Here is a 71,406-nt window from a genome sequence, read left to right as displayed (position 1 = left end):
GTTTATCCTACTTTTTAGGGAGGCACTTCAGTGCCTTTAAGAAGAGAAAGGCATGTGTCTTTGAACCAGTAAAAAATCGACACGTGGCACTGCTTTGTTTTAAAAAATAAAATAAAAAAAGGAACAAAAACATAAAAGACAAAGGGAAAAAGGAGAAACGTGTATCTCATGTGAAGTACTTCAAGGGTTCTGTGTCATTTATATTCAGTTTCAGCTTATGGCAATATGCTTCCATTGCTGGTCAAGATCGGAAACACTTTGATAGAGTGAGCTAATGCTGCCAAATTTTATTCCTTCAATATTGGACTCCTTAGCCACGAGTCTTGCAATAGTCCCTAATGGCAATGTTAAGAAGCTGAAAAGAACATCAACGAAATCTTTTCCAGCCTTTGCATACACAACTTTGTTACTTTCTTTGTCCACCAAAGCTCTCAGCCGAACTTGTCATTTGGTTCAATACAGGTTCCTTCAGCTGCACATAACGTTAGAACAGCAAGAAAAGCTTATAATCTTCAACCAAACGGTGCCGGACAGCTTCTTAAAAAAAACGGTGCCGCAGAGAGCCGACGGTTGGTGCAGCGGAGGACGGTGTCGGAGAAAGCCGACGGTGGTGCAGCGGAGGACGGCGTCGGAGAGAGGCAGCACTTGTTTGTTGGATGTTCCTTCCTGCGTTTTCTTCCTTTGCTGTGATAAAAATATAATTTTTTATTATTTTATTTTTTAAAACAAAGCAGTACCACGTGGCAGTTTTTTACTGGTACAAAGGCACCTGCCTTTCCCGCCACAAAGGCAGTGAAGTGCCCCCTACTTTTTATATGATTTATTAATGTTAAATAATTCACAGATACCATTACCAACTTCATACTTTTGGAACTTGTCTTGTCCCTTAAAAAAAACTTGTGGAATTTGTCGCGCTCATTATATATACATATTTGCCTTTGATTTTTAAAAAACCGATTGTGGTTTGACAATTGGTGTCAACAGATCCTAACTGTGTGTGAGAGTTTGTTAATTTAAATCAGCAAAAAACATGAAAGTCCAAATTAGGAAGTCTGCACCTTTTCATTTAGACAAACATATTTATGTCACAATTATAATCATTAAACAACAACAAAAAAAAAAATAGACAAAACAGTTTTGACAACCTAAAAAAAAAGACAATGATTTTGACAAAAAAATGGTTGTTGTTTTTTTTAAATTACATAATTACTTTCGTTTAATAATGATTTATAATAGTAGTAGGTGGATATTTTTGTCCAAATAAAAAGGTGTGCACTTGCTAACTTGGACCTTAATGTTTTTTTTTTGGTCTAAGTCCACCTAAACATGCCGGGCTCTTTTGAGTTATACTGCTCATGGTGGAACTAGCTACGAATATCTTTGCTAATTGCTTCTATGATTTAACAACCATTCTAGGAAGGTGTGTAGAACGATAATATAGTAGCTCGCTTTAGAGAGTAGGGGAATACAACACATTTTCTAACGACAGAAGCTCGTTGTATCTTCATCATAGCATTAAAGGAGGCAAGGTGCTTATGTGGGTGAGTCTTGTTGTCTTAGTCTTCCATAAATGGAAGCATGAAACACCTCACTATAGGTTCTTCATTGAGTTCCCTGAAAAAAGGGAGCTACATTGTGTATTCCTTTTGTCCCTTCCTCCTAGGAGGACCTCGCGAAGAGGCCTCACTTTTCCCTATTGAATTGAAACAATATAATGTCATAGTTATCACAACTATTTCATTGGGGGACATATGAGGTCGTTTCTTCTTATCTTTTTGTGCCTTTGGTACTCTTGCTTTAAGTCTTTTTTCTCATGCTTGCCTCTCCTTGATGAGGGATAGAGTGGGACTCCGACTTTAACATCTTTGAGAGAGTGTGTGGCTCTGACTATGCTGATGTTGTCAAGACATTATAAGGCTCCAACTATTTTCACGTACGGATGATGTTAGGTCGTTTTCCTTCGAGTCTTTTTCACGATTGCATGCTGGTAAACATGTACTGCGAGAGGGGGAATCTCTCATATTCCTGTTTTTCCTTCTATGAGAATTTTAGAGTTTGGACCCTTACATGTTGTCATTGTTGGCAGATCTTATGGTTTCATTGTTATTATTTGTTGTATCAAGATTATGATGAATGGGTTATGTTTGGAAGTTCTCCAGTGGAATTTGGCTTATTGCATGTTCTTGACATTATGTGGAATCTTGAGGCCTGGGGATATATTCTACTGAGGCCCCACAATGGGCAGCAACGTTCTTGTATAAACAATTGGGGTATACCTTCTAATTGGGGGTTGTAGTATTTACATTGGGGGTTTGATATGTCGTAAATGGTCGTATAATATTTCTCCGAACAGGGGGGTGCCTGCAAAAGAGACTTTGCTGCCAAAGCAAAGCGATGTGCTAGAAGGTAGCAAGAGTGTGTCCAGTGAGCAAGGTGATCATACCTAATTGTGAAACTCGTATTTATATTGACGGTGAACTCCTAGTTGTTGTTATCCTTGCTCATTTGATTTGATTCAGTTTGTTATGGATATAATTCTATTTGCTTTTAGTCACTGGTTTTGAGATAGTATGGGGCACCTATCCGATTTGAATGAGCTCCTTATTAGAAGGAACATATGAGAAATTACACGATATTTTGTTGGCGTATAAGGAAACGGAGCGTGTTGGTGCTTGGTTTGTTTCTGATGTGGAAACGAGGTGGTCCCTGAGACGATGCATGAGGCATAGTCATGTGTTGCATGTCAGTCCAAGATGTGATATTTCTTAAGATGATACATAAGGCACGATCTTGAATTGCATCTTGCTCTGTGACGGGATGATCACCTCATGTTAACTTGGATATGTTTCCATTATCGGATCTGTTTGCCATTTTTCTAATGGACTTTCTTATTAGACAGCTTAAAAGATATTTGGGTCGGACATTTTAAGCCAGTACCATGGCAACATTCATCAATAAGTCGATTGACGAAAACATAAAATAAACTAAATCTATCTACTGTGATGGCCACATGGCAATAAGAAATCTCTTTGATCTCGAGCTCATTAAGTGTTTGTTGAGAGAGCTAATCATCAATCTTAGTTATGTTAGTTGTTAGTTAGCAGCAGTTAGAGCTAGTTTATAACATTCAAATTTGTTTGTTAACCTTGTGCTTTAGTGAGTGATATCAAATATGAGACTTATCACTAGTATATATACATGTGTTTTGTTTGTATCCAATCACCAATTTAATAATACCGAGCTTATTCAATTTCCTATTTTGTGTGTGTGATTCTCCAAGTGTTAGTGTGAATGTATTGTGATCATCCTAATCCTATATATGAACACTGTGATTATATCATACTATCTTATTCTTACATCTGAACGTTCTGACCTCTCTCTAATAGTAGTTGGTTTCAACGAGTTTTGGTTCAATCTTGAGTGAAACACGATTGAAAGTGAGTGGGTAAAGATCTCTCTATTTATAAAAATAAATGGAATATGTAATTTGAAAAAAGATAGACACAAAAAATAGGTGATAAGTCCTATCAGAATTCTACCATCATTAATTATTTAATATTTTTTGTGTGTTTTATCTCTCCAAATGAAATAAATGAAAAAAAAATTATAAATGAAGATAATCCTAACTCAAAAGTGAGTATGCAAGATGAGTTCCGGTAAAACTTCCCAACACAACCGCCAAAGTTGAATGACAAGAATGTTCTATTCTTAATCGAAACTTGTCATCTCAACTCAAGCCTACTTTGTGTTTGTGGCCACAAATTCACTTACTATAGGAGTAAGTTCTTTAAAAATATCTTCTTTTATATTTTGTTTGATATGAAACCATTATTTTATTTTATTTTTTATTTTGAGGAAACCATTAATTTCAAGTATTGAATTATTGAATAAAATGTAAATTCTTCATGCTCCTCCTAGTGTAGTGATTTTTTTTTTTTTTGAAAGGCTCCTAGTGTAGTGAATGAAATCAAATCATTAGTCCTTTTATATGTTATCCATAAGGCCATTGAACTCGTCAATTTTGAGTTGGATTCAATGAATCAATCAATAACTCTTACAAGAGAGAATAGTCTCTCTCTTTACTGTTGAATTCCATTTTTGGTGATAGCGTCTTCCTTCCAATTTTTTGGTCTGTTGTTGTTAGGTTTGTCTCATTCTTTTTGCTTAAAGGGTCTTCTAATTTGTCTTTTTCCCTTTTCTTGAATTGTAGAAGATGTATTTAGTTCAGCGTTCCAAAATCCTTAATGCTATTGGTTGATGGCCGACAGGAAATTCAAATTTTTTGTTTGTATGTGGTATTGTCGGTGATTAGCAGGTTTCTTTCAAACTTTTAAAGATTTGGTGGATTTATTGCAGAAATTGTCTAGGGTAGGGTGTAATTTTACTTAATATCTCTATTCTACCCTCTGTTTTGAGGACTATATAAGGATGTGTTTGTGATTTGAGTGGTTTTCTTATGAAGCGGTATTTCGTTTTTGGTTATGGTGGTATTTTCTAAGGGTGCTCTCATGTAGTGTGTATATATTATCATTCTATAGGTAAAGCCATCTCTTTTTTTTCGTCTCTTTAATGAAATTTCGCCTTCAAAATAATTGTTCGTCCTCAGTCCCCTGCTATGAATCACATAACACATAGTAGAAGACTTAAATATAAAATTCATAAGATTTTACTGAATTGATGCAAGAATGTTTACAAGAAATTGATCCCAAAAGAATTGGTGCAAGAATATATCCAAGAAATTTATAACTGCCATGGTTTTTGTTTTTGTTCGTGTGGCGTGGTGACCTTGAGTAGTCTGTGACCAACGGTAACTGCCATGGTTTTCATTTTTAGAATCGAAGGTGAACATGATTTGTTTGTATTTTTTTTCGTCACGTTGAGTTTGTCAGCTTTGTACTGGAGTGTCGCTTACGCCCGTGCAACGCGCTGGCAGCACACTAGTTGGTTAACATAAAAAAATATTCAGAAGAGCCGAGTTAAATACAAAGTTGCTATTTTGATTTAGTTTGTAGGAGTCTGGTAATATTTTTATTATTTTTTTTCAACTTGGCAGAGTTTGATCGAAAGAGTGCTCGAGTAGTTACTGCATTATTTATTTATTTTTGGATAAATATTCACTGCATTTCTGATTACATATGAATTATGATATATTTTCCTGTTGCAAGAAAAATGAGATGAATTGATAAAATGAGCAAAATATCATAAAATTCAAAATTAAATATGAATCACTTTCGATATATACACACACATACATATCAGAAAACGCTCCAAGAATCACATATTTTTTGTTTCTCCATTATTTTCCTTTAGCATTTTAGGGAACAAAAATGACAAATTTTTTTTGCAGGCACTAAACATATTGATGAAAATTTTTACAGGGAGTTTTTTTTTTTGTGAATGGAAAATATATATATATATATATATATATATATATATATATATATATGGATTTTGCTAGAAGACACCTTTTATGAAGGTGTCTTTTAGCAAGTTATTCTATAAGCATTTGCTATAAGACACCAACTAATTTTTATGAAGGTATCTTTTAGCAAAGTTATAACTAAAAAGTGGAAATCACACCTTGATGTGTGGATTGCTAAAAGACACCTTCATGGGTGGCTTCTAGCAAAATAGTATAAACATATACAAAAAATAGTAAGAACTACTCAAGTCAATCGATAACAAAACCAAAGGATTGTTGGGTAATCAAGTGTGAGTGATTATGTCCCACATCAACTAGGAATGGAGAAAACAAAAGATATATAAGAGAGGGGACCCATATACCTGATGCCTTAAGATTTTGAGTAAGAGTGTGGTGTTTAAGTCTCATATGGTCCTGGACGTTTGACCCATTGCCGCTCCCGGGGCTCCCCGGACTCCCCAACAAACTGGTATCAGAGCCCTGGTTAGACTCGGTGGGGAGTGGGAGCGGGATCCTAGTGTGGATCAGGCTAGTGATGTGGGTGATTCACACTTGAGGGGGAGATTGTTGGGTAATCAAGTGTGAGTGATTATGTCCCACATCGACTATGAATGGAGGTAACAAATGATATATAAGAGAGGGGACCCATATACCTGATGCCTTAAGGTTTTGGGTAAGAGTGTGGTGTTTAAGTCTCTTATGGTCCTAGACGTTTAGGTCCTAGACGTTTAGCTCATTGCCGCTCCCAGTGCTCCCCGGACTCGCTCATTGCCGCTCCCAGTGCTCCCCGGACTCGCCAACAAGGATCCACAAATCAGGAACACCCAACCACAATCGAACAGAAGGAAGAAACACCCAACCACAATCGAACAGAAGGAAGACTAGAATAGAACCCCATAGGAACACCCAACCACAATCGAACAGAAGGAAGAAACACCCAACCACAATCGAACAGAAGGAAGACTAGAATAGAACCCCATAAATCTACCACATGACACTAATTTAACCATATCCATTAAATGGAGCACATACGTCTTCTGTCCCAAAAAGATATAAGCATTTCGGGATCTCCATAAGGATCACACAACACTTTGTGAGACTAATAAGAAATCTAATCTCTCCTTTTTGTCTAACAGAATCCTAAAGATGCTAGCTAAATATGAAAGTAAAACAAATTCTCTCCCCCAACCACCTAATACATGATACCACATCTAGTCTAAAAAAGAACATCTAATAAAAAGGTGAAGCGCTGACTCTAATGTTCAAGAAATTTTTTACAAGAATTAAAGAGTTTGATTTTAGATATAAGCATTTCGGGATCTCCATAAGGATCACACAACACTTTGTGAGACTAATAAGAAATCTAATCTCTCCTTTTTGTCTAACAGAATCCTAAAGATGCTAGCTAAATATGAAAGTAAAACAAATTCTCTCCCCCAACCACCTAATACATGATACCACATCTAGTCTAAAAAAGAACATCTAATAAAAAGGTGAAGCGCTGACTCTAATGTTCAAGAAATTTTTTACAAGAATTAAAGAGTTTGATTTTCTTTTGTAGGAATTAAAATTAAATTTTTTATTATTTATATGGATGATTTACTTTATTAACCAAAAATATATATGATTCACATTTCATCAAACAACTTTAAATTAAACACATAAGTATATTTTTTGGAATATACGTAAATATTGTTTATAGAATCACACATATGTCAATGTCGGCTTTGTTAAACTCCCATAATCTGAAATAAAACAAGTTACAACAAACTTCTGAAAATAAAATGAAAAATTGGCTAAAACAACAGAAAAATTATTTTGTTAATTTTGAGTAGGAGAAACAGATCACCGTAATGCAGGGTATATTTGATATGTCACACACCATCATATTCATATGCTACTAGTTCCTTGAATTTTTCTTACTTTTGCTAATCTTTATTAGCAAGGGATCAAAAAGTGAGGGTATGCAAATGCCACATTTTGAGGTATCATCAGAACAAGTACCATTTTGTAATGGTTTCTTCTCTCTTTCTTCAAATCTTAATGTTTTTGGGAAGTATAAACGTCTCTTTTCACCTGCTCTAATGCCAATTAGATGCCCCAGGGATACACTGTTGTCTTTAAAGAATGATGCTGTTGACTGGTTGTTCCATCACAAGAAAGGTGTTAGAAATTAAGAGAAATTTATTAACATGTCCTCTCATGGTTTAATATGAGATATACATTGGTACTTTGTGAAGTTGATAATTTCCACATTTTGATGTCTACATTAGCTCAATGCTAAAAATTCAAACTGCTATTTTAGCAACTTTGGTAAAAACAGGAAAGAGAATTCAGCTATATGTGGTTTGCATCAATCTTTCAAAAATTGAATAGGAGATCGAGCCGAAGAGACATCTAGGTCATGGTTTCATTGAGCAGCTGTGGTCGAACCGGTAACAAATAAATAATAAAAAAAAATCTAAAAAAAAATCAGTTCAAACAATCGTAGTTCAACCTATAGTTTAACTCTGGCTCAATCCGGTTCAACTAGGTTGCCAAGTAATAGAAGAAAAAAACAATCAAACGGTTCAACTATGTTGCCATGTAACCGAAGAAAAAAACAACCGACAAATTAGCCGGTGTGGTCTGATTTTTAAAACATTGATTTGCATAGAGTGATCCATATTAGAACTTTTTTTTCCATTAAAAATTTGATTTTGTTAAAGGCCTATAATTAATTAAGGATTTAAGATGTTCATTTGGGCAAACAATTGGTGGCATTTAGACATTAACTACAAACTTGTTAAATAGCATTTCTATTCTCCAAAATGGCCTTAAATTAACTAATGAAATGATCAAGCCTTATAATATCAAAGTATAAGAAGAAAATTACCAGCAATGGGAAATTAGCTTACCTCAGTATCAAGGTTGGAGGAGGAGAGTGAGGAAAAACTAGTAGAAGGAATATGCAGTGCCAATGAGTATGGCTCTACTGGAGCAGCTGGTAGTGATTCCACAACTCTTAGTCTCATATTCAGAAAACCAAGACCCAATGGCCACCCATTAGGCATCTCATCATTCTGTGAAGAATAGATAGCAGTAAAAAACATGTTATGATTCAATATAACTAACTACAAAAGCAAAATGTAATATTATTATTAAATAAAATAGGATTGTGTATATAACATATGATTCAATGTTTTGCAAACTTTGTACTATGTATGGGCTAGCTCATTTCTCCATATATTCCTAGATCTATTTTTCACTCTCAATAGTACAATATTCAACTTATTTCTTTGTTTAATGTTATGTTCCTTATCGACTATGAATTTGGCCCACATCATGTGCCACTGCTAGATTTCTATCAATTATTAAATATATGTTTATAAACTAAAGGAAGTCAAAATATATAGTAGATTCATTGTTCCAATGGGATCGCAAACATTTGAGTGAAAATGTGAGAATTGGATATTCCACTTTCGTAGCTTTAACACTCTAACTTACCAAAATTAACAAATAATAATCTATGATAGGGGACCATAAGTACTTGTTACCCCCCCCCCCCCCCCCCCCCCCCCCCCCCCCCCATCTCTTCTTGATACCACCACATAGTACATGACATGTTGATATTATTAGAACTGGTATTTCACTTCATACCACATTCTTACAATTAACTTCAGACAACAAACTTTGATGGATTTTAATGAAATGTTAATTCACACACCCACCTATATTTCATAAGTCATAACTATTTACAATGGGCCCCTAACAAGAGGGTCCTTTTTTCAAGTAAGTTCATCTGGAAAGTACAATTTTTTTCAGGGTCACATTGATAGATATACTAACTTTTTTATTCTTCATGCCAGTATATCTGGAAATTGCAATTTAACTTACATAATTAACTGCATTGCAAAATGTGCTGAACATTACTGTCAGCTAATATAATTTCTAAATATATTCAATCCCAAAAATTAAATAACAAAAAGCTCACTTAACATAACATCTAGATTAATTATCACTAGCAAGGTTAATTACATGCAAATTAGAAAGAATCAAATCAAATATATATCTCACAAACAGATTATTTTATAATTTAGTGGATCAAAAGGAAAAACAAACTTCAAAATATCACTTGAAATAGAGGCACAAACATTAAGTTTTAATTCCTGTTTATAATAACACTTCAATGTGCAAACATATATTGACATTTATTCATCAAAAGCAGTAACATGATGAGAAAGAAGTCTTGATTTTTTTTTGCAGTTTCAACCCAACATTAATATACATACATTATGATCATAAACCATGGAGAATTAATGCAAGATGGAAAATGGAGAAAGAAGGCATATTATGAATGTGTTAAGTTCTTATTTGCGGAGAATATAGTTGTAATAAAGTTTCAGAATTATTACCTGTGAAACCACCATGGTGTTTGTGGGCACTACCTAGAAAGAAGTTGATAGCAAAATGATGATCATGGAGAAAAAAAGCAATTGAAAAATCTTATTCTGAGAGAGAGTGAGAAACCAATTGAGAATTTACGTGTCTCCTAACTAGTATAGTGGTATTAAATCTTACTTAAACGTTAGACATTTAAGATTCAGGGCCCCACTGTCCTGTTAATTTAAAAATGAATTTACTCGCCAATTTTTTTTGTCTATTAATTAATTAATTAATGAATGAATGAATGGAAGCTGTTAAGTGGATTTGCTAATAGGGAGTACTCCCACGTATATTATGTGACCTAGTTGACTCTGTCACGTATATCAATGCACAATTATGAACTTAAATAAATTTAATAATACATTAGAAAAAATCATGAAAATTTGATATTTTGAAAATATTCATCGAGACGAATCCAACATCTTATATGATATATTTTGTCCTTATATTATTAGTAGAAAAATAAGGTCAAAGCATGTTAGATGAACAATATGCATTTTCAAATTAGGTTATTTAATGGGACAAAGAGAATAGTAATTATTTTAATGAGGTTAAAATAATAATGTCTAAAACGTGTGTTTAATGAAATTAAAGACTTGTGTTATTTCATCAAAAATAATTTGTTTTAGTAGTTTTATTTGAACTAGTTTTATTCTAAGTCTATTTGTAAAACTAAAAATTGTTAATTGTTAAGTGGAATAAAATAAGCTGTCAACCTCTTCTAACATTTTGTTGTTCCTATTGCTTCTAAAAATGTTCATCCTTCACTTATAGTTCGTGTTGTTCTAGTTTTTTGTATAATAGTAATCGGATACAACAATTATTGAATAAACCTTAAAAATAGTTTTTCGTTTATAATAGTGATTAGATGAAGTATGTATTAACAGATTACATTAATGGAACTCGTAAGAAAATTGGTTTCAATGTTGATTTTGCGCCATAATTTAAATCTCTAATTGGAGGATACTTTACTTTTGTTACAAGGCTAAAGAGAAAACAAAGAAAAACCACAATACATAAAAAGAAAAAGCTTCTAAGAAGCTAACTACTCCCGAAGGTAAAAAGTGCCGGCGGCATCGCTTCAAAGAAAGTTAATGAGACAAGTAGGGAGAGAGTCATGAAGAGAAAGACCATCATCAGATGAAGCTTCAAGCTTAGCCAAGAAATATGCACACTAGTTCCCTTCTGAGAGTGTGGGAAATCGTAATATTACTTTGAAGAAGTAAATGTTTTATGTTCTGAACGAGGACCGCATATACATGTATCTTTCAACAGAGTCATTTAAAAGATTGATGCAAACAAGAGAATCGGAATAACAAGCTAGCTCCGTGTAACCCAAATCCCTTACGATGACTAGGATAATTTTAGAGGATACTTCAAACAAGAGAAATACTTTTACCATCCTTTTGTAGTGTGTGTTCGATTATGTCATGAAAAAAATATATTTTAAATGCACATATTTTTTTCAAATTTATTTTAATTAATTTTGAGTTGAACATAAATTGGTTTATATCGATGATAAATGCCAATTTTCATGGCCTTAAAACTTGACGGCAACCCACATATTTAAATCAAAAAGTTCACAATATTAAAGAGTCCCCCTCCTAACTAAGCCTCGGGACAAAAATCTACCAAAATTAAAACTGACCCACATCCCCAACCTTTTGCTCCAAAATAAATTTTTAGAATACAAAAAGAAATTTGAAACTTCTTTTTCGCTAATTTTCATTTGCGGAAAAAATTTCAGAGAAGTATTTTTTTATAAAAAATAAAAAAAAATCCAGAAACTTGTTTAACTTTTTATGAAAAAAAATGATAATATGATGGAGTTGGTGAAAAAAAATATTTCAACCGGGCACTATAACTGACGGGGCTTTAGAGTTTGAAGCTTGTTTGACACCTTGGTGATAAGTGATAGCCTATGAAGCCCAGATACGAGATACGATACGGATACGATACTGTACCGATACGTCTGATAATTGCCAGAAAGTAGTTAATTTCATGTTACATTTAAGGCACTTTGGTTACTTGTCTTACAAGTTATTTAGGGAAAAGCCGAGAAAAGATGAACAATTGCCCTATTACGCTTTTTTATATCTTACTCTATACATTTGTGCAGGAATTGAATGTCAAGACACTAAGAAAGAAAGAAAAAAACAAGAATTTGTGAAAAAAGTCAACTTGCCATGGCAAGTGATCTACTTGTCATGGCGAGTGAATTACTCGCGAGGCAAGCATGACGACGAGTTCAAGGCGAGTAAGAAGCAGAGAGTACCAGAAGTAACTCGCCACCAACCTGCCATGGCGAGTTCATGGCGAGCTAACTTGCCATGGCGAGCTAAATTACTCGCGAGGCGAGTTAAGGTGGCCTAATCCCTCAAAGCTGACGTGGTAGAAACCCACTGGGAAAGAAAGCTCAACTCGCCATGGCGAGCAAATTACTTGCCATGGCGAGTTCAATCAGAACAGGCATAGTATAAAAGGGTATTCACTCATTTCAGAAGAGAATTCATCATAACATAAGCCACTCTAGGGAGAGGGAAAACAGGGGAGACTCAGAGAGAACCCTAAGGAGAAAGGAGCACAAGGATTGAAGGGATTCACAAGATCATTGAGACATCATGGCTTGCTTCCATTCCATCTCTTCTTTTCTCCTTGTAAGGTTACCATGACAATGAGTAGCTAGACTCTTTTTGTTGGGATTAAATGTAATCAACTCTATTAGTATGTATTCCCTTTGATTATGATGTTGTTTAATTTTAATTATCTTATGATGTTGAAGTTATTCTTGTTTTCCATTACAATCTTATGGGTTTGAATTGTTATTGAAAAATACCTTTTGAATCTAGGTTAGAATAATCTTCTATCAAAGCTTTTGTTCTAGACATGGAATTTAGGTTTTGATAATCACTTTGAATATTGGAACTTAAAGCTTTTGTATCATTTAATAGTTTGGGAAATCAACTATGCAATAATACAATCGACTATTGGATCGTTTAATAGTTTGAGAAATCGACGATTAAACGACTCAATAGAGATCATGACATCATTTGAACACGAATGATGTTGTTGAGCAATATGTGATAATATCGATTGATAATTAGAATCCGCAACACTAATCCGAGAATATGTATAAGTAGGTTGATGAAGTTTAATCTCAGCATAATCATTTCCCTATAACTCTCATACTATTCACAATTTCATAGTTTTATAGTTTATGAAACAAAACTTATTACCACTCCTTTACTCAGAACGATATAGATTGTTGGACGGCCTAGAATATTGCACTAGTCCATGTGGAGACGATAACATAAATTATAGACAATTTTATAAATCAAGATACGATACGGTTGGGATACGTTAATAAAAAAAATTATATAATTAAATGTACAATATAATTATAACAATTTTTTTTAATATGCAAATATATTAACAAACAAATGAAACCAGTCATAGGCTCGTAGCACATCAACATAAATATAAATATTATTGACGATTAAGAGAGTGATGATTAGGCAATTACATACACAGTATATCCAAAAAAGAGTACCATCAGTGTTATACTATATCCAAAAGAAACATTGTTAGTGCTATACTATATCGATCCAAAAAAGAAGCATTATATCCAAAAAAGAACACATCAGTGTTCAAGAGTTAAGTTATTTTAGTTAACATTAATTGAAAAATATCGGGGCAGGTATTGGTTCAGGATAACTATCGGATAATCTCTTGATACGTATCGAGAAGTATTGGGCAGATATCCGTGCATGATACGCATGTGATACAGTACGTCATCCATTTTGAAGTATCAGGGCTTCACATGTGATAACATATACTAAAGCCATGTTTGGATTAAACTTATGCAAAACAACTTATGCAAATAAATAAGTTTTTATGTATTATTCGTAAATTTGTCAATGTAATTTATGATAAAACAGTTTATATAGATATAATTTTTTGTTAGTAAAAATTTATAATTAACATAAAAATTTATTTATTTGCATAAACTGTTTTTCATTAACTCAAAAATAAGTCAATTCAAACGGACTCTCATTTTAACAAAATAAAATTGAAACGAAACTTTAAACCTAAAAGCAATACCGCATAATGAATATATTTTCTATTAATCTATAATTCTAACACATATTTGATAGTAATCACAAAAGAATTTAGGGCCTTTCACCGGGTAATAGGGTTTTGAGTCAATGATGAGTTGTCCTTAATTTATTTTTAAATATTGAACTTCATGTGAATTAAACCAAACTACGTTATTGAAAACTTTTAGTACACGAGAGCATAAATGAGAGAATTGGAGTCATAGTCGCTTTAACAAATTGTTAATTTGCATTTTTGCAATTTTTTTTAAATATTGCATTTTTGCAATTTGTTTTGTTTATTTTTTTTAAGAAGGAAAAATAGTCTACCGAAATTAGCACATATGAGAATTTAATGAGACTCTAAGGTCTGAAAACTAACAGCATCAAACCATCCTAAATAGGTTAATTTCTTTTGGTTATTGAAATAAATTTATCTTATTTTACATGTCTCCTAAGTACATTAAACTTCGTTGCATAGATAAAAGGCCAAATACCTCCCTGGGTTCTTTAAGTTTCACGTTTGTAACAGATAGGTCCTTTAAGTCTCAAAGGTTACAGATAGGTCCTTTAAGTTTCTAAGGTTTCAGATAGGTCCTTTAAGTTTCGAGTTTGTTTCAGATAGGTCCTTTCTATCAACCTCCGTTAAGGACCTATCTGAAACCTTAGAAACTTAAAGGACCTATCTGAAACCTTAGAAACTTAAAGGACCTATCTGTAACCTTTGAAACTTAAAGGACATATCTGTTACAAACGTGAAACTTAAAGGACCCAGGGAGGTATTTGGCCTAGATAAAATTAACAACAATCTTTCTATAGACAATTTTATATATCACTTCATTACTAGTGAGAGAAATTCTTATGTGAACTCTTACCCAACACATCATTCTTACACCCACAAACCACCCACCACCATTTATGTTTAACCGACAAAAACCACCCACCACCATTTATGTTTCCATTTTTTTAATTAAAATCACGTTTTTTTAAAGTTAATAACACGTGTCATTCTTTTATTGGTTGGGTGTAAGAATGATGTGTTGGGTGAGAGTTCATGCAAGAATATCTCTTTCCGTGAATTCAGAAATTAAACTATTAAAATTGTTTTGTCATGCCGACTCATATTTATACCTTCGTGAGAGCGTTCGAGATAATCTTGTATAGCAGCACTCTAGAGTCTAGACCAAAATTGTATACAAATATTTATAAAAGGTTGACTTTTTTGTGTAATTTAAAAGATTGACTTTGGATAAACTAACAATAACTTAATAAATCCTTTCAAAAAAACAATAATTTAATAAATTGTTTTTTTAACGAAACTTAATGAATTGTTTGTTAGGTTTGAATATCTTATTCTCTAACTGTCAACAAATAATGTTATTATGCATATCCTTTCTTTAGGATGTGTTTGTGAGTTGGTTTTTGAAAGGTTTAGAAGAATAAATATATATTTTCGTATATATTTGATATTTAAAAAACAATAAAGAACAACATAATATAAAATGCTTGTGTATCATGTTTTTTTTTTCTCGAAAGAATGCTTGTGTATCACGTTGTTCTTTCAAAAAAAAAATGTTAAAATATAAATTTAATCTTCCAAAATATTCTTTTTTAAAATTCAACTCGCAAATGCACCCTTAAATTTATTTAGGTTTATACTCTTAGGTTTCTTATCATAGTCACAACCCAGCTTTTGGCTATGTAAATTTGCATCATATGTGGGTCAAATCGTGATCTAGTAACACTAGTGTAATAAGAAAGTTACTCTTTAGGCTTTCAAAATTTCTCTCATCCACTCTGAAGTTATCCATTTACCACAGCAGCAGTTAACTGACGTTATGGAAACTTTTAAATCGGTTAAACCGATTTAAAAAGTGGTTGTACCAATCTAAAAAGTCTCTAACAGTACTTAACTGCTGGTGGAGAGCCGAATAACAGTTAAGATTCACTCGGCTAACAACACTTGAAGAAAAGAAAAATGTAATTAAGAAGTAAAAAGAGTAACTTTCATGTAATGAACTAGTGATGAATTAATGAAGAGTGTTACTTTTCCCACCATACTGCCTTCTCGCGCGCCCTGCAAAAATTCCAAAAATACCCCTGGTCCAGATTATGCTTTCCGGACCAGATTGTTAGTAACTTCCGGCATATAAAATCCGGACCATTTGTTGTGCGCTTTTTGTGTCTTTCTTTGATGTCAAGGGTCTCTGTTGACCGTTATATGAACTCCACACAAGCTGAAATGCTATTGCAGGGTTCATAGGAACGGTCAACAATGACCATGCCACCACCGACACCCCTAAAAAACTAAAAACATTTGAAGAAAATTGCAGAAAAGAGGTGAAGAGAGTTCCGAAAAATATAATCCGAACAAAGACGATATGAATATTTTGTGTCTTTCTTTGATGTCAAAGGTCTCTGTTGACCGTTATATGAACCCCACACAAGCTGAAATGCTATTGCAGGGTTCATAGGAACAGTCAACAATGACCATGACACCACCGACACTCCTACAATACTTAAAAAATTTGAAGAAAATGGAAGGAAAGAGGTGAAGTGAAGAATGAATGTATTTATTGAAGATGGAAGCCTATTTATAGCCTTAAACAAGTCCTGGGTCATTAATACAGTCAATGAAAACGTGTTAGTAGTTGTAACCGTCCAACCACTAATTGATGGCACTCTTTCAAAAGAAGCCAAGCTCTCTTTCTAAAGAATCCAATGTTGAAGCATTCCGGATTATACATTCCGGAATGTCCTTAGCCCTACGAAGAAGTGCAAACGTTCCCCTCGTTCACCATAAGAGCACCATAATCGTACTAATCCGGAAAATATATTCTGGAAATAAAAGGTGCATTCCAGATTGTATATTCCGGAACGCTTCAGTGCCATGGCCGGTGGTCTGCACCACACGCATTTGTCGGTGGTCAAGTCAAAAAAACGTGTTTTACCACGTTTTTTGACTGCATTAATGGTTTCCCAACCATTTTTCACCCACCCCTCCCTATAAATACCCTTCCAAACCCCACCATTTCTCACACCATCCCTCTCCTCCTCTTCTTCCTTCTACAACCATGGTTTTCCATCGTTGGCCTTTCATAGATAAGGGCCTCGTTGAAAACTTTCTGGGTTTGTATGAACGGTCAATGAGGATGGAACCGCGCTGCAACGAAGGGCGGTTCATCTGAGGGTCATGTGGGTCAGTGTGGTTATTAGCTTCGCCTGTCGGGGCGTAAGTCTGAGCACCCCCCACCTCCCTCAGGGACATTTGTTTCTTCTTCCCGCCCTCCTCTTCCCTCCTCCTCCGGTTTTCCTCCAATAGCCAAGCTACTGCTATGTCCTATCACATAGCAGTGGTTAGGCTCTTAGGAGATTAGAATTAGGCTCTTAGGAGATTAGAAATAGATTTAGGATGTTATGTAATAAGCTTAAAAAGCTGGAAAATTATTGTAATGTATTGTTCATATATTAATAAAATGAGTTGTTTTTATGTTTGTGTCTTTTTATTTATATTTTTTATTTTATTCGCATTTTATTTTACGTGTAGAGCTTAAAATTGCAAAAGTTCTGCTAAAATACTAATCCGGATTTTAAAATCCGGAGACATCTGAAAATTACTAACAATACATTCCGGATTACGAAATCCGAACTAGGGGTAAAATTGGAAAAAAAATAGGGCGCGCGAGGAAAGCCGTAGGGTGGAAAAAGTAACACTCATTAATGAATGGTGCAACAAGTTTGGGCCTTTTCATTAGGCTTGAGCCAAATCCATTGAAAAGCCCAAACTGGACATTCCTATTTTGCCATCCATAGTTATTCTTGCTTCTAGGGTATATTTGGAAGGAAATTTTGGAGGGGAAAGGAGAAGATGACTTGTTTTTCTTTTTAAAATTAAGTATAAAATATATCTAAATATGTACCAAAAAAAATATTTCTAAATAAATTCATCCTACCACACCTAACGTAAAAATGATGCAATCAAATTTAATGTCTTCAACTCCATTGTTGATCACAAGGCTTCAAGACTTTGAGCAATGTTCAAGAAGCATTAAACTAACGAAAAAATAATTGACACACTTGTCTAAAGAAACAAACAATTGTCCTATGACCATCAGACATAAAGACACGTCTAATCTTAAAATGTTTGTGATTTAGAGGTCTTGATTCTTCGGTGGTTTAACTCTATCAAAACAATAAACCACACTAATCATCTAAGAAAAACAATTAGATTGTGACAACAACCAAGTGCAAGCAATCATCAAAGTTTTACATCAGAACCAAAAGAAGAATAACCAAACTATCAAGTCAAGATATAATATTGAAAATGCCAAAAAGACATGCCTCGGGATAACATAACACATAAAGCACGGTGTCCATTAATTCGAGACTCTTGTTGAAGTTGGAGATCCCTGTATCATAGACAAGAAAGAAAAAGTGAGCTAGCAAATATAAATAGAAACAAATATGTACTCCAAAGAAATATGGTAGATTTGAAGGGGAAATTTACAACCCACATGATTTCGGATTGGGTCATGTTAACGAGTGTCCCAGAGTACTCTTTAAGCATTCCATAAAAAGAAATTATTCCATTAAAAAGTCAAAAGTTTCAATTTCCGATGCATTGTTTACATTAATTTTCAAAAAAAAATTACTTTTTAAAGGTCTTAAAGAGTTAATACATAGACTTGATACATTAATTTCCAATGCATTGATTTTAAATAATTAATGTATCTAGTCTTTAACATAGACTTGATACATTAACTATTCAATGTAGATAAAAAGTGAAATTTTGCTTATAATAGTGACCGGAGGGAGTAACATTTTTCTTTCGGATTATACATAAAACTTCCTTGACTAAAATACTCCCTCCGGTCCTTATTATAAGAAACAATTGACTTTTTTGGTTCATTGTATAAGTGATGTATCTAGTCTATATTTACAATAAGATACATTAATTATTCTATGAACCTAAAAAGTCAACTTTTTCTTATAATAAGGACCGGAGGGAGTAATAATCATCAATTGGTGCAAAATAATAGGATAATTGATTATGACCCACGCATTAGGTGATCAAAGTGTTTTTATCCCTCTGGGGGATATCATTATGAACTAGCTTTATTGTTTAAATGGTGGCGGCGTTTCTCTAATGAAGGGAGCTAGTAGGGGTGGGAATAGGCCAGGCCAGGCCAGGCTTTGGAAGGCCTAAGTCTGGCCTACGTTAAAAATTATAGGCCTGGGCCTGGCCTATTACCCGTCATAGACTTATTTTTAAGGCCTGGCCTGGCCTTTTTAAAGGCCTGATAAAGCCTGAAAGCCTATTTAAAAGCCTATTATACATAAAGGCCTATGAACACCAACAAGCCTACTATTAAATATGCCTGTAACTTATAAAGGCCTAAGCACACCAACAAGCCTATTAAAGCTACTAAATAGACAAATCTTATGAAGCCAGAGTGCATAAAAAAAATTAACAATGTGAAGATTAACAATAATTGAAGAGATGCAAATTGCATGTTTAGTAGTCAAATATTTGTCGAAACTCAAAATTAAACACCCAAATAATGTGTTAGGGAATACTTAGAGTACATCATCGAGACAGCGACCAAAAACAACATATTTAGGAAAAGTAAATGTTCAAATTCATTCAAGACAAGATAACAAAAGGGGCCATTAACATATGTTCTAATAACAGGCCTTTACTTTCAAATTACATCAGAAATTATAATTGTCTAACAGCAACTTAGCAATCTTCGCATCAAATCTTCAATATGATCTCTTCTTGTTGTTCCGACACCTTAAAAATAACATATAATTTGTCATTATGTATCACTATAACAAATAGTAATCATATTTAGAAATATAAAAAATTTGTTTAAATAAGAAAACATTAATGGTTTACCGTTGACTTTCTCCGCAAACCATACTTGTGACGCAGCCAGTCCCCTCCGCAAATGAGTGTCTCAATAGATTCCTCATTCAATCTAGAACGGAATTCATCGATAACTCTTCCTCCAGCACTAAATGTTGATTCTGATGCCACAGTTGATATTGGAATTGCTAGTATATCAGCAGCCATCTTTGACAAAATTTTATACTTCAAGCTATTGTTTCGCCACCATGTCAGTGCACAAAAAGAGTTGTTGTTACCATCAGGAATGCATAGACCTTCCTTAAGATAAGAATCTAATTCAGATTTCATTGCAGGGATTGCCACTTTTTCTCTCACAAGAACCATCATGTCGTCAAATCCAGTGGAAATTGCAGGTTTAGGTGCAGAGGAAGATGAAGAGTTATTGCTATCATTAGTTAGCACTTCACTAGATGACGACTCTTCAAGACTTTGAGCTACATACTCTTCATACAATTTATTCAATGCAGCACGCACCTTTTCTATATTCTCTGTTGCAAGTTCAGCAGGCTTATATAAATAAGGAAAACATATACTAACCACATGGAATTTGCACCTTGGATCCAAAACACTAGCAATGGCCATTAGTAAATTGCATTGACCCCAATATTTGTCAAACTTTAGTTTCATTTGGGCTGCCATATCTCTGATGAAAACATTTTCATCCTCATAAGCATTATCAATCACTTGTTTAACCCTCCAAATTTCTGGAAGGTACAAATTTGCAGTGGTATACTCACTACCTGAGATTATATGAGTAGCTGAATTGAAGATCTCTAAAAGCTTACAAATCTTCTCAACTTTCTCCCAATCTTCTTGTGAAGGTTCGAAACCATAGTGTGGCTCCCTTTCTTGATAATCTGCAAATGCAAGCTTGAATTTTAAAGCAATAGATAGCATGTGAAAAGTAGAATTCCACCTTGTTGGACAATCAAGAACAAGCCTTCTCTCTTTCAAGTGCTTCTGTTCAACAATGTCACAAAAAATTTTCAACCTTGAATCGTTATGATTAACATACTTGACACTTTCGCGAATATTGTAAATAATATTCTTAATCACGCCAAGACCATCTTGCACTAACAAGTTTAGGATGTGTGCACAGCATCTCACATGAAACAAAGCACCATCCAAAACCAACTTATTGCTCAATGATAAGTTATCCTTGAGAATCCTTAAGCATGAGTCATTGTAAGAAGCATTATCAACAGACACTGAAAATACTTTATTTTCAATCTCCCGAGATTTTAAGCACTTGAAAATTGCATCAGCCACATCAACTCCACGTCTTGGAGCAGGCACTTTCACAAAACTCAAAACTCTCTTTTGAAGTTTCCACTCAACATCTATGAAATGTCCTGTGATCACCATATACTCAACAACTTGATGACTTGATTTCCACATATCAGTAGTTAAACTAATCTTGCTTACAGTTTTCAGCTCAGCTTTTAATGCCTTCTTCTCAGCCTCATATATTGCCAAACAATCACTTCTTATGGTTTTACGACAAACTTTTTGAAAATCTGGATTTGCAAACTGAAAACCCCACATTAAAACATCATCTTCAACCATGCTAAAAGGATACTCATGCACCATAATACAAGTTGCAATAATTTCCCTCATCTTCCCATTAGAGTATTTAACACCAGGAACAAGAAATGGATTACTTGCACTTGAAGGTTTAAATGGAATGGTTGGTTGTTTCTTTTGTGCACGCTCATGCAACTTTTTATGCATACAAAGTTCAGAATGCCTCTTTAGATGGCTAGTGCTAGACCCTCTTCCACCGGTAGACAACTTCTCTTTACAATATTTGCATACAGCTTTCTTTACACCGTCATTGAGTTCAATTTCGTCAAAATCCTCCCAAACAGCTGAGGTTTTTTTCCTTTTCTTCTTGGGGACACGCTCTTCTACTTGATCTTTACCTTTTTCATTCTCTGGAATTTCTCCATTTTGGCTTGAATCTACACGCACAGGTTCATTTACCTCATTTTGAGGAGCTATGGTAGAACTAGTCATTCCACTATTTTCAAGTGGAGAAGCCATTAGATGGACCTGGTTCACATAGATAGGACACAATAAATTAATAACACAATAAACAAATTATTTAGTGGCTACATGACAAATTTCAATTCAAACAAAGTATAGTAACTAGAATAAATAATAACAATAAACATAAACTTACGAAGCACATGTATAGACACGGACATCAAATACGACGTGAATACCAAAATTCCAACACCAATAATAATTTGAATAAATCATATAATCCGATGTAAGTATGTGTGTCGGTGTTGTGTCGGCGTAAGTCCGACATCGGAACACGCCTAATCTAAGAACGGTTCGTGCTTCACATACATAAACTAATCACTACTCACTACTACTAGTCTACAAAAGTAAAAGAAACACTATTGAACATGTGGTCCAAAAATCAATAAACATTAAGAATGTACAATACGCATAAACTAGTTTAATAAAGGAAAAAACAATTTCTGGAATCAAAATGCCTCCCAATATTGAACATGTGGTCCATGCCTCCATTATATTATATAAATAAGTGGAAAAAATCATGTCTGTCAAAGACAGATTAAAAGCGAAGCTAACTATTAACTAGCCAAAGACAAGGAGCTAGATTACATTAACGAAAAAAGTAAACCACAAAAAGAAAAAGATATTAGTTTACACTTCATTCACCTGATGAATCGGTTAGTGATGGCTTGAGATTAAGGTTTTTCGGCGACTGTTCAATCTGCAGAAGTTGTGAGAATTTGACTTATGTTGTGTCTTTTGTGAGAGAGGCGTTTGCGTTTCAGTTCATTTAGGGTTAAGTGCTTTTTATGTATCATGGTTGTGTCTTTTTATGTATCTCTTTCTCTGATAAGCGTTTGCGTTTCCCAATATTGATGGTTAATTGCTTTTTATGTATCAGAGTTAATTTTTATGTATCTATGAGAAGCGTTTGCTTTTCCCAATATTGAAGGTTAACTGCTTTTTCTGTACCAGGGTTAAAAATGTAAAATACTATATATAAACAGGCCGGCCTGACGGGTCTAATAGGCTTTTTTGCAAGCCTAAGCCTGGCCTATTTAACTAAATAGGCTTTACAAAAAGCTTGAGCCCAGCCTTTTTATTAAACGGGCCAGGCCGGGCTAGGCCTTAAATAGGCTGGGCCGTAGGCCCCTGTCGGACGGCCTGGCCTATTCCCACCCCTAGGAGCTAGTAATAAGATAAAGGGTAGATGATGGATGAAAGTGGTGTTTTGGACAGATCATTTAGTGACTGCTAGTATTCAGAAACTTTATTCGGTCTAAATGTTGGGATGGAAGAATTTAATATGGATAAGGAAACATATATTGATTTATCAGGAACATAACTAGGATGACACGATCTCGACACTCATGTTGATGACGATTTGGTAGGCAAGGCTCAGGTGCGGTGGAGATTATGCTTTGACGATGGGAAAGAACCCTGCAAAACAAGTGACTGATCATAACTAGACAAGGCGGGGGTGCCCCGGTTATCTAGACGAGCTTGTTGTCAATACTTACGGGAAATCAGCGAATAACGGTGGGAGTCAGTTAGCGATTGGTTGGACGGTAGGGTGGTGTTTAGGTGCGGTCGTAGAACGCACAAGTGACCTTCGCTAAGAACCTTTAAGGTATTGTAACGGGTTTGACATATTTTTTGTTGCTGTTTTGCCTGCCAATATGCTAGCATGCAGGGGCAGTGGTTTTAAATTTTTGTGGCCTAATCGTTGAATTCTTTATAGAATTTTCTGAATTTGCAAGAATTAAAACTGACAGGAGATTTTATTTTAGCCAAAGTTGCTAATGTTGGCCTAGTGTATTTTAATATTGATGAGAGTATAGGCATTTATAGGTGTGTCTTTGTATTGTTAGGGGGCCTGGTGTAGTACTTGTATTGTTATGCATGCATCTTCAATAAAATCCATGCTGTGCTCTATGACTTGATGAACATTAGGTGAAGTTTAGTGGGAAAGGCTAGTTGCTTCCCATCATGGGAAAGTTGCCTTTTCACCATCAGATCATAAGATGAGCATAGTTTTATGGTAGACTGCCAACACTAGATTTTTTCTGTAAGTTCATCATATTCATCTTGTTCACATAGCCCAGAAAGAAAAAAACAATTGCATTGTCTTCTCAAACCCAAAATTTTCCGAGCATACAATCTTGCATACTGTCCCAAAATCAAATCAGATTTAATCCATTTTCCTAATTCTAATAAGCTTCAAACTATTTTTAGGGAAGCTTAGGCAATCTGTGTTATTGATTTTTGGGTTTTAGAGAAATTTGGTACTGAGAAATCGGATTTTCTAGAGAAATTGATATGGAAGCTTCAATATTTAATTAAAAATATTCTTGAATTGCCAAAAACAAAAGGGGGCCAAATCACAAACAAAATTACAGTTATTATTCTCCACAAATCAATGGAGTTAAAAATGAAATATTTTTAAGTTTTTAATGTTCAGTAGAATTTTGTAAGGTAAACTATGAACATTTATGATTTTGCCCATTTTTCCAGATTGTAGGGAATTGGATTGGGAACATATAGAAACCATATGAATTTGGGATAGAAGTGGTTTTGCAAGCAAATGAACGTGTAGTTTATTTTGTGTTTGAGAATTGAAAAATTGGGAAAATAGAATAATTGAGAAGAATAGATTTTGATGTTCAACCATGGAGAAAAATGAATCAATATGAATGGGTTAAAAACAAAGACTTGGGTTCATACTCCCAGATGCATGCGTGAGAGAGAGTGTGAATAGTGATGGAGAATAGTGTAGAAAAAATTCAGTGTTGGCAGTCTACCATAAAACTATGCTCCTCTTTTGATCTGATGGTGATAAAGCAACTTTCCCATGATGGGAAGCAACTAGCCTTTCCCAGGCTAAATCTCACCATATTTTATAATAGACTGCCTATATTATATTTTTTTCCTTTCTCTTTCATATTGTCTTCAACCCATGAATACCAAAATTTTGCAGAGATCTGAAATCCATGTTTTACCAAAGCCTTTGCAGGTAACATTCATAAACTCAAAAACACATTGATTCTTGGCATTTTTTGCAAGAACCTTAAAACACATGCAAATAAAAATCATCAAGTTTAAGAATAAAAAAGTGTGGGACATTAATGAACAAAAAATCAAGTTAAGAACAAACATCAAAAGTTGCTCGCGGCAATGGTTTTGATTTTGTTTTCCTATGAATTAACTTGTTTTGTTTGTAACTTAATTGTTCAACAAAAAATTAAGTAAAAAATCGAAAATAAATTTTGTTGTGTTTCATGAAATAATTATATGACTTTTGGATTATAACACTCAGAATCTTGTTTGTTCATAGGAAAACAAAATCGAACATTAATGAAGAAAACATTAAGTTAAAAACAATCATACAAAATCTGCAATGGTATCTCTTGTTAATTGTTCTTTAATTTTATTTACTGGGTGTTTTAAGAACGACATGATGAAGATGGAGTCAGTGGCGGTCAATAGCTGGAATTTGAGAGGTGGTTGTTGGTGGTGGTGGGTGAGTAGTAGAGACATGGAGGAAAGAGAAGGATGATGGAAGACAATGTAAAAATAATCTAGTGCTGAAAGACTATGACAATATTATGTTCCTTACATTATCTAATGGTCATAAAAAACTTTCCCATGGTGGAAAACAATTCCCCTTTTCCATGTTAAACCCCACCGATGTTTTCAAGTTTGTGAATAAGCTTTTGAAAAAACGTGAAAAATCTAGTGTCATGCGTAATATTGAAGTTGACCATCACGGGTATGTTCCCTATAAACTTTTGAGAAAGATGATCAATTATGTTGTAAAAAGAAAGGTTGAAAAATTCAAAGTTAGCACCTTCCTTCCTCATAAGGAAAGTAGGTGAGATTTAGCCTGGGAAAGGCTAGTTGCTTCCCATCATGGGAAAGTTGCTTTATCACCATCAGATCAAAAGAGGAGCATAGTTTTATGGTAGACTGCCAACACTGAATTTTTTCTGCACTATTCTCCATCACTATTCACACTCTCTCTCACGCATGCATGGGAGTATGAACCCAAGTCTTTGTTTTTAACCCATTCATATTGATTCATTTTTCTCCATGGTTGAACATCAAAATCTATTCTTCTCAATTATTCTATTTTCCCAATTTTTCAATTCTCAAACACAAAATAAACTACACGTTCATTTGCTTGCAAAACCACTTCTATCCCAAATTCATATGGTTTCTATATGTTCCCAATCCAATTCCCTACAATCTGGAAAAATGGGCAAAATCATAAATGTTCATAGTTTACCTTACAAAATTCTACTGAACATTAAAAACTTAAAAATATTTCATTTTTAACTCCATTGATTTGTGGAGAATAATAACTGTAATTTTGTTTGTGATTTGGCCCCCTTTTGTTTTTGGCAATTCAAGAATAATTTTAATTAAATATTGAAGCTTCCATATCAATTTCTCTAGAAAATCCGATTTCTCAGTACCAAATTTCTCTAAAACCCAAAAATCAATAACACAGATTGCCTAAGCTTCCCTATAAATCGTTTGAAGCTTATTAGAATTAGGAAAATGGATTAAATCTGATTTGATTTTGGGACAGTATGCAAGATTGTATGCTCGAAAAATTTTGGGTTTGAGAAGACAATGCAATTGTTTTTTTCTTTCTGGGCTATGTGAACAAGATGAATATGATGAACTTACAGAAAAAATCTAGTGTTGGCAGTCTACCATAAAACTATGCTCATCTTATGATCTGATGGTGAAAAGGCAACTTTCCCATGATGGGAAGCAACTAGCCTTTCCCAGGCTAAACTTCACCATAAAATATGTATACCTCATTATTCTAATGGTCATAAAAAACTTTCCCATGGTGGGAAACAACTCCCCTTTCCCATGTTAAACCCCACCGAAAACATCTGCTCTATTAAAGTGTTCATGGCTAATGTTCAACGTAGGAAGATGCTTCCAAAGGTCCTTCCATCTTTTGGATTAGATACAAGTCTGAACAGCTTCTTGCGTAATTAGAAAATCCATGATGTGTATAATAATGTCATCGGGCATGGTACTGATTATGTCCACTTCCATTTCATTATGCATTACTCTATTTATCTTAGGCTCTTTCTCCACAATATCTTTGTGCAATGACATCTGATAAAAATAAATTAATCTAAATATAAATATATTGATCTAAGCTTACATAACAATCAAATTTTTAAAATATAATCTTTAATAAATAACCAGAATGGTAATATATTATGTATAAGCATCAAGAGAAATTTACTTCCACATAGACTATTGAAATTAATCATACAATACTTTTCCTTTGTTCTTGCAAGAATTAGTGTCCTTACAAAATCCATTAGTTTCCTTGACAAATAAATATGACTGCCCCTTGCTTAATTCTACAATGATTTTCGTTGCATTTGTTTGCAATTTGTTGTGATCGTTACAAAACTTATTTATCAATACCAGTGAATTGGTAATTTCTAAAGCAAGAGATCAAAGGCCGTAAAAATAGATCATTTAAAAATATAGATGGAGGCATTATTTATTAATGAGAAAAATATACTGAAGTTAATTTTTTTTGGTAGTGTACTGAAGTACACATAATTATGTGTAGGAAAAACTTAATGACATCTGTATGAAGATGTTGTCAAAAAAACCTTTAAAAAAAATATGAAAATTATACGTTAAAGTACCTTAAACAACATCTTCATATCAATTATCTTTCGATTAATATGTTTTTTTTATTTATTTTGTAACTATAATCCGTTAAAAACCTTACAGGAGTGGACTCGTTTGACTAACAAAATCATTAATCTATAAATATAAATGATTTTTACAATTTAGTGAGCATATGAAAGTGTTGGAGGTAATCATTCAAAAAAAAAAAAGTGTTGGAGGTAAATAATTTATCATACAGATATCTAATTAATAGTTTGATTGATTGCCAAATGTTTCCTCCCGTTCATGTAAAACATAACAAATAAGTTATAGAGAATATAAGTGTAGGACACATTTATGAAATATCTATGCAGTCCCTTAAATTTAACACTTTCAGTCTATTTAACTGCTTTTTCAAAATTGAACAATTTCAGTCTATTTAACTCTTTTTTTCAAAATTTAGAACAACATGGTTAGTTTATTTGCTATTGTATAAACTTGAAGGAATAAATTAGAGTTCAATGAGTAAGTGACAATCCGGTGAGTAAGTGATTAAAATACATCAAATACAATCATTTGTTATTTGACAAAACATAAAATAGAAATTCGTCAATAATGTGAAGTTTATATTCAAATCCAAGAACACACATGCGTTCTTTTACACAAATAATAATTTTCAATTCATTATAAATTAATATTCTTAAATGTTTAAAATAAAGAATAAATTAATTATGTATTCTTTTTTGGGGTAGAGTAGTATATGGTTCTGTAGGTGTAAGTTGAAAAGATTCAAGTTAAAATGTCTCACTTAGAATTATGGAGGAAAAGAGACCAAGAATATATATGTTTCTATTGGTAGCAATTCTTTTTCCGTGAATCCGTTAATTTTTGCATTCCTAACGCTGAATTCGAACTTAAGATCTCTGGTTAACTTGAAAGAGATCTCTATCATATCATTCGAGTGCTCTTGGGTAAAATCAATAAAAATTAGAAATTGGGTTAATAATGCATGTTTTACCCCCCTGTAATATATGTCATTTCCAGGTTTGCCCCAATAAAAAAATAATTTGGATTCGATCCTTGTAAAAAAAAAGATTGTTTCAGAATACCCCCTAGGCCATCTGACTGTACAAAATCGATGATGTGTCAGGAGGTAAATCGAAATTTGCTCAAATTACCAAGGGTAGACCAAAATTTGCTCAAATTACAGAAGGGGTAAACTAAAATTTTCTCAAATTACAGGGGGCGAAATTTGCCATGAAGAAGGTCCAAAACCAAAAAAAAAAAATTAAAAATTAAAAATTACAAGGACCAAATCAATAAAAAAAATATTTTACAGGGGCAAACCCGAAAATGACCAATATTACAGGGGGTAAAGCACTATTAACCCTTAGAAATTCAAAGTCAAGTAAAAAAAAAAAACACATAATCTTTCCCATTGACAATCTTTGAAATGAGTTTTGCACAATTAGTCATGAAATGACTTTGCAATTTTAGAGAACCGTTTTCCCAATTCAATTATAATTACTCAAAAATTCAATTATCATTCTTATAACACGGCCAAATTATAACAGGTGGAACCTTTGGAGAATGTGTTGAATGTTGATGGCAATATCACTATCTCTTCTCCTGCGAGTTCAGCTCTAGTGACGCATATTGTGGGGGTGAACATAGGTGAGAGTTGTCCTACACTCCGTAAGGATATTGATTTGGTTCAGCATGCGTTGGAACACGAAGATGAGAACAATGTGCCTTTCACTCCCGGTTTGACAAAAAAGCAACACAAGGATCTTAATAGGTCGGCTTACAATACCCATTCAAAGGGTGATCATCCAACCACTTCTTAATGAAGATATTTTTTTGAAATATTAGAGGTATCAGAAATTCAGACCCGAACTGCACTTCATGATTTTTTTTCTCGAAATCATAGACCGGAGATTATGTTTATTACTGAACCTAAGGTACCTTTTCCGCATCTTACTGCTTGGTATTGGAATTCTATCCAGGTTACGGGATATTGTATGAATAATAGAGCGGCTCTTTTTGGCCATGATTTTTTTTAGGGACCGGGTTGGGCTGTCGAAATACTATTTTCATAAGGTCTCAGGTTTTATTTTAGTTTTCGTCTTTCTTTTTACGGATTTAGGTTTGGTCCCTCCGCTTGTACAGTTTTTTCTTTTTTTAATAAATTTTTTTTAGCATGGTGGTAGATGATGCATGTGATCTTGAGGTGTCAACTTAGTTAGGATGTCTTGTCTTCTCTTAATGTTTTCCATTGTTTTTTATTACACAATTTTTTTTTATAAAAAAGTTATTTCAAACAATAATTAGCATACAACATAAGAATCTCTTATGTAAAAAAAACTCATTATCCACACAAATCTAGTCAATCGTATAAAAAATCTTAGTAGCAAGACGAAAAGCTTCAAGTAATGTTTCAATATGAAAATTCATACCTTTTTTTTACAACATGAAAATTCATACCTTAAACAAAAGAACACTTCACAATTTAAGAGTAGCGAGAAATAATTTTGCCAATCCTCACAAATCAAACAATACATGATCTTCAAATCAAGGTAAATTTTAGATTTTAATAATATCAATTTTGAAAAATTACAAAAGAATGCCCTAATCTTTCCCATCCTCAAGCTTTGAAACGAATTTCGCATAATTAGTCACAAAATGAATTCAAAAATTCATTTTTGAAAATTGATTTCCCAATCCTAATATAATAATTCAAAAATTCAATTATCAAGCTTATAAATTTATAGACAAGCTATTTCAAACATAAATTATCACACAACATAAGAAACTCTTATGAAAAAACTAATTCTACACACAGATCTAATCAATTGGTAAACAAAACTTAGTAGCAACATTAAATCTTCAATTTAAAATTCATACCTTAAACAAAGGAAAATTTCACAAATTAAGAGCAGTGATTAATTGGTGTTCCAATCCTCACGAATCGATAACGTCTAATCTTCAAATTAAAGTAAATTTCAGACTTTGATAATTATATCAATATTGAAAAACGATAAGAAAATGAAGAGAGTAAAGTGAATAAAAAATTACCACAAATATTTCACGATGAAAAATCTCGATGACGGCGGATGATCATAGAAGAAGGAAGAAATGAAGTTATGGTTTTAAAACCTAGAAAAAACTAAATATATAAATAGTGACTAATGTTTTACATAATTATAAAAATGACATACTTTTAGTTTTTCTATTTTATTTAAGAAAGCCAAAAAAAACTAAATATATAAATAGTGACTAATGTTTTACATGATTATAAAAATGACATACTTTTACTGTTTTTATTTATTTAAGAAAGCCCAATTTTTTATTTTATTTTATTTAAGAAAGCCCAAAAATGTGTATAGTCATCTACCAAAATGGGCCAAAGTACCTTAGCTGCAAATGAAGTAAGTTAGGCTTACTTTGCTGGATTGGGATTCCTTGTTGTAATAAAGCACACAGTTTTTATGATGTACTGAATCTCGACCATTAATTAAAGATCAAACGGTTCAAATCAATGCAGTTATAAAATCATTCAAACCAATCTCAACCACAGGTTTTAGATCGGACGGCCCTGATCTATTACAACGTCATGCTGTAACAGCATGAAATTCAAATCAAACTATAAAAACTAAATTTATGCTTTGTGAGTTCTCACTTAAAAAAAAAAAAAATTATCGAATCCTAAAAATTAAATGACATGCAAGCCATTATTGTTTTACTCTCATCATAAGGAAATAAACGCTAAAACGGAAATCTAAAACAAATAAATTGTTTGGATAAAATAAAAAAGTATCTGTAAGCATATCTAAGTAGAATAGAGACATTGCATTATGTTGAGATTGAGGTTCTAATCAAGAGAATGAGTTTGTACTTTGTAGTCACTACTTGACAAAAAAAAATATGAAATAGAGAGTGAGTGTAACATCCTAATTTTTAGCCGCGGCGTATTCATTTTTTCTTCTTTAAAACAAGACCTAACATTTTTTCAAAACAAGTCACAATTATCTTTTCATAAAATCAGAGTAATATTTTCCCTATTATATTTTTATTTTCACAGAAATGATGATCACAGTGAATACTATGTGTTTTAAAACCAAAATTTAACACAACACACCATACAACGCAACACTAAGCTTAAAATCAACTTAAGCAAAGATTTTGAAGTAGAATGTGCTTTCTGTCATACAAAAATAGAATACATAAAAGCAAACAGAGAAGTAAAAACTTCAAAAAGAATATCTAAGAATATATTTGATTTGATTGACAATACATTCTGATTATTGAGACCCAATGGTGCAATCAAACCTAAAAGCATATCATTCCATTATTGAGACATTCATGTTAACATACTCATCAGGATCGTGATTTATTTCCAATTAGCGCCACGATGTATAGATGAATATATACTTTCGAAACATGGTGACATTTAGGGTGGGTAGGGAGAATACTTTCCCATCATGAGAAAGTGTCATTTTTAACCATTGATATATTATTATTTTAACTAAATGGTTCAGATTCACTCAGACTTTTTCCTTGCAACCTATTAACAACTTTTTGTAACAGTACCTGTAACAAAAAATGATGACCCCACAAGTAATATTTTTTTTATTATAATGCAATATGGGCTTCTAATTTTCTTGCTAAGTTGCGTGTATTTTATTTTACCAATTATTTTTTGGTAAAGTTTTACCAATGTTATTTATTCTACCACTGATATATTTTGAACTGACAGCCTATATTATTTGTTTTAAAAAAATCCTTTTTTGTATTTGTATTTATTTTTTAAAATGAATTTGAATTTGAACTTGAAAATGAACCTAGAAGATAAATATAATGATGAACACAACAAGGTGACATTGAACCCAGGATGAACTCATGTTATTGTAATTTTATTGAAGAAGAAAAAAACGACAATTTTGTTTTTGAAAAAGGCCAAACTACATCTTTGCATCAAACCAAGAACACCTAAATTGCAAGAAGATTATTTTCAAACTACCAAAGCTGAACAACCATTAAACTTTTGAGTGCCACCACAAGGATTTTAGACATCATCCTCCTCTTATAATCAAGCACAATATAACTGAAGATTGGAGCAAGCACTCTCTTGGTGGTATCTTCAAAATAAAAACACGTGAATTACACATCTACCATAAAACGGAATCAACATTTATAAGTTACCCATAGAAGAAGATGCCATTGATGTGTTGGTGAGAGAAGAGAAAGGCCAAAAAGGTTGTAAGAGAGGAAGGAATTTATGGATCTAACAGAAGAAAAATGGCAAGGAGATAATAGAACTTAGGAAATAAGATTGCAAAACATTTTGATACTGGTTTGTGTTAGATGATACCAAGATCTTGAAGATGATTGTGTGAGACATTACTGTGAAAGAAAAGTGGCAGATCTACGTTACAGAGAAATGGGTATTTCGGAACAAAAAAAAAAAAACCAAGAAGATAAAGGGCATAAGGGTCAAATACACTCCCAAATAAACAGGGGTGTAGAACAAAAACATTTGGCAGCTGGGAGGTGTAAAACTAACTCATTAAAATAAGGTAAATAATTTATCATTATTTTTTATTCTAACCTTTAAACAAAGTGAAACAGCCACCTGTCCAGAAAAATGTGAGTTTCCCATGGTGGGAAAGTATTCCTTTGACCCATCCTAAATGCCACCTCGAAACATAAATGCAATCAATTTATTGCTTCATATTCAAAATTACAAAGGTTTAATTGCACTTTTGATCCTCTAAGTATTACGTATTTGCGATTTTGACACCTATAAAAAACAATAACAATTTAGCCCCCCTAAGTTTAGTCTTTTTTGCACTTTTGACCCCAACCTAATTTTGACCAAGTCAATGCACACGTGGTACTTCACTTAAGTGAGTAGGACGCCACATGTGCAATTTTTTGTAATGTAAATGTGGATTTTTAAATTTTTTAATTAAAAAATTACACATGTGACGTCCTACTCACTTAAGTGAGGTGCCACGTGTACAGTAACTTAGTCAAAATTGGTCTGATGAACCAAAAGTGTAAAAGGGGCTAAACTTAGGGGGCTGATTTGTTATTGTTTTTTATAGGGGGTTAAAATCGTAAGTTCGTGATACTTAGGAGGTCAAAACTACAATTAAGCCTATTACAAAATAACTCATATATCACCCATCATATGTATATTCAATATCCATCCTTTTACATTACCAACATCAACGGGGATATCACTACTAGAAAACTCGGATTTAGCGACGACCGCTTTCCGTCGCAAAATAGTCAAAATTTCATAGCAAACGACTTTCTGACGGATTTTGCGACGCTGCAAAAATCTGTCGTAATAATGGGGGTCAGAAAAATTGACAATCATTAACAAGACAAGTAACACATCACATATGTAATTCAAATATGCATACATGCGCACATGTCGATTAAATTCATATTTAGTCGATATGATAAGGTAATATGCGCTAGAGGAGGATGGATAGCTTTTAAAAAATTTATCAAGTTTGTAACGAAAGCATTTTGAAGAAAACTGTTTTACGACTTGTTTTATTATGCAAGGTTCAATGGCTATGGCAAACTTAATAAGACTATGCACAGAAGATAATATGCACTTGAAATTAAGAGATTCTAATTAATCTTAACACAGTATAATATTAATAAAATTCACACAAGTTATAAAACAAGTACAATCCCAAACAAAACCTAAGAGCAATTAATCAATTATACTAAAGAACACAATTGTGTAAGTGTTTGATAAGTGTTGTGATCACGTGTAGAAACAAACAAAGAAATTCAAGGACAAAGAGAATGTAACAGATCATTTGAGTCAACATCTCAATGTCTCTGGTTAAGCTTCTCAAGGACTAATTTGATGTGCCGACACTTCTTCAACAACAGCTCTCTCATTCTCCTACGTAAGGTCTTGAGCAGCTGAAGAAAAACTTTAAGACTTCTATCATTTTTACAAGTTCTCTTGCTCTGTCAAATTAGATAACGCACAAACACTTAGAGAAATTCTTACAAACTTTCAATCTTAGAATTTCTTAAGTGTTCAGAAGTTACTTGCACTTTGAACTTCTTACACATCTGATTGCATATCAAGTGTAAATACAATCTTATTTATTTGTTAAACTCTATTTGTTGAAGTCTCTTACTTGTGCGTTTGAGCAAATTGTAATCGAAGTGCAACCAGGATGGACTAAACTCGGTTTGTGATGAGAACCAGGATAATTGCTTGTGTCGACTCTCTCTCTCTCTCTCTCTCTCTCTCTCTCTCTCATTTCAGACTCTAATAAGAACTATGCTTCTGATCAGACTCTGAATTTTTTTTTTAAATAGTTATAAAAGTTGTTAGAAAATACCAACACAGTTCAATCTCTCTCTCTCTCTCTCATCCTCCTCTCTCTCTCTCTCTCTCTCTCATTTGAGACTCTAATAAGAACTCTGCTTCTGATCAGACTCTGAATTATTATTTTTTAAACACTTATAAAAGTTTTTAGAAAATACCAACACAATTCAATTTCTCATTCTTGTGTTTTTCTCACATTCACAATAAATATATCAAATTTTGTTTTTAGTCTTTATAAATGAATGTGACATGTTTTAGTCCCTATGAACATTTTCAACATAGAGTTTTAGTAGCTACTAAATTAAAATTTGTTTAATTATCGTTAAATTTTTTAATGATTTTTTCAGACATGCTTATAACATTATAAAACATTTCTTTGTAAAAAATAAGTTCAAAATATGATTTTCATGTGTCCATATTTTCATTAATTTTATCTTGAATTTTCTTAAGTTTGAAAATTCATATTTAAATTATTTCACGTTAAAAATTTTAATTTTTGTAAAACAAATTTTTATAAGGTTTTAAATTTATGGATAATTAAACAAATTTAAATTTAAGATAGACTAAAACTTTATAGTGAAATTTTTTAGAGACTACCATGCTACTTTTTTAATAAAAACTAAAAATAGAATGATATATTTATAAGGATTATAAACTTATTTAACCTAGAAATATTTTAAAGTAATTGAGAAAAAATTTGTTGAAGAGGATAATCAAATCTATTGACTTTTTAAATCCAATGGTTGTTAAACATTGTTTATGAATTATGATGGACCACCTAATGTAATCCGGAATAGGCGTTGCCTTTTATATTAACTGTCAATTTCATCCCAAACCTAACAATTTCAACTGCCGTATGTCCTTTTGTGTCCCATCCCTCATTAATTTAAGTACTTAAGGTCAGGTCACTAGCAACATACCAAAATGTATTAACCCAACACAAATTGTTACATAGAGAATCCCTAGTTGGCAATATTTTTTGGTTGCATAGTTGGCTATGTCAACAATGTACATAGTGTTTTACACAATTGTAAAAATGAAATTGCACAGACCTAGACTTTTTACATGCCTCCTGGTGTGCACTAAGTATTATGATTAAGTGTGTGTTTGGTTCACCTTTGAATATAATTGATTCTGACAGAATTGATTATGACAGAATTGATTATGACAGAATTGATTTATGTTTGGATACAATTATGTAGAATTGATTAAACAAACTGATTTATGTTTGGATACAATTATGTAGAATTGTTTTTGAATGTATAATTACTAAAATAGACATAGCTAAAGGAGAATTGATAAAGAAGGAGTATTGATAAAGGGCAATAAAGGAAAATAATAGGTTGTAATAATAAAATATAATATTTACTGTTTATAATTGATTCTAGAAAAGCTAGAAGCTAGGATTTGTAGCTTCATGGAGAATTGCTTTTGGTGGATAAAAGCAATTCTGAAAAGCCAAACCAAACATGTTGTTTTTGGCTAGAATTGCTTTTGGCTGGGCAGAAGCTGAACCAAACAGGCCCTAAAATAGTTAATTGTTAATGAAATTCATGCAAATGCAATACTTTTGCTCAGACCTAGACTTTTTCTCCGCATCTTAATATTTTAATTACATTTTTGAGAAAATGTAATTAAAACATTTTATAAGACATTTTTGAGAAAATAATTCGTCTCTTTTTATAAGACATTTTTTGGTATTTTCAATTACATTAATTATTTCTTTATCAATATACTCTTACTTATTTTGCATCATTTTCTTCAATCAATAATAAATACTACGTTGAAAACATAAATTAATTCTCTCTCTTAAGGATAAAATTGTAAAAACAATAGTAATTATATACACCCTCCGGTCACTAATATAAGCAAAAATTCACTTTTTAGATACATTTAATTAATGATGTACGTGACATAAAATAAAGACCACATACATCATTAATTGAATGTATCTAAAAAGTGAATTTTTGCTTATATTAGTGACCGGAGGGTGTACAAATTTAATACTACTACCAACTTTCTTAATTCTCATTATTTTGGTAAAAGGGGTCCTATATTTAAGGACGGAGGTAGTAAATTCAATAAAAAGAAGAAAAAAAATGACTGATTTGTTCAGTACTAGCTTCTCAATTTGAGTAAAAAAGAAGTGCACCAAATGCAAAAGAGAGATGGATCTACCATGTCAAGAAAATATATTTTTTTTTTCATAATAATAATTGAAAGAAAAAAAACAGCATTGTTCAAGCAAATCAGGCCACTTTCTTCTCTCCGTGATTGACGGTCAAGGGGATAAAATAAAGAGAAAATAAAGTACTTGTGTTACTTTCCACTTTATTTTTTTTTTTATTTATGCTTTGGGGTCACCTTAATATGTAATATTAAGATGGGTTGTGTTATTTGGATTTAAAACCTGGCTGGAGAAAAATTGTAACCATAAATTTTTTATTATATATTATATTGTTGCCTAAATTTCACGTTAGGCTTTATTATATAAGGAACGAATTACTTTATTTAGTTAGATTGGTTGAAATTCATTCATGTGTCTGAAAGATGCATTAGAGACTTTTGCAAAGTTAGATAAACATAATTTGGTGTTACCTGCCAACAATTATCTTTGTACCAATAATAACTAACACCATAGAATTTTTCTTCCAATTGCCCTCTTAGGTAAAAAATACATTTGTTTCTGAATTATTTTCTTTGATAGTTTTTCTCGGAAATTTATGAGGCAGCTGATATAGTCATAGATGCCAATGCCATCCATTTCAACTACACTGCAGAATTAATCCATCACCCACAAGACTAAGCATAATGACAAGAGTATCTCTCTGTTTAAATTTGGTGGAAGAAACAGTGATCAGTATATAATTTATAGGTAGGAAGCTTTGATCTTGTTCTGCATAATTGGTATGCACTATGCAGTGCAACCTATGGTACCATTCCATAGGCATGTTAGATTAGGATAGTGAGTTTTAGTTTATATTAAAAAGTAAATAGAATAGAAGGAAAAAAAAAAAAGTTAAATATTTTGATTCCATTTGAAAGAGTGGAACTAAAAAGTATGAAACAAAACAAATTGACTTGTTCTATCTGTCCCCATGCTAAATGTTACCTAGGATACCGGTGTTGATACATGTATAGTTGGAAATTCAAGTCTGAGTGTGTGTTTGGTTCAGCTTTGAATATAATTGATTTTGACAGAATTGATTCTGATAGAATTGATTCTGACAGAATTGATTCTGAGAGAATTGATTTATGTTTGGATACAATTATGTAGAATTGATTAAACAAACTGATTTATGTTTGGATACAATTATGTAGAATTGCTTTTGAATGTATAATTACTAAAATAGACATAGCTAAAGGAGAATTGATAAAGAAGGAGAATTGATAAAGGGCAATAAAGGAAAATAATAGGTTGTAATAATAAAATATAATATTTACTGTTTATAATTGATTCTAGAAAAGCTAGAAGCTAGGATTTGTAGCTTCATGGAGAATTGCTTTTGGAGGATAAAAACAATTCTGAAAAGCCAAACCAAACACGTTGTTTTTGGCTAGAATTGCTTTTGGCACTGTAGAGAATTGCTTTTGGCTGGGCAGAAGCTGAACCAAACAGGCTCTGAAGTGATCAAGCTCCATATTAGTTAATAATACTATGAATTGAGTATAATATAAGTGTAAAGGTACATATTTTAGGCCAAAATCACCCCATTTTCGAATTACTTTAAGACTTAAAGTGAATATTAAAATGATGTCTTCTATGTAAGGAGAAAAAATAATATCCGGTGTTACATGAAATAATTGATAATACAACTCCATGAAGGAAAACTTGACGCTTAACCGGCTGAATTTTTGTTTTGCCGTAATGAATAAGTTCAACTTAATATTTAATTTGTTTTGCCGTAATGAATAAGTTCAACTTAATATTTAATAATAGTAAAACATATTTTCAAGTCTGAAATTCAAGTCTGAAGTGATCAAGCTCCATATTAGTTAATAATACTATGTAAGGAGAAAAAATAATATCCGGTGTACATGAAATAATTGATAATACAACTCCATGAAGGAAAACTTGACGCTTAACCGGCTGAATTTTTGTTTTGCCGTAATGAATAAGTTCAACTTAATATTTAATAATAGTAAAACATATTTTCTTTGAAGGGTTATAACTTATAGGCCTTAAAAAATGTGTTTTGTTTTAGATCCAAAATTAAGGGTTTGGACCGCTTTATACTTATGCTTACTTTCCTATGATTCCAAAAAACATTACTCCAATTAAACAGGAGATTTTAAATTTTATATGAAAAGAAAGATAAACTGTAGATTGCTACTGTAAATTATAGGTCATATCAGGATACTATAAAAACCTTTTGATGAATTAACTAAGTATCATATCAGCCAGCTAATAAAGGATAATTTAGCAGTGTGAATTGAATTACTAAATTGAATAATTCCTTGCTAATCTTTCACTCTGTTTGAAAATGGTATCTATGAATCATAATCCGGGTTGGTAGGCATAAAAACAAGATGGACCATCATTAAAAAATTTAAACTAAAGTATGATTGCATTTTGTCTTTGCTCCTCTTTCTCTTTAATCCTTTAACTTAAAGAGAAAAACAAATCATAAGCTTTTTCTTTTCAATGGTAAAAAAGGAAAATAAATAAATAAAGCAGAAACAAACAAGATACTTCACAATGATAACAATTATACATGCTTCAATTTCATACTTCATGCAATATTTCCAAATCATAACATACACTGTGCAATTTCATAAGTAGCAAGACAAGACTTAATAGAATATAATTATCACCAACCAAGTAAAGTAAATTAAACTTCATAACTTATCCTACTCTTTTTTTTTTTTTTTTTTGTGATTTTTAATCTAAAGCACATTGAAACATTGAAAAAACACAACCAAAATTCAAAAGGACAATGAACTCTTCACTTTGCTGTTACAATGATTTGATTCAATCTCAAGGCTCAAATTCTTCTTGATCATCTTCAAACTGCTCTTGATTCTGGTAACCATTCATAGAGTTCTTGTTATTCTCATAATTGTTCACATTGTTGTTACCAAAGTAACCTTTTTTGTTGTACCAATTCTCAGAGTTCACAACTCCTTTAGATGAATCTCCATTGAATGTTGGATTGTATTTCTCCTCAGAGTTAACATCATAAAAATATTTTCCACCTTCCATAACTCTTGTGTCACTCATTCCTTGCCTCTCACCATTGTTGTAATTGTTGTTACTTTTGAAGCTGTATTTGTCATTAACAGCAACTTTGTTGTTGTAGTTATACTTCTCGTAGTTGTTGTTGTTGTTCTGGTTTTGCATTGAGTTGTAACCTTCTTCTGGGAACTTTGTGTTGCTAGAAGCATCTTTGTTGTTGTAGAAATACTTGTTGTTGTTGTTATTGTTCTGGTTTTCCATGGATTTGTATCCTTCTTCAGTAAACTTAGCGTTGCTAGAAGAATCCTTGTTGTTGTTGTTGTAGAAATACTTGTTATCGTTGTTGTTGTTGTTGTTCTGATTTTCATTCGAGTTATATCCTTCTTCTGGGAACTTTTTGTTGCTAAAGTCCTTAGAACTAGAAGAATACTTGTTGTTGTCGTAGTTGTTGTTGTTGGTGTAAGATGTTCCCGTTAGTTTGGTGTCACTAACTTCATTCGGGTACTTGTTGTTATAGGAATCTTGCTGGTAGTTGAAGTAATTGTTAACTTTATTGTCGTTGATTTCATCGTGTGACGAAGTTTTTTCATATGATTGGAAAGTGTTGGGATCAACATTGTTTGTGTTAGTAGTACTAGGAGGGTGTAGACCAGTATCATGACCATATAAACCATAACTGTTTTCGGTTTCCGGGATGAAAACTGGTTGTTGTTCTGGTTTGTTTAATGGTGTTTCATTGTTAGGAATTTCTCTAACATTGTTGTTGTTGTTGTTGTTGACATGGGTGACTTTGCTGAAGAATTGACTGTCTCTGGCATGAATTTGGAGAGAAAATGAAAGGGTTGTTAAGAATAGGAAAGAAAGGAATTTTGAGATGGGAGCCATAGATGATGGATGATTGTGAAAGAGAGGAAAGTGACTTAGACTGTCTATACTGATGAGTAGAGAGTGTTCAAATATCTTTATATAGAGGACTTTAGCTCTTTTTTTTAAGCCCTTTCAAAATTTTCCACTTATTAGGTGCAAATGGGAGGAGTGTTTTGTGATGATTGTGGTCCCCTATCCAATAGAACCTTTTAATAATTAAATGGGACCATAAATTTGTTTTTTGTTTGTCTAATGAGAGTCTATGACCCCTAGTATGAGTTTCAAGCCATCTTTGGTTCTCATAGCATCAGTATTTTGAGTCTGCTATGAGATTAAAGGTAATTTTAATTTGGACCACTTGAAGTATTGGTCCAACTTAGACTACTTTTTTATACCATTAGATTAAATCATCCCATCAAATTTTATCATGGTTTACCTACACCAAATCCCCCGCCCTATTTCTCTCTCCCTAATTCTCACATTGCTCTTTCTCTCTCCCTATTGGTCACGTATTATAAAGGAACAATTTTTTTTTTTAATTTCTCAAAATCGTGTTTTATTTGAAAATTGGATGCCCAAGTAGTAGTTTTGCAATAAGATTGAACATCCACTTCTCATTTCAAACAGTTCAATTAATTAAGAAAAACTGATTTATTTTATTTTAATATTTTGTTTAAACAGTTAAATTAAGTAAGAAAAACTAATTTATTTCATTTTTACTATTTTGTGGTTTTCCAGTTTGTATGAGTTTATCTATCCTTTAAATCTCTCAAGAATATCCAGAATTTCTCTATTCGATTTTTCTTTTATTTTCATTTACGAAACACAAAGGTAATGTTAGATAAACAAATTTACATATTGGGTGTTCTTAATTTTTGTTCTTATTTATGTTGTTTGTGTGGTTGCAATAAAAAAAAAAGAATGAAAGGGAAGAAGAAACCCACAACATGAAAATGGAACAACAACAAAAGTGAACATTGACATGTGATTCTTTAAGAGAGAGAAAAGAAATTGAGAGTGATTTGGTGTTGACAAAACATGATAAACTTGGTGTACTGTTTTAATCTAATGGTGAAAAAAAGTGGTTCAAGTTGAACCAATACTTCAACTGGTCCAAACTAAATCCACCCTGAGATTAATCCTAAAATCAACGGTTTTATATCTGAATTTTTTTCACACAAGGTTGATCTACCTCTCCATTAGTAGAGTTATATTAGCAACTCTCTCAACACCGTGTTATTACTTCATTTTGTTTTTTTGGTTAGTACATTAATATATAATTCAATACTGGACAACTATTGCCCATTTAGAGGACTCTACTTATTTATTCATGCAAAGCATACTCATTATATATTGCAAATCTTGGGAGAATAAACCTAGTGAATAGGGTTTTAGGCTTCTATAAAAATTTGGTTTTGGCTAAACACTATAATTAACTAGACTTTTGACCCGTGCGTCGCACGGGTTTTCTCGACTATAATAGAGACCAATAAATAATCTTTAACCCGTAAGATCATTGATATGCTAGAAAATATTTTCTTCAAAAAAAAAAAAGCAAGCGGATAGGAATGAAATTGGTGTGCAATGCATTTTTTTAGATGGAATTTGTTAGGTTAAATAATTGCAAACCTAATAAAGCAAATGAACGGGAAAAATTTAGGTTAAGTTGCTGCAGACGTAACAAAATTAATAAATAAGGATGTCAAAAGAAAAAAGGCATGAAATTAAAAAAAAAATCCAAAAATAAAGTGTAAAATTCTTGACAAAAAAAACGTATAAAATAGAAGGATTATACATGATCATTGATATGGTAGAAAATATTTTCTTCAAAAAAAAAAAGACAAGCGGATAGGAATGAAATTGGTGTGCAATGCATTTTTTTAGATGGAATTTGTTAGGTTAAATAATTGCAAACCTAATAAGGCAAATGAGCGGGAAAAATTAGGTTAAGTTGCTGCAGACGTAACAAAATTAATAAATAAGGATACTACAACAACAACAACAACCAAGCCTTATCCCACTGAGTGGGGTCGGCTACATGGATCAAATGACGTCATAGTGTTCTATCAAACACTATAGTTAATATTGTTGGTATATCAAATGTCACTTTAGATAGAAAAATAGATGTCGAGCATTATATAAGGAAAATGATTCATAAACCTAATGTCTTAAGTATTTTTTTTAAATGAGGCCAAAAGAATGTCTTAAGTTTTTTTTGTTTAAGATGTGATGTTTAATTGTTCTTGGTGAATTCAGTGTGATATCTATGAATTACCCTCATGAATCATGATCTAGCAAATATTAAGGGTATGGTTTAGTTTTCTTGAAAATTTTCTAGAACGGCATCTAATTAAAGGGACGGCACCCATTATTATATAAATGAATAAGGCTAAATTTATATAACTCTTGGCATTGCAGGGGAGACTCTGGTTATTAGTTTATGCAGAGAGACATCATGTTGGATTGGAGAGTTTACAATTAGACCAAAAAATATACTTACTAATAATAAGGGTGCAATTTTATTTCCTTTTTTCTTAAGGATTGTAAGAACTATACTTAATTTAAAGGATGGTACTCATTAGTTAAAAGTGTCATGGGCTAGGGTGGACCATGGAATATTTAACCTAGTTCTCTCGTTATTCTTATATATATAATGCTAAACATTTAATCAACCACATTATATTTCGTTTCTTCTAAGCAAACTCATGATTGATTAGTAGTTGCATCAATCATATAGTGCTAAAAAATATTATTCTAAGTAATGGTAATATTGTCACACCAATTGGTACAATAATGTGAATTGCACCAAAAACTTAGCCTATAATGATATATCAGCCAAATTAACTTAAACACATTTTAGCCATTAAGTAAAAACATAAATTAAGTAATCATATTAATACCCCATAAACCTGCCAAAGAAAATCCAGAGGTAGATTAGTGTAAATTTAATTGAGACTTAAGTATGTATGACTTTAAATGGTGGGAAAGATAATTGTGTTCTAAAAAAGCTGAAACTTAGATGATGATTAGTGCACAAGGGTAGTATGGAAAATTAGACCAAATGAAGAAAGGCATGGCCAAGTAATTATGCGTGGATTGTGGAGTGGGTAGGGACATGAAAAATTGAAAATAATAGCCTTTGGTGCCAACTCCATGTGCCCTCTATAGTTTGTCTAGATTATGGACTACACCTACCCTTTTTACTGCATTCACGATATATACATACAATACACACATACATGAGTGATGATCCTCAACTCAAGAACGCGTTTATAATTAAGTGGTCTTTTGTGAAAGTGCATGCGCCTCTATGAAATTTCTTAGCACACAAAGTCAGTGAAGGTTTGGTATTGAATTTGACTTGCACTACTTTTGTTTTTGTCACATTATTACTTTGACATTCATCCTTAATTAGAGTATATGTTAAAATTGTAAAATTTCAAATCATGAAAAGTTAAACTTTGACAAATACACTAGCATAAAATTAAAATAGGACAAAGAAGTTGAAGACCGACCTCTTTAATTTATTTTAGTGGGTGAGGAGGTAGGTAATTTCAAGTAAATTTTTGCTCAAAGAAAAGGACTTTAGGTACTGAAATCTAAGTTGATGAATCTAATACATCTTTAGGTTGGCCAATTTGTGTCATGCAGTATGCATGTCAACTACTTCTGGTAAGTGGTAACCCCATGTGAATGTGATGCTACTAAAATTTATCTACATTCATGTCATACATGGAGCAGGTAAGTTGGGGAAACCTTCTCTAACTGTTTTTGTTGCACAGCCAAAAATAGAAAGAAATATCTGACTATGTTGTTAAGAAGATCTTGCATGTTCTAGGCGGAAGTTTCAATAGAAGAAAATAAATTCCAAATATAAATATAATTTTTTTTAGGCAAAATTCAATTTTTTTTTAATGAGAGAATGTTATATTTTTTTGTGATCAAATTACCACTGATGTCATAGAAATTTGGATAGCTCTCAAAGTTGGGGTCGTAGGCAGAGAAAAAGACAAATATGAAATTAACTCCTCATTTTATCAAAAAGAAAAAAGAAAAAAAAGAGGGATATATTATATATTATATATATGAACAATCTGAAAAGGAGATCATAGTGAAGGAAAATTAAGAAGCTTCCATGTCATTTGTATGTTAGTATGATCTTCGATCCATTCATCACTTGTTATTTCCCGCGAAAGGTGCGCCTAGAATGCTGCATGTTGCTTTTATAAAGCAAAAATCTAAAGTAATTCACAAAAAGAAAAGGTGTAAGCAATTAGTTGACTAGTGTTTTTTTATTGGTGAGTTAGTTGACTGGTCGAAACCAAAAAAGAAAAGGGTAAAATGGTCACAAAAGAGTAAAGGAAAAGTGTGAAAATGGGGATTTGTTCAATTGTTAAATAAAGTCTAATGTGAAATATCTTGTCAAAAATAACAATTAGTCATCGAGACACATAATAGCTTGAAATGACATTTTTCCTTTGATTTTTAGAGCAATGATACTTGTAGAACTATTTTATGATAACTTTGAGACAATTTTCTTTTTCTTTCTTTTGATTGATCAAAAACTATGAAGCCCGGATACGAGATACGATACGGATACGATACTGCACCGATACGCCGATACGGGAAAATTTCAAAAATCAAGATACGATACGGCTGGGATACGTTAATAAAAAAATTATATAATTAAATGTACAATATAATTATAACCATTTTTTTAATATGCAAATATATTAACAAACACAAGAAACCAGACTCGTAGCACACTAACATAAATATAAATAATATTGACGATTAAGAGAGTGGTCATTAGCCAATTACATACGCAATATATACCAAAGTCGTCCGATACGAAGACTTCGACGGTGGCCAAAGTGGACGGCGACCAAAGAAAGGGAAAGATGCAATTGTTTGTGTGGTGTGGTGTGGGTCGTACTGACACCAAAGAAAGATAAAGGAAATGTATATATATTATTGTAATATAATGTTTTTATTCTTATTTTTTACAAACAAAAAAAAACAGAAATCAAAATAATATAAAAAACACAAGTATCTGTGTGTATCGGGACGTATCGGAAAGTATCGGATAATTAATTTTTAAAAAAATAAAATTTAATATTTGGATACTCTCCGGATACGTATCGGAAAGTATCGGACAGGTATCGGTGCAGGATACGCAGGGGATACAGTACGTCATCCATTTTGAAGTATCGGGGCTTCACAGATCAAAAACAATATAAAGAAAAAAAAAAGAGTAAGGACAAAATGAAGGTATGAAAGAAAAAATTCTTTAAAAGTTATCTCAAAATGGTTCTACGAATATCATTCCTCAATTTTTATGCAGTATTTAACATTTCATACTATGAAAGCAAAATTCTTAATGTTACAAAAAATTTACACGATATAAACAGAAAGAAAATTGACTAGTTTTTAATTGATTATACGGTGTATATGCAAATACCTTGTAAAGCCCAACACTGTACAATTATACGGTGTATATGCATATTCAATTTTTGATTGATTAGTTTATTCTCTTTCTTCAAAATACATCGATAGTTTTACCAACAAAAAAAAAAATCACAACGAGTTATAAAATGATATATTTTTATATGATGTCGAATCCATTGTCAAAATTTTTATGTTCAAATTACATTACTTAATATAAAAAGATTAATGAACACATGTACGACCATATTTAGTACGACCATATAAAACTTAATATAAAAAGATTTTTTTTTTAGGGAATATAAAAAGATTGATGAACTCATGTGTACAAATATATATATGATTTACCATTTGTATAAAGTAATAAAAACTATTATAGACTCCTTAAAAAAAAAAACTACTATAGACTACGAACGCATAATGTATAAAGCATACATTATGACAACACATAAAATTCGACAATGAACCATTTTCGTTTATCTTGTTTTAACGTTCTAAGTCAATCACTTTGGTTTGTTGTGCTACATTCATGCATGGATATTGATGGGAAAAGAAGCAAATTAGATTAAAGTACTATAAAATGAATTTTAATAAGCTATAGCTCAATATCTAATGACTATTGTTTCTATGTAATGAATTCAAATAATCTTTTTTTTTTTTCTTCTAATAGAGATGCTAATGTGGATGAACATGCCTGTTGGAATTGGGAGACTTCTCAAGTTGACAGAGCTTCACATTTTCCTTCTCAGAAGAGTACAACATCCAGATGAAGAAGTTTATGTTGACTTTGATATAAGAGGTTCTAGACCTCTTCGTGAGATTTATCAAAGATGTAACAGTGGTGTCCTTGAATTCATTGACTATGAAGATGCAAGTAAGATGGAGTAATAATGAAACCAAACTATGAAAGAGGAGGTAGACACCATTGAAAAGAACAACACAAGACAACTGGTTGACTAACCCTAGAGACAAGAACGCAACACAAGTTAGAGAAATGATATTTGTACAACCATTTTGGTACAACTTTTGTACAACTTTCTCTCTCATACTCACATTATGTTTTTATTCTCTCTCTTCCTTTTTCTCTATTGTTTTTGACCAATGAGAAGAGAGAACAACAAGGTTGTCTCAAAGGTTGTACCAAAATAGTTGTTCAAATATCATTACTCCAGAAGTTAAATGGGTCTATACCTTGTCTTGTCTCTTTTTACAACAAAAACGATAAGGTTGAACTACATAAATTTCTTTGTATAAATTTTCAATTAAGAATGCTGATTCGGCATTTAAATGTCAAAATGTTCACTTCATTTATGCTACCAATGCTTTCAAGAAGAACAATTATTTACTCCACCACCTTATGTTTTACAGGATAACCACCTTATGTTTTACAGGATAAATTTAGATGAAGAATATCCATTAAACGATTTTATTAATCAATAATGAGAATATCTATTACAAGAGAAGAAAAATTAGGCTTATACCTCCGCTTGAAAATGCCTAGAAGTACAAAAATCCACTCTGCATGGATACTATACACTATAATTCTGCTAATCTATAAAACCTTTGGAGCCATGAAATGACTTGGAGCACAACTGCACAAGCATCTTACCGTATAAAGCTGCAATGTGAAAAAAAAGTGATGCAGCCTTGAAATGAAATCCCTTCTAGTTGCTCAATTGTAATGATTTTCTAATCAGAAGAACCTTCGGAGTCACTCGAGTCCAAACTTTCTTTGTTTACAACTCTATTTGCCATACGATCCGAACCCTGGCTCATAACATCTGCCTCAGAACCCTCCTCTTCCTCTTCATTCCCTTCAATGCCATTGTCATTGTCATCTTCAGAAGCTTCCACGTTTTCTTCTTCACTCATTCCAACCAAATCCCTATTCCATCTGTTCGGGGTACCATTAAAACCTATCTCCCAGTTTCCTTGACCGTACTCAACTGCTTCGACATTGTCATCAGATTCCACTGCCTGGGCATTGTCATCATATTCAACCTCTTCACTACTGCTACTCATGTCAGCAGCTTCCATCTGGATGGGTCTCATGGGACTTGCCTTCTCATCATCCCAATCCTCATCCAAGATTCTCGATTGTTCTCTACCAATATTGGAGCAATTATCGGCAGCCTTATGGCCCAGCGACAAATCTTCAACAGCCCTCTTCTCCTCTCTCCTTTTCCTAACAGTTCGGGGGCCACGTCCACCTGTTTGTCCTTGTGATCCTTGTCCCTGCTGTTTTATTCTTTGACTTAGATTCTCAGTGACTTCAAAATTGTGGTGGCCATTATCTTGTTTGGAATGACTCGTTCTTTTAGAAAGCTTTTTATCCCTTCCTTTATCCTGATTCACTCGCCAACGTTTTTTGCTGCTTTGAACAATTTTCAAAGGGGCGGATTTCACTTTCATAAATTCATCACGGTCCAAGTCTACTGGCTCAACCACTTTTGTAGATTTGACAGAAGCATATCTTGAAGGAAGCTTCTGCAGGAACGAAAAAGAGTTAGATTACTAATGTTAAATAGCATGAAAAATTCCACCAAAACAGTCACCCTGTCCCCAAAATTTGACATCCAACATGCACAATAAATGCCTGACACAATATCCCTTTCATGGTATTACTTACCATCCGCAATTCCGCATCGCAAAGTTTAGGAGCAAAAGCAGTTTAATAAAAAAACAACAAATACTGAAAGAGACTCACTATGAATCTAGCTTCTTTCTCCTCACAAGGCTCGGTTTTCTCTAGTTGTAAGTAGATGATGGATGTGTCAAGCTCAAAAAGTCTGAGAGACACAGCTGAAGTGGTCCGAGGAACCCATGGAAGAACAGTAACTGATTCAAGATCCATAGAAGTATGTGCAGCACTCTCCGACATGGCATTCATTCCCAACAATTCCCCAGTTGTAGAGAAGGGTGATGATAAAAAGTCTCGCTTTAGTGCTCTCTCAAATAGAGTCAATATCTGCAAAATGGATTGGTAAATTTTGAAATGTCTTGATAATTGATTCTCAATCTTTATAATGTTGCAAAGGTATGGAATATAAATTTTTCATAGAGATGGCGAACCTGTAGAAGTTCCTCAGCAGAAGATGATCTGCTCAATTTCACACCCCAAAGCCTCCTAATATCTTCTGTCCAAATTGATTGAAATGCTTCAGGTGGAACAGATGCCTATAAATCAGAATATGAATGTAATATATCCCTCAAAAAGCCAACATCTGAAATTCAGCATAAAAAGAAAAGCAAAAAGGCTCAAGGTAAGAAAAGGGAAGTATCAAGTATATTATCAACTTACCTCAATAAAAGCCAGCAGGGCCTTAAGCAATCTTGTCCGTAATGGAAGAGGAGATTCAAAAATACTAATATCTTTGGATGACTTGTCTCCACATTGAATTGCATGTTTAGAAAAATTAAAACCATCATTTGACGGAAAAGTAAGGTGGCAATAACTGCAATGGGAGTCTTCCAAGCAATAAAGGTTGAGACAGATATCACATATGTCAACCTGAGGTTTGCATTTTTTTTTCCCATATTTCATTGCACATAATATTGATGGGTTATAGCATTCTTTCCACATCCATTTTTGAAAATCTTGATACCTTCTCAAGGCAGCTTTCTTGTCGCTCTCACTTTTTCCAAGCTCAATTGTGAAGGATGCCGAAGTTTCTGAAGTGTCAGAGCTCAAACCACAAAGAGTACTGCTAGGACTGTCGGATCTAGTATGGCGATCAGAACTGGAATCTGTTTCCTCTGCTTCATTTTTAACACAGATTTCATCTGTGTTTCCAATTTTGGCACATTTTGCATTCTTTTGAACATTTTCCTTAAATATATTCTCAATCTTTAGCAACATTAGACGCAAATGTGACTCCCTGATCCCACGGGAATCCAGTGAATTCAGAAGTGCATCAAAGGCCTGTATACAATTAGGTAAATATACTCTATTAGAACTATTGCAATAAAGCCAAAAACAACATTTAAGTTCACAAAACAGTATCACCTAAACATACAAAGCACCGCAGATTCAAAATAATACTTGGCTAGCTAATAAATGAAAGAATGAAACTTTTGAAGGGGAAAACAAAGGGATGACAAACAAACAGTTCACCTCTTCAGAATCAATAAGCCTCCATTTGCCATCATGATATTCAACAAAGATCCTGCCCGAGCCAGGGTCATTGCAAGAAGCAGATGCAACAAATTGCCAATATCGATTATGTCTGCGATCTTGCCCAAGAGGTAAGGATCTATAGATGTACATCTCCTCTGCTAAGTGGGAAATAAAAGATTTTAACTGAGACCGTGACCGTTTTGAATATTGTGCAGTTAATGGAGTCTGAGGATTATCAGGACCTATGCAGAGATCTTGAACTGACGGGAGCTTTTCAGATAGGCTTTGTCCAACAACAGCAAGTTTTCTATTTTCTGTTTTGCTGGGAGATTCCTCGTTATTATTATTGCAAATATTAATATCAAGCAATGGGCTTTGGTTGCCCTCCGCAGCAGCACATGTAAGCGGTGTTTCAACCCTGATACCATTGATAGAAGGAAAATCTGACTTATTAACATTATCATCTTTCAGGCGAATTTTATCTATCTGTGCTTCAGCCAACATTTGCTTCTTCAGAGCATTTGCTGCTTCCAAACGATCCTGAAAAAACTCTTCGCGTCAATTTGATAAATAAATACAAAAATCAAGTTGGGAATATAATATGTGGAATGAAGTTTACCTCGAGAACAAGGCGGATCAAATTTCCTTCATTTGCCAAACCAACCAATACAACAAGAGCATTTAATCGCTCCTCTACACTGAGATCAGAATATTCTCCTTCAGTGAGCCCTTGAATCCATGATTCTCCAGACTTACTTTCATCAACTTCCATATTATCTTCACCTAGATTTCTGGCAATTAGACTTTCACAAGCAACAGGTTGTCCACTTGGACAATCAGCAACCTTGGAACCATTGTCAGGAAAACAAGGCAGATCCTTATCGAACTCATCTTTAAGTTCTCCATCATGACCTAGATTTTCTTTTCCACTTGAGGAGAAATCATTACACGGTTCAGATGTTTTATTAACACTTGAAGGATTAACCAAATCATCAACTTCAGGATCCTCGTCAACTTCACTTTCTGACTCTTCTCTTTCAACATCTTCAGCATCTTCCTCAGCTAGAAACCCATTTTCAAATATCTGAATTTTCTTTCTTGCTTCAGAAAGAATAGACTCGGCATCAGCAGGATCCTTCCTAAATGCAGCACGTACACAATAAGTTGATGGGGCTACTCTTTCAAAAAGCTTGGCATCTCTTGTCAAAGCAACAGAAATCGATGCCTCAGGTGTCTTGCTGGTTGACAGGTCTCGAAGACCAGATTTCTGACAGGAAGACACAAATTAAAAACAGACTTGACGATAAGTAGCATTTAATATGTGATATGCCACTCACCTGAATTTTTTCGGCGAGCTCTATTACATTCAATCCTTTGCCATCCTCTAGTGAGAGAACATGATATGCTGCAAATTTAACTGTTCCAGGAGTTAACCGATGCCTAGATCTTCGAGGTCCTAATAGACCTCTCTCCTGCATTTTTGCCAAGGCGTTTTGAGCTGCTGAACCATTTCGAAGTGTAGAAATGATATCTTCAGAACTTCTTCCCTGAAATAAGATATAGAATGTGATCCATTTATTCAATGTAATGACATTAAGACCCCTAAATAAATATTGAACTGTTGATTAAAATGTAGGCCAAGAAAAGCTTGACAATGTAAGCTTCAAGTAAGCTTCAAAGGTGCCAGCTGAACAAATAGCTCATAAGAAACCATTCTGAAATTATATCTTAACTATATATCTCATTATTAAAATCACTAAAATATTCATGTAATACAAGAATTATTTAACCAGCTGAAATTTTAAAAAGCAAAAGAAAGAAAACTGAACCTCATCTTTACTATTGGCACGTGAAGATGCAATACTTCTTTTCTTAAACTGTGGTCCATATCCTGCAGACAAAGCTAGTTGTCGGAAAATTTCTGGCCATGTCAATTGATTTAAGTGCTTATGCCAATTTCGTATGTCAAAACCCCATGCATATGCCTATCATAAAAAGGGCAATTATAGGAATGGATTCCAATGAATAAAACCACAACTTCTCTGAAAGAAGGACAAGTGTAATTTAAGAAACATCTAAGCTTACCCCTTCCACAATCTCTGGATGGCCACCTCCAGAATTAGCAGCACCATTCTGATTCATTCCTAATCCGGTACAAGGTGTTCTTGCGACATCTTCAATGTCTTTTATTATCACCTTAAGGAGAGCGACATGTATCTCACCCAACAATCTTGAATCCTGATATAAATATTTTGAGCACCCAGAATGAGCAAATATAGTGCACAAAAATAGTTAAACTGATCACAGAATATCACTAGCAAAGGCCAGACGGACTTACATAATCGTGAAATGCTTGCACGAACTCATCAAGCGTAAAAGGCCATAACTCTAGAACATCAGCAAAGGTAATCAAAAACCTCCAAACCTGAAATAGACCACCACAGCTTTCAAACCTTAAATCAGAAGCTTCAAATCAATCAATAGGCTAAATCAAGAATAAACTGTTGGTGCAATATGTAGAATAGAAAATCAGTGCATCCACAGAACTGCTGATCCAACAAACAAGTTCCATCACTAAAAGATAATAGGAAAATAACTTATTCAACTTAGACTGCAGAAGGCTAAAGTCACATTCACATCAGGCAACTTAAGGATTTTGCACATTGTAGTGTATTCTATGTTATAAGGAAGCAAAAGTCATGATGAGAACATACCATGAGAAGGTTTCCAACATTATCTTCTGAGTTGATCCATGGTTGGATAGCAAATGGTTTTCTTAGTTTTACACTCTCCGGTGGGAAAAGACACAATGAATCTACAATATAATAATATGGTTTCAGTACTAGAAATTCATTTTCCTTTTCAGTATCTCCAGATAAATACTGAACAGCCAAATTATTTTTATGTAAAATTACAAACAAAAAATAAATAAAAATCTCACCTCTAAATGATTCAATATTTTGCAAAGTATCAAAATCAAGACGGATAATAGAGGAAAGCCCCTTGCTCGAGGCAGCTAACTCCATCAACTCCAGCTGTTCATCCTCAATAAGTTCCAGGGATTCCTTAGCTATTTTACGGGCAGTTGCCTTCTCAAGGGCAGCTTTCCTTCTCTCTTCCTCTTTCTCTTTCCGAAGCTCTTCTTTTTGTCTCATTCTCTCAGCCTTTTTAAGATAGAACATATCGAAATAGAATATATTTATCAAGTTTCTAAATATAAGTCAAAATAAGGCTATCACTGTTGGACTGGTGACTTAAAAACTTACTTTTATATTTTCTTTCAGCAAATACTTTTCCCTTCGTTCAATTTCACGTTTTTCCTCTCGTTTTGATCTTTCCTCTTCACGCTGCCTCTCACGCATCAATCTCTCTTCTTCCTTTCTTCTTTCACGATCTTGTCTCTCCATTTCTTTCCTCATTCGCTCCTCATTCTAAAATATTGAAGGGAAAGGTAGGGAATTAGTTAAAAAAATGCAAATGTGACATTGTTATACGTACACAAAATGTACTATCACAGGCTAAACTAAATTCATCTCAATAAAACCTTTCGTCTAGTGCTATCGTGTTTTTCGAGCTCTTTCTGGATTGTCGTCTCATGGCCTTCAACATCCCTTATAATTTTGGCATCATCACCCTACACATAGTCAAACATAAAAAGTCATCCTTTGAAAATAATAGATTATATACTTCCAAGAGTTGAAGACTCGACAATTACAAAATTACAACATCAATTACTGCAGATAGCACAAATATACCTTCCGTTTCCTCTCTATATGCATTGTGTTGTTTTGCAAAATTTGTCCACTAGGTGAAGCATAGGGATTTTCTGGCCCTACAGTTTGGCAATCGATGAGTTGGGAGTTCATTCCAGCATTCATTATGCTTGTGGATAATTCTCCAGGAGGAGATTGGTAGGGACTCCCTTGTTTGCCTTGTTGAGACAAAAGAGGAACACGAGAAGAATGACCCTGGGCAGCATGAGTTCTAGGCACAATCGGAGGGGTTTTGGATGGACCCTGCATTGGAACATGTACATGAGATTGGCTGAACTGTCCAAAAGCATCAGACCTAGTGCCAGACTTGCTTGGTAGATATTCATGGAATGTCCTTGCCTTAGCCGAGAATAAGCTCATTTAAATTCAAGCTCAAATACAGTAATAAAGCGGTACAGTAATAAAGCGGTAAAAAACTAAAAATAAACAATCACCAACCATTCAAAAAATAAAACACAGAACAACAACAGGTTTTCCAGTCCTCAAACCAATGAAGAAAACACAGACAGAAGAATATTTGTGTCCAAAGAGCATTTAAAAAGATAATCAACAGTTCAAGACAAAAGATACTACCAAAAATAAACATCATAGACATACTAACTTACCAAGAAAACGCCTAAATATAAGCATGACGCTAACAACAAAAGTTCAGGCTAACTCCAACTTTGCCCACCATTTTCCCCTTCTTCCATTTTTTGTACAAAATTAGCATTGAAGTAAAATATATTTATAAAAAATAATATAGCAGTCTGTTTATCCCTATTTTCAAGCGGCTACTACCAGTTGGCCATTCAGAAAAGGATAAAAGCCCAAATAGCATAAGAAATAAAGGAATGCACAGCTACAAACTGACATGAAAGACAGGCAGTTAAAGAAGGTCCTCAATCATCATAGCTACCTCCAAGTTCAGACAAGGTTCATTTTATTGACCAAAATATACTACTATATTTATAGAATATAGAAACTCACTTTGTCAGTTCTAACATCATGTCTTCCATATATTTTACCGTCATAAGCAAGACGAGGTCGCTTCTGGCGTTCTATAACTGCTGATCCAAAAAACATATATAACGGAAGTGTTAGTAGCCGAACATGGTATTGCATGCACTGATCAGTGATCACAAACAACTTGTACCATTATATTATGTTTCAAGCAACTTCTTTCAAACACAGAGAAGCAGTCTTAGTCTCTTATATATGGAAAGTGACGCTGTATGCAAAAATTTCTCCATATAAAATAGAAAGCACATTTGTGACAAGATAGAGGCGCTACAATCAATAAGGGACTACTCGATATTACTTTCACTGTTTCTTGTGCAAAATTTTGAAAATGGACAACAAAGTTCAAAACAGGAAATTGAAACAAAAATGCTTTCTGATTGGAAAAAAAAATTGTTTTGTTCTATAGGACTTGTACCAGGAAGCAGTAAAGTGAAACCAGGAAATTTACATCAACCATTTTCTGTTTTGATTGGGCTAAAAAAGTTTCCGTTTTTCAGAGATTTATAGAGGAAATAGTTAAAACAATTTGTTTTCAAGATGTACTTGCCTTCAGTGTTAACTGCACATATATTTAAAAACATGGAACAAATTAAAAACTAGATAGTATTTTTGCAGTTGAAAGTGAAAACCAGAAATAAAAATGCATTACATTTTCTAAAATCGGACAGGTCTTAGTATTTTCATGGTGATGCCTAAAAAGATGTAAAATGCAAGGAAGATAAGAAATTCCAATAAGCCAATTTTTTTTTGAACAAGTCCAATAAGCCAAGTTAAATTAAGAGTTAACTCAATCAGTGAAGATAAAAGTACAAGCATTATCATATACCTATAAGTGCCCCAAATGCATCCGGTGGCAATGGATCGAACTCTACTCCTATAATTGGTGCATCCTCCCTCAATGGTTCACCTAACTGATCCTCCACACAAGCAATTGCTCTAAGCTCCATTTCATCCTGAGGGGACTCATAATAACCAACACTCAGTGCCATTGCATTCCGCGGCTCCAACCCCGGACTCGAACCTGAACCCGACCCTGAGTCATACTCATTACCATGCTCAAACCCCATCCTGTGATCATCCACCGGGGAATCCGGCAAAGGCTGAACCACAGGCTTCCGTGGCGGCACCACCTTCTTGGGAGCAGACTCCTTCTTATCCTTCAACCTCCTATGACAGAACCACATCTGCAACTGCCGATCCGTCAACCCCAATTTCTCAGACAAATCTATCCTCACCGGCTCTGAAGGGTAATTATCCACTAATCAAACCAAAAACATCACAAAATTAACCAAAACACAATATAATTATCAAATTCAACATTTACAACAAAAAAAAATCAAAATTTACACAAACAAAACCCAATTGATGAAATTGAAGAACTTACAAGCATAAGCTTTTTCTAGGGTTTCAAGCTGAAACGGTGTTTTCATCTGTCGTTTAGGCTTACTCTGCCCCTCATTGGAAACAGCAATTTTGCCATCATCTGCACCACCCCTTTTCCGATCACTCTCTCCCTCCGAACTACCTTCACCTTCCATCGAAGAAAATCGATGAAAGATCGAAACTTTGCTTCACAAAACCTAGAAATCGCAAGAACCCTAAACAGAAGAAGAAAAGGCAAAAACTAGGGTTTGCCAATAGAATCAATTTCGTGATTTTGTATATTTATTCCTTTTCTCTCTCTTGAATCAAATTTCCGTGATAATCAAGCAACGGAAAAGCACAAGAAATTCGATAACGAAAATCGAAAAAATGAATGAATAATAGAAAAGAAAAGAGTGCTATTGAGGAAAATTGAAAAGAAAGATCAATGAAGAAGAATAAAAGAAAAGAATATTAATTATAAAAATCCCAATCGAAAATCCAAAATAATAAATCAATATCAAAACAGTTCCTCTTGACTCTTACAATTTCATTACAACCTTTCATATTAAATTTTCCTTTTTTTATAAAATTAAATATCTTTATCTTGTTGAATATTAATCTGATTTGTTTTTCTTTTATTTGGTTCTTTTTTTTATGAATGAACGGTGTGATTTGTGTTTGTGAGTGTGTATGTTGTTCCTGTCAAAGAGAAGAAAATTATTGTCTTTTCTTTTTGTTTGGGTTTTTTAGTTACACTACCTTAAATAAATGTCTTTGTGTTGTCTTATCTTGTGTTTTTTAATTAAAAAATGTTTTTGGTTACATGATGTTTTCTGTGACATGTGTCCCTTATGGAACATTTCTTGGATGTTCTTGTCTGGGATTTTTGTATTTCAATTTTTGTTTTTTTACTTTATAAATTAATCATTTTTTGTGCTTTCTAGTGTGTAAATTGTGTAGCCTATTGAGGAAATTTGGATTGTGTGTGGAACAATTATTTTGGTTTAGGAAAGAGAGGTGAATGAAATGAATTGATTGATGACTCTGCTTAGGATTGATTCTATAAAAGCTTGTTTTCACGTTTTCGGCTAAGGCTAGGAAGCTTGGTTTGGTTGATTTTCGTTGATTTCTTATGCAGTGATGTTTCGCGTTTATGTTTTCGTGGGCCCGGTTTGTTGCATGGGACCACCGTCAAAAATTGGGCTTTCTTTTCATGAGAAATGATATTTTGAGAACTTTTTTGACAACTTTTGGACAACTTTCTCTCTCATACTCACATGATGTTGTTATTCTCTCTCTTCTTTTTTCTCTCTCCATTGTTTTTGACCAATAAAAAGTGAGAAAAACAAGGTTGTCAACAAAGTTGTCATCAAATGGATGTCAAAATATCATTACTCTTCTTTCATATTTAATTTGAAAATTGTTGGAGTTCTGCTCATCCCTGCACTTTCGCTCGCGCCCAGCTGAACTGACTAAAATACTCCTGCGCTAGTTAACTAACGTAAGTGTTAAAATCTGCGCAACTTAAGTTACGCAGCGTGAGTTAAGTCACGTTCCCAACACCAGCGTGAGTTAACTCACGCTGGTGTCAAATTCCTTTTCCATCTTTTTTGCAGCACGCTGGTGTCAAATGTAATGAGTCAAAGAGCAATCAAGGGCAATATGGAAAATAGAAATAGGACCCTTATAAATAAGAGAAAAGCCAAGGAAATAAGGATGGAATATGTGTGATGTCAACATTCTTCTCCTAGCCTCTTCTCTCATTTTACTATCTTTATTTTCTTGCAATTTTATTTCATACAATTGTACTCTCACATTGTGTGTTCACAGTAAAACATTATCAATTAATTGAGATCTCCTTATATCAATTTTAGTAACCATTACATCAAATTCATTTTCCTTCTTTTTGCAGCAAATTATCCACTTGCATAAAAGTCCAAAAACTAGTGGCTTTGGATATTATTGTTATTACTATTTGATTTGGAATTTAATTGAATCGGTGGGTTTAGTGACATAGAGATTGATACATGTGAAAACACCACAAACTTCAGGCTTAATGTTTATCGTCATGGTTAGAGGGTGCACCGTCTATCAAGCATTTATCATCCACTCTTTTTTAACTGCTCTTATTTGTCGTCTTCTTCTCTGGAATGGTTGGAGGCACCGTATATCCTAGTTTTTGAAATGTTTAAAACCAGTGTGACTTAACTCACGCGGCGCTACTTAAGTCACGCATAAAATACAACGTGCGTTAGTTAAGTCATGCTGCATGACTTAACTAACGCAGGGGTAATTTGGGCAAGGCTGCAGGACGCGAGTGTTTTGTGTTGGGGGAAGATCAGAAATCAAATTGTTGATCACACACTTAATAAAAAGAATTTTGCTCTTCCCCTAGCACAAAACACTCGCACCCTGCAGCCATGCCCAAAATGCTCATGCGCTACTTAACTAGCACAAGTGTAAACTAATGTGCAATTTAAGTTACGTGGCGCAAGTTAAGTGGCGCAAGGTGGCTATTTTTTTTTTATTTATTTACTATTTTCAAATTACGTTATTTACTTTATTCTAAATTATTTGTTCACTTTATTCTAAATTATTTATTTATTTGCTATATTCTAATTTAGTTATGCACTTAAAATAAATACAAATATAAATAAAAGGAAATGAACTAAATTAATATTTATTCATTAAATACAAAATTAGAAAATAAAAGCAAATATAAAATAAAAAGGAATGAACAAAATTGAGGCATATAACAACATCTTATTTTATTAATAGAATTCATACAATACAATAATTGATACAATAATTTATTCGAATACACTAAATCTACTTATTTTCTCCCTCTTGGGGTAAAAAGTGACCAATCTTCTTGGGGTAAAATAGTGAGCAGCCTTCTTGAGGAAAATACATCATCAACCCTTGGGGTAGATTGAATGTTGAAAAACTGACCAAAGACCAAAAAACGTTTGTTCTTCAGCTCTGACCACCGGCCAACTTGCGCGAGTTAACTCGCGCAGAGGCTCAGTGGTGCGTGACTTAAGTCACGCAGAGCTTATAAGGTGCGTGAGTTAAGTCACGCATCGTGACTTAACTCACGCAGGGGTATATTTGGAAATCATGCTTGGCGCGAGTGGTTTGTTCTGGGGGAAGAGCAGAATTCTAATAAAAACACACCAGTAAATGACCAAACTATTCCTCGGTTAATTGCCGCCGGTTTCACTAATCTTCGGCAGTTAACTGCCGCTTGATCCTTCTGCAGTTAACTGCCGAGGACATCAATTATGTAGACAGCAAGTTATGCATAATGGAAATCAAGCCATTTTCGGCTTATTTTTACATGTAATTCAATCAGAGCATTTCAACAGGCAAGACAACTCGTACACCATTTATACTCAGTCATAAACAAGAAAAATACATTATCTTTTACATTGTCCATAATTCAATCAATCCGATATTTCGTTAAAATTACACGAATGTTTGAAATTCATCAAAACATTAAAAAGTGTTCATAATTAAACATCACATTACATATCATTAAATTAAATCTCTACTGACATTCTATGCACTTGCAGATGGAATGAACACACATATATAATATATTATCTTCCACCATATTCCTAAACATAAATCTGACGTCGCTATCGTCGCGAATAAGCCAAGACACATAGGTCGTCGTTTCCCACATGTCTTCATCTTTATCTGCTCCCAGGTCCATGCAAGGCATCTGAGCAAATAAATGACGTGTATATTGATTTTCACCAAGATACTTTAAATATGTGTTAAGTTGTGCCTTTAAGGGGGATGTATTGGATTAGGATTCTAAGGGATTTTAAAAGACTTTTTAATTTTGAAAAAGTCTTGTGGTATTCAATCAAGACTCTTTGCAATTTAAAAAAAGTCTTGTGGTATTCAATCAAGATTCTTTGTCATTTTAAAAAAGTCTTGAGGTATTCAATCAAGACTTTTCATCACTTAAAAAAAGTATCATGGTATTCAAAATCATTCAAATTTCAAAGGATTGTTTAATAAATTAGATTTTGATGGATTTTGTGAGATTGTCTAGTGAAATTTTAACAAAAAAATGTCTTTCACGAAGACATAAGATTTCTTGGGATTGTTTTTCTTTAAAAGTTTTTACTATCTATTTCTTATTCCTTCTTCCTTCTCTCTTCTCCCTTCCCTCTCTCATCTCTTTTCTCCCTCCTCTCTCTCTCCCTTCTCTCTTCGTCTCTCTCTCTTATCCTCTCTCTCTCTCTCCTCTCTTTTCTCCCCTCTCTCTCCCTTCTCTCTCTCTCTCTCTCTCTCTCTCTCTCTCTCTCTCTCTCTCTCTCTCTCTCTCTCTCTCTCTCTCTCTCTCTCTCTCTCTCTCTTCTCCCTCTAACTCCTCTATTTTCTCCCTTCTCTCCTTCCTCTCTTCCCCCTCTCTATCTCTCATAAAAAAAATTAAAAATAAGAGCATGTATTCAAAATATTATGACAGAGAGTGTGTTGTAATCATTTCTTTTCAATGAGTCCTTAAAATTCATAAAATCTTTTGAAATCTTATAAATCCATAAAATCCTTTAAAATCCTTTAAAATCTTATGATGTAAATCCATTAAAATCCAAATTGAAAATCCTGATTGTCTTTTAAAATCATGAAAGTCATTAAAATCCTACAAAATCTTTTAAAATCTTTGAGACTTTTTTAAGCAAAAATTCTCCTTCAAAATCCTAATCCAATACACCCCCCTAAATCATCAAGAGAGTCGGTCAGTGTTATTATAACCTTAATATTCTTTTTGAAAGAAGAGTACCTAACACGGCCTTCAATTTTTGCAACCTCATACATGTTTCACTTCACAAAAGCTTTATGGAAAAAAAATCATACATTAGAATGAAATTAAATGAAATTAAATGAAACGTAATAACCAATAAAAATATATATCAAATGCGTAAACATTAATAATGAATAAATAAGTATTGCACTAGTTTCACCACAAAATAGTCATATTTTCATATATTTATATAAATTACATAATGTTAGTTATATATTAGCCACAAAAAATTGGCGTTACAATATCGACCCCAAAAAATATGTCGGTGTAATTTCTACAAAAAAAAACTAACACCGACAAAAAATTACTCATCTCGCATCATGAAAGTAACAATTCATTGCATAATTTTCGGGGAGAACAGTTGCAAACTTCATGCTTGGAAAGGCAGATTACTTACTATAATTGGCAGGGTTCAACTTGTGAATGCAGTTATAAATAGTATGCTTACTTACTCCTTTCATGTCTATAAATGGCCTACCAGTTTGCTCAATGAAGTTGCTAAGATGATGAGAAACTTCATTTGGAGTGGCATTTGCACCCAACATAAACTCTGGACTATTGCTTGGTCAAAAGTTTGTCAGCCAAAGGAAAATGGAGGGCTTGCTGTTAGAGACCCTGCTCAGGTCAATAAAGCTTCATTATTATTTCTCACTTGGAAGTTGCTCACTTCAGATGAGCAATGGGCTCATATTTGCAAAGCCAGATTTCTCAATAATCACAAGCCCAAAGTTCATTACTTAACTTCATCTGTGTGGCATGGTATGAAACCTGTCGCGTCATTTTTCGGACGGTCAAGGGCCATTTGATTTGGCTTTCGACCCGCTTTTGGTTTCACGACTGAACATTTAATTCTTTTCAAAAGAAAGTGGAAAAAGGTTCAAATACCACATTTTTAGGGATTAAGGGTTCGGGGGTTGGTTATATTTAGGGAAGGTGTTAAGCACCCTAAATATTCGTAGAACTCTACGAGAACCTCTTGATTTTATTTAACTTTTGTGCTATAAACTTGCTTGCTTTTAAAAAAATGGAATTTGAAATGATAAAAGAAAATAGAGACCTAAGTTATCTATGTTTTTATTGATTTGGAAGGACGCACGTCCTTTGCCTACGTACCCGTGAGGGATCAAAACCTCGTAGTTCGGGGTAAAAATTGACGTTTGATTTGTTTTTGTGTTTTTTAATGTTTTTTTGAAAAAAAGGTTATAAAATGAAAAGCCAAATAGCAAATTGAAATTTGTTTGTGTTTTTTATATTGAAAGCAAAATGACTCAAAGTAGCATTACATTGATTGATGTTTGATTTAAGAAAATAAAATAAAAAGACGATCGCTTGATCTAGGATCAAGGTTTGTTTATGAAAATATTTTTGTGATTTTGATTTTTTGAATGTTTTTGTTATTTTGAATAATGATATAGAGATTATATAAGCAGAATGAGAAAAATAATGTTAAACTGAAATATAATAGTAACAGTTGATTTTAGGACCAGAGCATTCTGGAGAATGATTATATAAGCAGAAATATAATATTAACAATTAATGTAGGACCAGAGCATTCTGGAGAATAATATAATATGAACAAAAAATATAATATTAACAGTTAATTAGGACCAGAACACTCTGGATTGAGGCGTGTATTTAATGACAAAATTTAAATATGCATATGATGATAGTAGATAATAGAATGTAATGCGAAAATAAAATAAAAATGAATGCGAAAATAAAATGGACCAGAGCACTCTGGATTGAGGTGTGGACAAAATTTAAATATGCATGATGATATAATGAACATAAAGTAAAAGAATAAACATGCAAAAGAAAATATGAAAATGCAAGAGAATGTTAAAATGCATGCAAAATAAATAGAGTTAGATGCTGGGGGGTGCAAGCAGTAATAAAGGGGGTGCAGTAATGAAAACTGTAGAAAAATGCAGAAAAAGAAAACATGCTGAGCTTTGCAGAATTTTGCTTTGGGCTTGGGTTGATGGATTGTGGGTAATGGGTCATGGACTGGGTCGATCCAAATGGCATGTATATAAGTGATGTGGGTCAAATTCTTCACCCATTTCACAACTTTCTTCTCTCTCTCTCCCCATTCTTTTCTTTCCCTCACGTGTTCTTCTTTCTCTCAAGTCTCTCTTCTTCTCCTATGAGCAACATTATCCGGCGCGGTGGTTGCCGGCCAGAGGTGGCGGCACCACCGTGCCGGAGTATCCAACCTTCTCCTTTTTAAAAACTAAATACGTTTTCACACATCCTTTTTCACATAGAGTACAGATCCGACCTTAGATTTTCGAAGAAAACAACACATAAGTCTAGATCTAGAATACAAGTTTCAAAAAAATTAGAACATAAGTGAACAATAAACAAGGAGGCAACCTCTGTTTACTTGGTTGTGTGGGCATATTTGGATTGCGGTTACAGATTATTTGAGTACTTGGGTTGATTTTGTGCGGATTTGTGAGGATTGATGTTGGATTTGCATGAATGTTCACGTGATTTTGTTGTAGAAACAATTTGTGATGTTTGGTTTTATGTGTGTGTGAATTTGTGTATTTGCAGGTTTTGATACGTGAAGTTGGATTTTTGAGATGTTATGTTGTTGAGGAATTTGTATATGAAAATTGTTGTAGGCTTTGTGCTTGTGTAAACTGGTTCCGAATTTTGCAGGTTATTGTGATACGAATTCTGTCTGTTTTTGCATCGAAATTTTGCTGGAAAGTTGTGTGTGGTATCGAATTTTTCCTCCTTTTCTTGCTGGTTGTGGATGCTATATTTATAGAACTTGGATGAGACATAAGGTCTGTTATGGGAGCAACAAAAATTACCTTGGCTTGGTTTATAGGGGTGGGAATAGGCCAGGCCAGGCCAGGCTTTGGAAGGCCTAAGCCTGGCCTACGTTAAAAATTATAGGCCTGAGCCTGGCCTATTACCCGTCATAGGCTTATTTTTAAGGCCTGGCCTGGCCTTTTTAAAGGCCTGATAAAGCCTGAAAGCCTATTTAAAAGCCTATTATACATAAAGGCCTATGAACACCAACAAGCCTACTATTAAATATGCCCGTAACTTATAAAGGCCTAAGCACACCAACAAGCCTATTAAAGCTACTAAATAGACAAATCTTATGAAGCCAGAGTGCATAAAAAAAATTAACAATGTGAAGATTAACAATAATTGAAGAGATGCAAATTGCATGTTTAGTAGTCAAATATTTGTCGAAACTCAAAATTAAACACCCAAATAATGTGTTAGGGAATACTTAGAGTACATCATCGAGACAGCGACCAAAAACAACATATTTAGGAAAAGTAAATGTTCAAATTCATTCAAGACAAGATAACAAAAGGGGCCATTAACATATGTTCTAATAACAGGCCTTTACTTTCAAATTACATCAGAAATTATAATTGTCTAACAGCAACTTAGCAATCTTCGCATCAAATCTTCAATATGATCTCTTCTTGTTGTTCCGACACCTTAAAAATAACATATAATTTGTCATTATGTATCACTATAACAAATAGTAATCATATTTAGAAATATAAAAAAATTTGTTTAAATAAGAAAACATTAATGGTTTACCGTTGACTTTCTCTGCAAACCATACTTGTGACGCAGCCAGTCCCCTCCGCAAATGAGTGTCTCAATAGATTCCTCATTCAATCTAGAACGGAATTCATCGATAACTCTTCCTCCAGCACTAAATGTTGATTCTGATGCCACAGTTGATATTGGAATTGCTAGTATATCAGCAGCTATCTTTGACAAAATTTTATACTTCAATCTATTGTTTCGCCACCATGTCAGTGCACAAAAAGAGTTGTTGTTACCATCAGGAATGCATAGACCTTCCTTAAGATAAGAATCTAATTCAGATTTCATTGCAGGGATTGCCACTTTTTCTCTCACAAGAACCATCATGTCGTCAAATCCAGTGGAAATTGCAGGTTTAGGTGCAGAGGAAGATGAAGAGTTATTGCTATCATTAGTTAGCACTTCACTAGATGACGACTCTTCAAGACTTTGAGCTACATACTCTTCATACAATTTATTCAATGCAGCACGCACCTTTTCTATATTCTCTGTTGCAAGTTCAGCAGGCTTATATAAATAAGGAAAACATATACTAACCACATGGAATTTGCACCTTGGATCCAAAACACTAGCAATGGCCATTAGTAAATTGCATTGACCCCAATATTTGTCAAACTTTAGTTTCATTTGGGCTGCCATATCTCTGATGAAAACATTTTCATCCTCATAAGCATTATCAATCACTTGTTTAACCCTCCAAATTTCTGGAAGGTACAAATTTGCAGTGGTATACTCACTACCTGAGATTATATGAGTAGCTGAATTGAAGATCTCTAAAAGCTTACAAATCTTCTCAACTTTCTCCCAATCTTCTTGTGAAGGTTCGAAACCATAGTGTGGCTCCCTTTCTTGATAATCTGCAAATGCAAGCTTGAATTTTAAAGCAATAAATAGCATGTGAAAAGTAGAATTCCACCTTGTTGGACAATCAAGAACAAGCCTTCTCTCTTTCAAGTGCTTCTGTTCAACAATGTCACAAAAAATTTTCAACCTTGAATCGTTATGATTAACATACTTGACACTTTCGCGAATATTGTAAATAATATTCTTAATCACGCCAAGACCATCTTGCACTAACAAGTTTAGGATGTGTGCACATCATCTCACATGAAACAAAGCACCATCCAAAACCAACTTATTGCTCAATGATAAGTTATCCTTGAGAATCCTTAAGCATGAGTCATTGTAAGAAGCATTATCAACAGACACTGAAAATACTTTATTTTCAATCTCCCAAGATTTTAAGCACTTGAAAATTGCATCAGCCACATCAACTCCACGTCTTGGAGCAGGCACTTTCACAAAACTCAAAACTCTCTTTTGAAGTTTCCACTCAACATCTATGAAATGTCCTGTGATCACCATATACTCAACAACTTGATGACTTGATTTCCACATATCAGTAGTTAAACTAATCTTGCTTACAGTTTTCAGCTCAGCTTTTAATGCCTTCTTCTCAGCCTCATATATTGCCAAACAATCACTTCTTATGGTTTTACGACAAACTTTTTGAAAATCTGGATTTGCAAACTGAAAACCCCACATTAAAACATCATCTTCAACCATGCTAAAAGGATACTCATGCACCATAATACAAGTTGCAATAATTTCCCTCATCTTCCCATTAGAGTATTTAACACCAGGAACAAGAAATGGATTACTTGCACTTGAAGGTTTAAATGGAATGGTTGGTTGTTTCTTTTGTGCACGCTCATGCAACTTTTTATGCATACAAAGTTCAGAATGCCTCTTTAGATGGCTAGTGCTAGACCCTCTTCCACCGGTAGACAACTTCTCTTTACAATATTTGCATACAGCTTTCTTTACACCGTCATTGAGTTCAATTTCGTCAAAATCCTCCCAAACAGCTGAGGTTTTTTTCCTTTTCTTCTTGGGGACACGCTCTTCTACTTGATCTTTACCTTTTTCATTCTCTGGAATTTCTCCATTTTGGCTTGAATCTACACGCACAGGTTCATTTACCTCATTTTGAGGAGCTATGGTAGAACTAGTCATTCCACTATTTTCAAGTGGAGAAGCCATTAGATAGACCTGGTTCACATAGATAGGACACAATAAATTAATAACACAATAAACAAATTATTTAGTGGCTACATGACAAATTTCAATTCAAACAAAGTATAGTAACTAGAATAAATAATAACAATAAACATAAACTTACGAAGCACATGTATAGACACGGACATCAAATACGACGTGAATACCAAAATTCCAACACCAATAATAATTTGAATAAATCATATAATCCGATGTAAGTATGTGTGTCGGTGTTGTGTCGGCGTAAGTCCGACATCGGAACACGCCTAATCTAAGAACGGTTCGTGCTTCACATACATAAACTAATCACTACTCACTACTACTAGTCTACAAAAGTAAAAGAAACACTATTGAACATGTGGTCCAAAAATCAATAAACATTAAGAATGTACAATACGCATAAACTAGTTTAATAAAGGAAAAAACAATTTCTGGAATCAAAATGCCTCCCAATATTGAACATGTGGTCCATGCCTCCATTATATTATATAAATAAGTGGAAAAAATCATGTCTGTCAAAGACAGATTAAAAGCGAAGCTAACTATTAACTAGCCAAAGACAAGGAGCTAGATTACATTAACGAAAAAAGTAAACCACAAAAAGAAAAAGATATTAGTTTACACTTCATTCACCTGATGAATCGGTTAGTGATGGCTTGGGATTAAGGTTTTTCGGCGACTGTTCAATCTGCAGAAGTTGTGAGAATTTGACTTATGTTGTGTCTTTTGTGAGAGAGGCGTTTGCGTTTCAGTTCATTTAGGGTTAAGTGCTTTTTATGTATCATGGTTGTGTCTTTTTATGTATCTCTTTCTCTGATAAGCGTTTGCGTTTCCCAATATTGATGGTTAATTGCTTTTTATGTATCAGAGTTAATTTTTATGTATCTATGAGAAGCGTTTGCTTTTCCCAATATTGAAGGTTAACTGCTTTTTCTGTACCAGGGTTAAAAATGTAAAATACTATATATAAACAGGCCGGCCTGACGGGCCTAATAGGCTTTTTTGCAAGCCTAAGCCTGGCCTATTTAACTAAATAGGCTTTACAAAAAGCTTGAGCCCAGCCTTTTTATTAAACGGGCCAGGCCGGGCTAGGCCTTAAATAGGCTGGGCCGTAGGCCCCTGTCGGACGGCCTGGCCTATTCCCACCCCTATTGGTTTAGAAGGGACAATGACAGGCTGTGTGAGCTGTGTTCCTTGGATATTTTTTTGGACAAAAATAAATAATAATAATACTATTAATAATAATAATAATAATAATAATAATGATAAAATAATAATAATAATAATAATAATAATAATAATAATAATAATAATAATAATAATAATAATAATAATAATAATGATAAAAAAAGAAGGACTAAAAATAAAAAATAAAAATTGAGAGAAGAGGGTTCGATTCGGAACCAAATATGAGGTATTTTAAAATACCTCTCTGCCGAAATTTTCACTGAAAAGTCAAAGACTGATCAGGGTCAAAGGACACGTGTCGGTGTATGAATGTATGATTTTTGGTCAAAATTTGGGGTATGACAAAACCACACATTCATTACATCCTCAATCACTCCAGCTAGTCTGTTGGTAATGGTAAGAGCATCAGTTTCTGGACTGATAGGTGGATCGAGACTCCTATAACTGATCAATAGAACATTCCTCCCAATGTGCTCCCTATTATTGAGCTGAAGGTTGCTGATGTTATTGTGAATGGTAGTTGGTGTCTTCCACCCTATATCCATCAAAAGGACCCTGCTCTTGCTTCTAAAATCCATAAAATAACTCTTCCTGAAGATGATATCCCTGATATGCTGCATTGGACTATGTCCTCTAATGGCAATTTGACCAATAAAATTCCTTTTTCTTGCTTGTCTTGTGTTGGTCAGAGGGTCCCTTGGGATAAAATTCTTTGGAACACTTTCATCCCCCCCACCCCCCACCAGATCTTTCATCACTTGGAGGCTACTTCATAATAAGCTTCCTTCTGATGATAACCTTAGGAAGAAAGGATGCATTGTGGTTTCTATCTGTTGCTTCTGCAGGAAGAATGCTGAGTCCTCCCATCATCAGTTCTTTGAATGTGAGGTCACCAACAAATTATGGGAATGACTTGCAAGGGTACTGATCTTTCTTTGAACTACTCTAACTGCTTGAATCTTATTATGGGGACTGTTGGTAGAGGGAGCAAACTTGTGCAACATGTTGTGCATTCAGCTATCATTCATATTATATGGGCCATTTGGATTGAAAGAAATGCTTCCATGATAAGCAACAGTCCATGACAACCTTGTTCAATTGTATATTGGCAGAGGTTAGGCTTAGTTACAATCTGGTCCTAACAAAGGGCAATTTTGATATGCATGACTATAAAATATCTAGGTTGTTCAGCATTCCTCTCAAGTCTAAGAGTGTCACTGTCAGACAAGATATCCACTGGTGCCCTCCCTCCAATGAAGTGATTAAGTTCAATTGTGATGGCTCATCTATTGGTGCTCATCCTTGTGGTGCTATAGGCATTGTCATCAGGGATTCCACTCATTCCTTTCTTAGAGTTGTTTCTAGTAACATTGGTCATGCCTCAGCTTTGGATGCTGAATTTTCTGCTTGCATGTTTGCTATTGAGAATAGACATGGCAAAACAACCCGCACCCGCCGGGTCCCCCCCGCCCCCGCCCCGATTTTAACGGGGAAAAGCCGAATTAACTGGGTCCGGGGAAAACCCGCAGGTTTAATGCGGGGGCGGGGGCGGGGACGGGGGATACTCGCACCCGCCCCGCACCCACCCCCGCCCCGCACCCGTACACGAGAATTTACACCCACTTGTAGCATGCCGCGTTACCTATATTTTTTTATAACTTACCTGCTGACCGGTTCTACACTTCTACTTGTTAAAACATTTATTTTATTTTTTTGATTTGTCAGACTCTTCATGTCTGCAACTGACCCACCTCCGTCAATCTTATCCATCTTTCATTTTTCATTACCTCATACTTTCAACATTCCTTCCTTCTCATTTTGGCATTTACGTTCATACTTTCATGCTAAAGAATTGTTTTTCATTACCTCATACTTTCATCAACCATAGTTTCCAGAGAATCACTTCTCTCTCTCAAAAACAATTTCACTTCTCTCATTCAAAAACAATTCACTTCTCTCTAGAATTCAGACTACCACAAGGACTATTTACAGGATTGGAGACCAGATCTGAGTCATTCTCTACAAGCTTTTGATTTCTAATGTTCTAATATGACATTAATTTATTCACCTTCCGTCTTCCTTCTACTGTTCTTCGATTTCCCTCTGTTCCGAGCTTTGTTGTGTCCGTTACACCTTCCTCCTTGCCTTGGATTTCGAAAATGAAGTGTTGGTGATGGTTTGTGTCGAATTGATTGATGATGATTTTCTGGATAATGACGAACAGTGGTGTTATTTTGGTTTTGTGGGGATGGATTCGAGTTTGTGAGCCGATTTGTATGTGTTAATGGTGGTTGATTTATATTCTGGAAAAGTTTATGTGTTCTTCATGTTCTTCAGGCTTACTGCAATTTTTTTTCCCTACACTTTTCACGGGTGGGGGTGGGGGCGGGTCTGGGAAACCCGTCCCCGTTGGGGGCAGGTCTGGGGGTAAAGATTCTATCCCCGCCGGGTCTGGGGGCGGGGGCGGGGCTGGGTAGTGTGAAACGGGGCCGGGGGGGTGTGTCAAAACCCGCCCCCGCCCCGCCCCGTTGCCATGTCTAATTGAGAAGGCTATGGAGACGCAATTGACTCATATTTGTTTGGAAACTGATTCCATCAGAGTGGTTAATGCTTTTCACAAGAATATAGGGGTTCCTTGGCAAATTAGAGCTAGATGGTACAATTGCCTTAAATTCTGCAATAACATTGTTTGCTCTTGCGTGCATGTGTTCAGAGAGGGCAATCAGGTAGCTGATGCTTTGGCAAAGAATGGACAAAGTTTAGCCATGTTTTCTTCGCAATGGTGGCCTTCCCCACCTCCTTTCATTTCTTCTCTTCTCTTAAGAGATAGGCTTGGTTTATCCTCCACTAGATTAGTTATGGATTGATTGTTTCCCCTTCCTGCTTTTGGGAGTGTTTTGTTTGTTTTGTTGTTTTTTGGACTTTTTCTTGTATGAGATTCAGGCATCTCCTGGCATTTATATTGAATTTATAGCTTTATCAAAAAAAAAAAAAATTGATCATCCACACTTTTGTTTTTTTATACTACAGATTATTATTTCCTATTTTAGACTAATTTATACTATAATTTCTATATAATGACATTTATTGATCAATTTTATTCT

At 33.7% G+C, this 71,406-nt stretch overlaps 5 protein-coding genes and 1 pseudogene across 13 annotated transcripts; all 6 read right to left on the bottom strand.

Moving 5' to 3' along the window:
- Positions 1 to 7,069: 7,069 nt before the first annotated feature.
- On the bottom strand, positions 7,070 to 9,954 carry LOC146932297 (uncharacterized). 3 transcript variants are annotated; one of them, XM_085703944.1, is made up of 3 exons: positions 9,817 to 9,954; positions 8,320 to 8,484; positions 7,070 to 7,562 (listed from the first exon to the last, which is right to left on the bottom strand). In XM_085703944.1, exons 1-3 carry the CDS (start codon positions 9,829 to 9,831, stop codon positions 7,323 to 7,325), a joined length of 420 nt encoding a protein of 139 aa, XP_085560070.1. In that variant the 5' UTR covers positions 9,832 to 9,954; the 3' UTR covers positions 7,070 to 7,322. The 3 variants fall into 3 exon arrangements, with proteins under 3 accessions (XP_085560070.1, XP_085560069.1, XP_085560068.1); XM_085703943.1 differs by lacking the exon at positions 9,817 to 9,954 and adding an exon at positions 9,694 to 9,726; XM_085703942.1 differs by lacking the exon at positions 9,817 to 9,954 and having other exon boundaries at positions 8,320 to 8,706.
- Positions 9,955 to 19,480: 9,526 nt separating this feature from the next.
- LOC146932296 (zinc finger BED domain-containing protein RICESLEEPER 2-like) lies at positions 19,481 to 21,691 on the bottom strand. Its single transcript, XM_085708363.1, has 2 exons — positions 19,841 to 21,691; positions 19,481 to 19,735 (listed from the first exon to the last, which is right to left on the bottom strand). Exons 1-2 carry the CDS (start codon positions 21,581 to 21,583, stop codon positions 19,697 to 19,699), a joined length of 1,782 nt encoding a protein of 593 aa, XP_085564489.1. The 5' UTR covers positions 21,584 to 21,691; the 3' UTR covers positions 19,481 to 19,696.
- A 17,903-nt stretch (positions 21,692 to 39,594) lies between these two features.
- On the bottom strand, positions 39,595 to 41,013 carry LOC146932295 (uncharacterized). The gene has a single exon (XM_085703941.1). The coding sequence runs from the start codon at positions 40,960 to 40,962 to the stop codon at positions 39,880 to 39,882; it is 1,083 nt and encodes a 360-aa protein (XP_085560067.1). The 5' UTR covers positions 40,963 to 41,013; the 3' UTR covers positions 39,595 to 39,879.
- Positions 41,014 to 47,786: 6,773 nt separating this feature from the next.
- On the bottom strand, positions 47,787 to 57,180 carry LOC146932294 (homeobox-DDT domain protein RLT1-like). Of its 7 annotated transcripts, none has more exons than XM_085703934.1 (18): positions 56,666 to 57,180; positions 56,108 to 56,539; positions 55,249 to 55,328; positions 54,262 to 54,618; positions 54,051 to 54,140; positions 53,773 to 53,937; positions 53,448 to 53,670; positions 53,221 to 53,321; positions 52,845 to 52,931; positions 52,592 to 52,744; positions 52,336 to 52,491; positions 51,844 to 52,053; positions 51,126 to 51,773; positions 50,504 to 51,046; positions 49,691 to 50,311; positions 49,462 to 49,566; positions 49,097 to 49,357; positions 47,787 to 48,876 (listed from the first exon to the last, which is right to left on the bottom strand). In XM_085703934.1, exons 1-18 carry the CDS (start codon positions 56,817 to 56,819, stop codon positions 48,079 to 48,081), a joined length of 5,184 nt encoding a protein of 1,727 aa, XP_085560060.1. In that variant the 5' UTR covers positions 56,820 to 57,180; the 3' UTR covers positions 47,787 to 48,078. The 7 variants fall into 7 exon arrangements, with proteins under 7 accessions (XP_085560060.1, XP_085560062.1, XP_085560063.1 ...); XM_085703936.1 differs by having other exon boundaries at positions 47,787 to 48,873; XM_085703937.1 differs by having other exon boundaries at positions 54,262 to 54,522.
- A 7,433-nt stretch (positions 57,181 to 64,613) lies between these two features.
- LOC146932293 (zinc finger BED domain-containing protein RICESLEEPER 2-like) lies at positions 64,614 to 65,948 on the bottom strand. The gene is made up of 2 exons (XM_085703933.1): positions 65,045 to 65,948; positions 64,614 to 64,938 (listed from the first exon to the last, which is right to left on the bottom strand). Exons 1-2 carry the CDS (start codon positions 65,693 to 65,695, stop codon positions 64,900 to 64,902), a joined length of 690 nt encoding a protein of 229 aa, XP_085560059.1. The 5' UTR covers positions 65,696 to 65,948; the 3' UTR covers positions 64,614 to 64,899.
- A 211-nt stretch (positions 65,949 to 66,159) lies between these two features.
- On the bottom strand, positions 66,160 to 67,284 carry LOC146932292 (zinc finger BED domain-containing protein DAYSLEEPER-like; annotated as a pseudogene).
- Between the last annotated feature and the right edge of the window lie 4,122 nt (positions 67,285 to 71,406).

Source organism: Medicago sativa, chromosome 4 (assembly GCF_051527215.1).
Source record: "Medicago sativa cultivar Bolivia chromosome 4, Bolivia_mono, whole genome shotgun sequence".
NCBI lineage: Eukaryota > Viridiplantae > Streptophyta > Magnoliopsida > Fabales > Fabaceae > Medicago > Medicago sativa.
This window is presented reverse-complemented; position numbering and strand designations above follow the sequence as displayed.

Bases quoted from the DNA above. Each gene is read 5' to 3' on its own strand.
- LOC146932295 (XM_085703941.1), bottom strand. From the start codon at position 40,962: ATGGCTCCCATCTCAAAATTCCTTTCTTTCCTATTCTTAACAACCCTT.
- LOC146932297 (XM_085703942.1), bottom strand. From the start codon at position 8,514: ATGTTTTTTACTGCTATCTATTCTTCACAGAATGATGAGATGCCTAAT. The intron at 7,563-8,319 runs GTAAGCTAATTT...TGGAACAACCAG, and splicing joins CCTCCAACCTTGATACTGAG to TCAACAGCATCATTCTTTAA.
- LOC146932293 (XM_085703933.1), bottom strand. From the start codon at position 65,695: ATGGCAGCCCAAATGAAACTAAAGTTTGACAAATATTGGGGTCAATGC. The intron at 64,939-65,044 runs GTAAACCATTAA...GTTATTTTTAAG, and splicing joins GTTTGCAGAGAAAGTCAACG to GTGTCGGAACAACAAGAAGA.
- LOC146932296 (XM_085708363.1), bottom strand. From the start codon at position 21,583: ATGCATAAAAAGTTGCATGAGCGTGCACAAAAGAAACAACCAACCATT. The intron at 19,736-19,840 runs GTAAACCATTAA...GTTATTTTTAAG, and splicing joins GTTTGCGGAGAAAGTCAACG to GTGTCGGAACAACAAGAAGA.
- LOC146932294 (XM_085703934.1), bottom strand. From the start codon at position 56,819: ATGGAAGGTGAAGGTAGTTCGGAGGGAGAGAGTGATCGGAAAAGGGGT. The intron at 56,540-56,665 runs GTAAGTTCTTCA...TGGTTTGATTAG, and splicing joins CCTAGAAAAAGCTTATGCTT to TGGATAATTACCCTTCAGAG. The intron at 49,358-49,461 runs GTTCGCCATCTC...TCCATTTTGCAG, and splicing joins CTGCTGAGGAACTTCTACAG to ATATTGACTCTATTTGAGAG.